The sequence below is a fragment of the Coenobita brevimanus genome, chromosome 30 (genome assembly GCF_032717465.1).
Source record: "Coenobita brevimanus isolate Jiangsu-jjx chromosome 30, ASM3271746v2, whole genome shotgun sequence".
Taxonomy (NCBI): domain Eukaryota; kingdom Metazoa; phylum Arthropoda; class Malacostraca; order Decapoda; family Coenobitidae; genus Coenobita; species Coenobita brevimanus.
The window spans coordinates 34,927,933-35,000,021 of record NC_136983.1 but is presented as its reverse complement, the minus strand read 5'-3'; the positions used below and the strand labels follow the sequence as shown (position 1 = coordinate 35,000,021).

Sequence of the window (72,089 nt, the reverse complement as noted above, 5' to 3'; positions counted from 1 at the left end):
CCTTGTTGTGGACAGCATTAGAACAAGCGTGATTAAACCAAGGCTTTCTTGCTTTAGTCAAAGGATATGAGAAAGGAATGTATGCTTCAGTGCCCGAGAGAATAACCTCCGTAATGCGCAAGGCACACTCAGATGGCTCCCGGCCATGGAAGCAATATTTCCAGGGAAAATCAAAGAAGTACTTCCTGAGGGCCTCCCAATCCGCGGCTCCAAAATGCTACAGGCAACGTTTTCCTGGAGGGTCCACAGGCCGTACCAGAGTGATAGGACAGGTTAAGGTGATAAGGTTGTGATCGGAGGAGCCCAACGGAGAGAAAAGATTAACAGTGTAAGCAGAAGGATTAGTTGTAAGGAAGAGGTCAAGTATGTTGGAGCTCTCTCCAAGGCAGTCTGGGATACGGGTAGGGTGCTGTACAAGCTACTCTAGGTCATTAAGGATAGAAAAGATGTGGGCTTGTTCACCAGGTAGATCAGTGAAAGGAGAGGAGAGCCAAAGGTGGTGGTGAACATTGAAATCTCCTAGAACGGAGATTTCAGAGAAAGGAGAAATGGATAGAATATGTTCCATCGTAGAAGTAAGATAGTCGAAGAATTTTTGATAGTAAAATTAGGGGATAAGTAAACAGCACAGATGTATTTAGTCAGAGAATGACAGGAAAGCCGAAGCCAGAGTGTAGAGAATTCAGAAGAATTGAGTTCAGGAACACGAGAGCAAGATAAGTCGTTGTGTATATATACACAACAGCCACCTTTGGCTTTGAAATGAGTATAGAGAAAGTAGGAGGATACAGAAAAGGGTTTGCTGTCAGTTGCCTCAGACAGCTGAGTCTCAGTTAGAAAGAGAAGGTGAGGTTTAGAGGAGGAGAGGTAGTGCTCAACAGAGCGAAAGTTAGAGGAAAGGCCGCGAATGTTGCAGAAATGAAGAAGAAGAGAGTCAGACAGTGGTTCCAGGCACCTCGTGTCGTCACCGGGAGAGGGGCGGAAGGTGGGGGCATTTGTGGTCCCCCCCCCTGAGGACTCCGAGGCTGGGTGATGAGACGCCATGGTTTGTTTTTTGATTTTTGGAAAAGGAAGTATAGTGTGTACTGTGCATGTAGTTTGGTGTAGATAGTTAGAGAAATTTGTATTGGAGAGCATGCTGGCCTACTCTCTGTGTAACTGAGACACTGAAAAAGTTCAGCAAAGGGGGATGGTCAGGAACTAGTCCTGAGGGCTGAAGAAAAGGGAGCTCCAGCACTCCCTATCATCAGCTTTCCATCCACCTCGGGAGTACTGCCCTGCTCGACTGGTGCTACAGTCTACTCCTCTGATTCATCTTGTATATATCATGAAGTAAATTAACCGTATTTAGTCTTGTAACTAATTAAGAGTTGGCATCTGTACAATCCTATGAGGGAGAAGATGCTCGCCATGTTCATGCACTCTGTTGCTAAAGCCAGTTTAAGTTGCACGCTGGAAAATATGGACCTAAGGACGCTTGGATGTCCAGGCAACTGACCGAAACATCTGGCTCGTCGTCATCTGTTATCCGACTCTTTCTAGCTAAGTAACCTTTATGAGTTGGCTAAATCTTGGGGAATTAGCTAGGAGATAGAAGAATAATTACTGGTGAGTTGAAATATCAATTACACCTAAACCTCCTAAGAGACTTAGGTGAATTTACTTAAGGTTGTATTAGACTAACACTCGTCAGATAAAGGAGTGTATAAAATTTTCTGACATATTTTTGGTGCCCCTGAGAGTCAGGAAAACAGATGTGCGCCGAAGCACTGAACGATTTTAAGGTCGCGTTTGTTGGTCACAGCCTATTCCCACGTTCTGTAGAGGTGGATGACGTGGAAATGCGTATATACGGAGCCCCGGGTGAAAGGGCAAGTTCCTTTTCTGATGATGAGAGGCTAAATGCCATATTAGATTGGAAGCATGACTGCACTATCCTATTCCTGTGAGGAAATTATATTTATGAAGATGTGGAAGTTAATGAAATTGTTGAAAACATTCTAGCCGTGGTAGGAGCCATTGAAGGTTCATGTAAATCCTTGGTAACCATAACCCTTCTTGAGCCTAGAAACTTACCATATGGTTCGCCAGTTTGGTATGGTATGTATATATTAGTTAGCTGGGCCGTGAATAGGAAGTTGCAGAGAATAAGGAAGGGGAACGATTTTATCCACTTTAATGGAAAACCTTTCCAAGCAACTCTAAAAGCCGATGGTACACCTTGGAATCATCATGGCAAAGAAGCGGTTCTGCAGAAATTTATAAATTACATAGAGCTGAAGAAAGGACAGGTCTATGTTGTACAAGCTTTGGGTGGGCCTATATTATACTAAGATGTTAATAGTTCTGAGCTCAGAGAAATATGGGTTATTCGGAAATTGAGTGTGGGGGTAAAGACATAACCCCAGAGGTTTAACAACCCAGGGAGATAGGTTTAATACCATAAACCCAATCCCTACGCTCCTCAGAATTTAAAATAAATAGATAGCTACTGAGCTGGGGTATTTTGTGGTTGAAATTAATGGTTAATCTAGTAAATTAGAAATCAGTCAACATGTCTATTTCCTTGTTACAGAGATCCTCTAGTAGTAAGGTCGGATGGGTAACAAGTGCCATAAATGATTGCAGATAATCATTAGATGAAACACCTCTGTCCAGGGAGAAATTAAATAGTCTCCTGAATATACTAAAGGACAGATGGACTAAGTATGAAGAGGGTTATGTAAATTTAGAGGCAGCCATAGTAAAAGCTGATAATAAAGATCTCCTAGAATCGGAGACTACCAATTTTGAAGGTAAATTAGAAGAATATTTATCATTAGTGAAGTTATTAGAGTCAAAATTGGCCGAGACTGCCGCGGAAGTATAATTTGTGGAACAGCGGGGAAAAGCTGTCCTTCCACAAATTTCGCTTCCGGAGTTTGATGGGAGGCAAAATTGGAAATCCTTTTGGGATCAGTTTAAATACTTAGTTCATGATAGAACAGATCTCCCTAATTTGAGTAATCGCACAAATCAGTTAGGACAGGTCAAGGGGTCACCTTTCAAGTTGATAAAAGAATTACCTGTGGAAGAAAACAATTATTAGGTGGCAATGACTATCCGTAGACAGAATTACGAAGACAGAGAGCAGGTCATCACCCAATTACTGAAGACTCCAATTGAATTACCCATACCTAAACGTGATTTTGATTCCTTGCAAAATTTTCGGACAGGGATGAGTTGTAATTTAAAGGCTTTAGGTACTTACGAAGATATTAAAGCAGCAGATTGGGTGCTTTCTAGAATTGTGTCCTTAAAGCTTCTAAAAAGAACCAAGGATGCCTTGTATAGTAGGCACCAAAAGGATAATTTCTCCTGTGAAGAGATTAAGGAAGATTTAATGCAACTCTGTAAACATTTGCAAGGAACAGTAAAGCCTGCCGAAATTAAAGAAAAGGCTGAAATAAAGAAAAAAACCACTAACCAACTGGTTGGGAAACCTAAGTCAGAGAAGGCTAAGTCTGTACCTAAAGAAGAGATAGGTACATTCCTTAGCTCTTTAAAATCTGAGGATAAAATATTAAAGACAAGAAATAGACTATCTATCTATCTATATACCTAGGATGCTTCCCCCAAAGGAAAGGGAAGTAGCCGAGACAGGACGACACACTCCCAATTTACTCATCCACTCAATCACATTCATTTGCATCTTAGCACCAAAGGGGAGAAGGGACAGATCCTTACTGTACCACACCGCATGAGGGTCAACTGCACAGTGCGATCAGTGACATCCGCAGCAGGGCCCGACAGCAGAGCTGGTTTACCCCTGCCACATCATTAAAAACCCATCCTCTTACGCGCACCTGACCTGATCAGCTGACCAGACAAATGCGGGAGAATATCCCCACGGGGCTGCGCCATCATTTATTCATTCACAATTTCTCTCCATTCATTTTTATCAGCCACTCTCCCTTGCTCAACAGACATCCCTCTTGCATTCAACGCTCTCTTCACACTGTTCATCCATCCTATTAATGGTGTTCCTCTCAACCTTACACCTCTCACATCAGACCTAGTTATCTAGAAATAGACAAGCTGATGAAAATAAGGAAGTAAAACTTTCCATGGTAAAGGACAGGAAGGTCTGTGCATTTTGTGGAGCGCAATATCCCAGTGCATCTTGTCAACATTATCCTGATTATGCTTCTAGAGTAAGAAAGCCTCAGGAATAAGGGTGTTGTATAATCTGCATGCATTCCAAACACACTTATGCGGATTGCAAGATTAAACTAATTTTTTTTTCAAATGTAAATGGGATCATCATCATAGTGCTTTATGCCCAAGAATGAAAAATGAGGTTCATGAAACTGCAAGTGTAAATATGACAATTACTAAGGACAATACTCCAGTAGTAATGCTAGATGAAGTTCCAATACCACATGTGGAGGTAATGATTGAAAACAGAACCCTATTAGCACGTACTCTTTATTATACGAGTGCTCAGAAAACCTTCATTTCTGCAGACATTGTGAAGAAATTGAAGTTACCTGTTATTAGCATGGGAAATCTAGCCATTACAGGATTCTTAACTATTAAGGAAGCTCAGTCCTTTGATTTAGTTAGACCTGTAATATAACTAGGCAGATATAAATGCTGTATAACAGCAGCTGTACTGGATAATATGGTGACAAGTATATATACAAAAGGACTGAAGGAAACCTCTGATCATCTACAAAGCTTACGGATAAAGTTGGCAAAACGGAATGTGGAATCAGATACTGTGGGGCGCATAAAAATGATAATTGGTTCAGATTACTGTTGAAGATTCCTACATAGGACTTTCAAGAAGAATAAGGTACAGTTGTTCAAGAGTCCAGGAGGTAACTTTATTATGGGTCCGTTGTCTTTTCCAAAACATGTTAAAGGAGAAGCCAAACTAGTAGACTCAGAATTTGTTACCCCCACACAATTATTGATGGTGGCTAGAATAGGTGGAGAAATAGAACCTACTCGGATGAATGACTTGCTGGATGAAGAAATTGAACCTGTACACAAATTGTGGGACCTAGACAGTGTAGGAATACAGTCCGAAGAATCAACCCCTGAAGCTAAAATAACTTTGCATTGGTATAACCAGTCTGGAATTTAGGGATGGACAGTATTGGGTAGGATTACCATGGAAATTAAACCATTCGGAGTTACCAACATATTACCAACCAGCTAAGGCTCAGTTTAATTCTCTTCTAAGAAAGTTGGGAGATAAACCAGAACATCTAACCACATATGATAATATTATAAAAGATCATTTGAAGAATAAATTTATAGAAGAGGTAGAATTCCTTGTCAACCACAAAGAAGGACATATTTGCCACATCATGCTGTAAGCAAGGATTCAGTAACTACCCCTATAAGGATAGTTTTCAGTTGTAATAGTAAAGTGTCCAAAGGATCAGCTAGCTTGAACGATTGCCTATTCTCTGGACCTACATTATCAGAAAGGCTGGGAATGTGTTACTAAGATTTAGAGAAAATCTAATGCTTATACAGCAGGCATTAGTAAGGCTTTTCTCGGAATAGGATTGAGAGAGGAGGATAGGAAATTTACAAAAATCTTCTGGCCTCAAGACCCTCAAAATGAGGATAGTCCATTGAAAACTTACTGTTTCCGATCGGTGCTCTTTGGCTCTTGTCCTAGTCCCTTCCTACTTTGCAACACTTTAAAGCATCATTTTGGAAATGCCAAATGCCCAGAAACAGGGCAGGCTTTTTACATGGATAATTTGCAAGGTGTTGCTGATACTAAGGCGAAAGCACTGAAGGCTTATGAAGAAGACAATTCCGAATGTGGGAAGGCAAATTTACCGTTACAGAGCTGGAATACAAATTCACCGTTATTGAGGAATAAAATAAAAGAGGACTATCCAAATAATGATATTCCCCAAATTCAAAATGTGTTGGGTCTTAACTGGGATACAACAGCTGATTAAATAAATTTCAAACCAATCAAGTACTCTGATGTCACTCTCACCAAGAGGTCCTTGTTAAGTCAGGTCTCCACGTTATTTGATCCATTAGGTTTGGTCAGTCCTATAGTTACAAGGGGGCAAATGTTTAGTGCAGAAGGCTTGGGGAGAAAAGTTAGACTGGGACACTGAATTAGGTGAGACATATGTGGAACAATGGGAACAGATCAGAAAGGAGTTTGAAACCACATCAAGCACATGTATGCCCAGGAAGATAAATAGTAATGAGAAGTCACACCTACACATATTTTGTGATGCTTCTCAAAGGGTATAAGGAGCAGTAGCTTATTGTGCAACAGGAGAGGATAGTAAGATTATTATGTCCAAAGACAGAGTTGCGCCAATTACAGGAAGAACCCTACCTCACAAAGAAATAGGAATTAAAGTGGCCAGGTATTTTACCACTGCTCTTGATACTCAGTTTGAGGATATCTATACTGTACCTGTATAATGACTGACTGTGAGATTTGTCTTTACTGGAGAGGGAAGGTATACAGTAAAATTCCTTTTGTATGCAATACAGTGAAGACTATTAAAGAGTTGTTTTCCAAATTTCAATTTAGGCATGTATCTCCTAAACAAAACCCAGCTGATTTTTCTTGAAAGGTTCGACAGTAGAGACTGATCAAAGATAATTTGTGGTTTAAAGGTCCTATATGGTTACTCACTAAAAATTGGCCCAATTATAAACAGTATAGTACAGTAATCCCAATACTATTCAGACGCCCACTTTCCGGACATTCCATTTACTGGACATTTGGTCCCAGGATACAGTATTCCCAAAATTGCCCAAAAAGCGCAAAGAATTCGAAAAAAAATCCGACTTTCTTCCCCGTATTTTGAACTAGGCGTGCACAACGCAGACCAGCTGTGTTTTGGTGTGTACTTCCACCACCGTCTGCTAGAGCGCCCCGCATCCCCCCCACTTACCGCCCGTCTCTTGTTGTGAGTGCACGCTCGTCATCATGGCCGCCCACATGTACGTTTTTGTGGTGGTGCCCTACTTGCTGCAGGCTCTGCTGTTGCCCTCCTGCCTCTTGTTAGTGTGTGTGATGATGGCCCCACTGGCTGAGAAGAGGAAGAGAGTGGTTTTGACTCTGGAGAAGAAAAGGGAGATATTGGACAAGGTGGACACGGGATGGTTAACCTCATGCATCCTCAGTTATTTCAACCTGGCCCGATCTACTTTGTATGATATCAAGAGATTCCGTGACAAACTCATGCAGTACGCGGCTGACTTCTCATCGAAGAACAAATGCAACATGGAGAGGAAGATGATGTTTACACCCTGGTATGCTGAAGTCGACCGCTCCACGCTGATTTGGTATCGACAGCAACGTGCTGCTGGTGTGTGGCATGGAGCTATTGGCTGCTGCTGAGAAGTTCGCACAACTTCGTGATGCCCCAGACTTCAAGGCATCCGAGGGTTGGCTCTTCACGTTCAAGTTACAACATGGCCTTACCAACCCTAAGTCTCATGGCGAAGCTTTGAATGCCAAAGAGGATGAAGTAGAGGAGTTTCAGCACAAGGTGAAGGGCTTGATCGACAGGGAAGGCCTCACTCTCGGTCAAGATGAAACAGGTTTATTCTATCGTTCTTTACCAGTGAACACTCTAGCTGAGGAGATGGAGAGGCGTGTACCTGGCTGCAAGCTCTCCAAGCAATGGATATCTGCTTTGTGTTGTGCCAATGCTAACGGCATGCACCGGCTTAAGCCCGTTATTGTTGGCCGTGCAAAGCAGCCTTGGTATCTTCGTGGGGTGATGGATGTCCTTCCTGTCGTTTGGTACCATTCTTTGAAGGCATGGTTCATTGCTCTGATCTTCAAAGACTGGTTCCACCGCCATTTCGTCAAGGAGGTCATCAATTACCAGACGAAGACACTGGGAATCCCGCGCGACCAGGTAAAGGCCCTCCTTCTCCTCGATAATGCACCTGCCCACCCGTATGACAAGGACTTGATGGCTGAGAATGGGCGCATTAGGTGCATGTTTATGCCACCTAATGCGACTGCTCTCATCCAACCAATGGACCAAGGAGTGATCGTGGCAACAAAGAGGCTGTACCGAAGAAAGTTCATGGACGAGGTGATGGTTGTTCTTGAGGATGAGCATGAACGCAGGGAGAGATGGAACACACGAGGCCAGCGGACTTTGGAAAACCTTCACCGCTACAACATCAAGTCTGCAATCTACAACTGGGCAAGTGCATGGAAGGAAGTCCCTGTCAAGACTCTAGAAAATGGTTGGTCACGTCAGCTTCTCGTAACGGATGTGGAGCATGATTTCCTAGGTTTTGACGTGGATAACTTCCATGCATATCTACGTGCGCATGGTGACGATGTTGATGTGGACAAAGTGCATGAGTGGTTGGATGACGACAAGGGCAATCCTGGGTCTCAGACCATGTCTGATATTGAGATCGCTTCATCAGTTGCAGGTGTCAGTATCCAGCTTCCGATGAGGATGGTGACGATGATGTGGACTCCTCTCAGCATGACACTACTCCAGCCATCCCTAAGCTGAGCACACTCCGGGAACACATAGAGTTCGTTCTCGACTACCTGGAACACCCAGACTGCGACAGGGAGATGGGGCCCTTGGGACTTGTGGAGGAAGTGTGTGCTTTCAGGCAGTGCATCATTAATCGCCAAAATCATCGTTCCTTGCATCAATCAACCATTGACAGCTTTTTCAGATCCATGACCCCCGCTGTGCCCAGCCCTGGCTCCACACCACTGCCTCCCCAAGACAGGCCCTCATACTCCGAGCCACAGCCCAGCACATCAGCCACGGTGGAGTCACCACTGGATGTTAGTTTGAGCCTCTCTTCAGAGTCATCTGCAGTAGGTAGTCCATCACCAAGTTCCAGAAACGCACCCCTAGGCCACCTGCATCAGCTACTCTCAGCCTCTGGCAGTGAATAATCAGCAAGAACTCGCCACTAGACCACAGGGGAATTTACAGTGTTGTGCAGTGAAAAGAAAAACAGTGTGTAGTGTTAAGAAATTAGAATTCTAAGTGCAAAGACTTAAGTGCACAGTGCAACACTGATATTATTGATGTTTAATGGAACGCAAATCAGACTAGAGTGTGTAGTGTTAAGAAAATGGATTTATGAGTGCAAAGACTTAAGTGCAGGGTGCAACACTTATTTCATTAAGGTGCAATGGAGTGCAAATAAGACTAGAGTGTGCAGTGTTAAGAGAATGGAATTCTGAGTGAAAATGACTAATTTCAGTGCAAGACTTCATGTATAGTGTAGTACAGATGCTTCAGGTACTCCTTTTTACTGTCAGAGTCTGAGAGGAAGCAGGTTATTCATCAAGATGGCCAGGGACTTGTTAGTACCCAGAATGTTTCATACTGTACTGATTAGTGCCCCTCCCTGTAAAACAATTAACTCTAAGCCATTGGCCACCCCATCTGGGATACATGGCGTCTGGCAATGAATGAATGATGAACCTCGAAAACCTCATTTCACTCTTTTATGTCCCTTCTTGGTGTGAACAGGGTCTTAGGTGCTATGCATGTGCAGTAGGGAGATGTTTTTCTGAGTTAGGCTAGGTTAGGGTCCATAAGTACCAGTCCAGGAGCCAGGGACTTGTAAGTACCCCAAATGTTTAATATTGTATAAACTCACCTCTAAAACCTCATTTTTTTTTTTTTCATTTATTTCAGTGTTTTATGTCCCTTATTGGTGTGAATTGGGTCTTAACCCGAGGCGTCCCATCGACGTATGGGTACGTTGCAACATTATGTAACTGCCAGTCCCGACGACGTACTGGTATGTCACACAATTGCAAGGTTCATAATTTGCAAAATTTTCAATTTTCGTGCGTGATTTTTGGTACGTATACACTGGACACCTTCCTCTAATCCTGTACAACATGCCAGGGAGGGACAATGCCTTACACTGGATAACCTCCCCACCCCCGCATGCCATTGTCTCAGCAATTCACCTGTTACCAGTGACCTGGCCAATAAAGACATTCAGGGCCAGAGTGATTCCCCAATCGATGACAATGTGGAGGACAAAGTTTACATAGCATTAGAGGAAGAAACAGTCAGAAATGATGATCAGGTAATGTCGCCAAAAATGATCAGGTATGTTGATGAGTTAGTGAGTGAAACAATGCTTATAATGTCTATATTACTGTTTGAAAACCAATACACTCTCGTACTACATATAAATTCGCACCAAATAAATAAATAAATACCGTTTATGAGTGGTGTGGAATAGTTACCTGCCCATAGAACTCATTTTCTTTGGAGCCAGCCTGATGGAAAACCCAGTAAGGTTAGGAGGTACTGCTACCTGTATCAAGTATTTTAAACCTCAGGTGAGCGAATTCTTCATGAATTTTCGATGTTTCTCACCAAAAGCAGAGGTTTTAGCCAAAATTTTTTTTTTTCCAAAATAGCTCAGGATTGGGGGGTATCGGAGGTGCGAAATCAGTCGGGATATGATGGGTTAAATAGGTGCTATGCATGTCCAATAGGGAGTTGTATAGGTGTTTTTCTTAGTCAGGGTAGGTTAAGGTCCACAAGTACAGGTCCAGGAGGCTGGGACCCACTTTCCGGACGGCACGACTTTCCGGACATGCTTTTGGCTCTATTACATCAGATAGTAGAGGGATTACTGTACTGCCGAGGTTAGTGTAGTGAACTTGGATCCTGCAGTACCTGAGCCAGAAGTAACTGATATAGCAGATTCTCATCAATAAGACAACTTATTAACACTACTAAATTAGTTGCTAAATTTTTGAATAAGAAAGTGGAGTTTCAGAAGTTTGGTCCCATGGAATGTTGGCTGAGAGGAATTATTACCGAGAGATATATGACCTTTTAGGCTAAGGCACTTGGAACAAGAATAAGCTGAAAAGAGATTTAGGCTTGTTCTTAACCCTTTAACCGTGGGCTTGATTTGCTTTTTCTTGCGGCACCCGCGGGCATATTCGCGCTCCGACAGACTCTCTAAAAATATTTGCCAAAAATCAGTTATTAGTCCTAGAATATTAAAATCACATATGCTTATGGCATATACCTTCAACTTTTTTCTGGGGTGTTTGTTGAGCCTTCGTCGAGTACCGTAGGACTTGTGGAGACCTCTGAAGTTGGGTAACGAAGTCTCCACTTTACACTTCCCGACAACCCGAAATATGATTACCACAGCCTGATATTATCACTAGAAACACTATTCTATGATTCTCAAATAGTTTGGAATCCATATCCCCCCCAAAAAAAAACACTGTGAAAGCAATGAAAATTACAAGGGCATATGACCTTCCCACTTGCCCTAGTTCACCGCTGGTGTTGTCATTTATTATTCATAAAAACACTCACAGTTTATATTTCTATTACTATATAACACTTATATATATCTACAATCTTTATCCATAAGTTTCCTTCAGTAATAGTAGTTTATTGTCACTGTAGGGATTCAATTTCTTTCAGTAAAATACGAAGCATTCGCTTTCTCGTCCTGTATACTAGCATTGAGAGTGAATGTCATTTTCAACTTCACTCTCAAAACTCATAGTATTCATACATGCCAGAGTGAAACTTTCACTTTCATTACTCCTAGTATATATACTCGTATTCTTATAATACTACTCATTTACATTTCTATTTACGTTCTCTATTTTATTTACATTATTTACATTTCTATTTTATTTACACTGTGTTATGCACTGTCACTCGAAGTAACTTATAAAACTATTTCCCACTGTTCACTTGTATTTACATTCATTGCTTTACTTGCTGTTTACACATTATTTACACATTATTTACAATTCCACTTGCACTGTTTTACTCAACAGAAAGATCATAGTCACTCTCTTTCAATTGTCAGCCCTTTACCTTTTTCCACACGAGGTTTAGTAGGGGTAAAGGTCACAGGGCCCTTTGCATGGGGCTAAAAAGTGGCTGAAGTTAGCAGGAGCAAACAGACTTATCTTCACCTTCGAAGATGACAGTGAACTGAAAGGGGTGGGCCAGGGTGGCCTACCTAGGGAAATGCATTACTGCCAACATCAGCCTCTTGACAGCTGCAAATATACAGCAGTGAAATGATTGGCAGGAAATCTAGACAATACATTATAAATTAGGTAGTTCCAGGTAATGAGAATAGATTATATGGCATATTTCAAGGGGAAATAAATAGCGAAAATTAGCGAACGAGTGCACGTGAGGTGTTGTCAGGTGATAATTAGCCAATTCCAGGTGTATGGCACTCTCACTTACCTTATTTCTTTTTTGTATATATTATTTGGTATAAGAATAGGGCATAGAGATTATTTCAATGGATGAAATCAGTGGAAAATTCCAGGGAAGATTTACTTAGCGTAGCACGGCCGGGCAGGCGAGAGGTGAGGGTAATGTAGGGAAGGTAGGGAGGGGAGTCAAGAACGGGGAGAAATGGCTAAATTGTCAACAATGGATGGGAGTACAGATGAGATTAGGAGTGCTGACTAATGTTGGACATTGGCAGTACTGATAGATGATACAAGCTACCACTTTAAAGCCCGGGGGAATTCAAAATAACAGAATCGCAAAAGTGACGCCCCGCGGTATGATTCCTTGCTCCCAAGCATCACGAAAGTGACGCCCCGCAGTTAAGGGGTTAAACGGAAAGGGTCTAATTAGATGCCAAGGCCGAATGATAAAGGCTAATTTGCCTCTCCAAACTAGACATGCCATATTATTACCCAAGAGCAACTATTTTGTACAGTTTATTGTCAAGGAAGCCCATGATTTGACTCTTCACTAAGGTGTGCTGCAGCCTTTGGCCCGAATCTGAAAAAGGTATTGGATCCCTAATGGTAGACAGGTCATAAAAAAATATCTCAAAGGTTGCATTATATGTAGAAGGTATGAACAACGACCCTGTGACTATCCAGGACCACCTGCCTTACCAAGGGATAGGGTAAATGTAAGTCAGCCCTTCAAGGTAACTGGAGTTGATTACACAGGGGCTATAACTGTTACGGGTAAGGGAACTCCCCATAAGGTGTATATATGTCTGTTTACTTGCACCTACACAAGGGCAGTCCATCTAGAAATGGCAGAAGATTTAAGTACAGAGCCATTCCTGAACGTATTTAGAAGATTTGCTGCTAGAAGGTCTTGTCCTGACAAATTAATAAGCAACAACAGAACCAATTTTGTTGGAGCAATACCTCTACTTTAAAATATAATGAATGACCCAAAGGTTAAGTCAGCGCTGGGAATCCGAAATTGTACCTGGCAGTTCATAGCTCCAAGAGCACCATAGCAATATGGATTTACCGAACGAATGATTGGTACTGTGAAGAACTTCCTTAAGAAAACCTTACACAGAACTAAGATCACCAGAGAGGAGTTGAGAACAGTGATAACTGAAATTGAGGCTAGGATTAATGATAGACCTTTAACCTATCTAGATGGCACTAGCATTTCGATTGAGGCATTGAGACCGGCTCATATATTATATGGCAGAAATCTCCATCCTGTGCCTTGTGTGGATATCCAGTAGGAAGTAGATGATCCTACCATACAAAATAATGAATTAGAACAACATCTGCAGGAGGGATATCAACGTCCGGAAAAAGTATTGGACACCTGAAATAGACATTGGAGCGAAGAATATCTTTTGAGCCTAAGAGAATGATTTTATGGGACTCAGGCTGCCAGCAAGATATCAGTTTTAAACATAGATGTGGTTTTAGTAAAAACAGAACAACCAAGATCCCAGTGGCCTTTAGCTAAAGTGATCTCCATGTACCCAGATTCAGAAGGGGTGCTGAGACTTGTAAAAATAAAATGTAGGGGACATACCAATATAAAAATAATTGATAAACTGATACCCCTTGAGTTAACAGCTACCCCAGAAACAGTGGATGGTGAAAAGCAATTGGGTCAAGATGCATGACCTAGAAGGGCCACAACACAAGGTTCTCAAGAACTATGGAGAGAACTCCTGGCTAAGGGTCACATTATATGATACAGCATATCATTGTACAACCGGTCCCAAAACTGTGGGAAATATTTCCCTCCAGAGCAGTTGCACTCTTTACCGTTTAAAATTGTTGTTCCTGTTTAAAAGCAGAGGAAAACCTGGAGAGGATTTATGACTAATTCAAGCGGTTTTATAACCCAGAGATTACATTCTGTTTAATAATTCTTTTTATTAATAAATCAAATGCTACTTCGTTTAACCCTTGTGGACAACTATATTATAAATATATGTAAATACTTGGGAAATTTCCATTGACCTAACTGCACTTGCATGGTGAGTATGAAGTGCCTCACGTGAAAAACGATTGAGGGTTTAACCCGCCACGTCCCGTCGATGTATGGGTACATTGCAACATTTTGCATTTGCCAGTCCCGACAATGTACTGGTACGCCGTGCAATTGCAAGGTCCCTAATTTGCACAATTTTCAATTTTCGTGCGTGATTTTTCGTACATATACACTGGACACCTTCCTCTATTCCTTTACAAGATGCCAAGCAGGGACAATGCCTTACACTGCATAACCTCCCCCTCCCCCCCGCACGCCATTGTCTCGGCAATTCACCTGTTACCAGTGACCTGGCCAATAAAGACATTCAAGGCCAGAGTGATTCCCCAATCGATGACATGTGGAGGACAAAGTTTACATAGCATTAGAGGAAGAAACAGTCAGAAATGATGACCAGGTAATGTGGCAAAAGAAGGTCAGGTATGGTGATGAGTTAGTGAATGAAACAATGCTTATAATGCCTATGTTACTGCTTGAAAACCAATATACTCTCGTATTACACATAAATTCATACCAAGTAAAAAAATAAATACCTGTCAGAAAACACAGTCAGGTAAGGAGGTACTGCTACCTGGATCGAGTATTTTAAACCTGAGGTGAGCGATTTCTCTATGAAATTTCGATGTTTCTCACCAAAAGGGGAGGTTTTAGCCAAAAATTTTTTTTTCGAAAATAGCTCAGGATTGGGGGGTGTCGGAGGTGCGAAATAGCTCTGAATGTGATGGGTTAATACATATTTACATAGATAAAGGGAATATTTGGCTTTACTTTAATTAAAACTAAGATTAAATTAAGTTGGCTTCACCTTGTATATATTGTGAAGTGATTCAACTATATTTAGTCTTGTAATTAATTTATAATTGGCATCTGCACAATCTTATGAGACAGAAGATGCTCGCCATGTTCATGCACTCTGCTGCTAAAGCCAGTTCAAGTTGGACATTGTAAAATACGCACCTAAGGATGCTTGGATGCCCAGGCAACTGAGCAATACATCAGGCTCGTTGTCATCTGTTGCCCGACTCATTCAAGCTAAGTAACCTTTATGATTTGGCCAAATCTTGGGGAATCAGCTAGGAGATAGGAGAATAATTACTGGTGAGTCGAAATATGAATTGTACCTAAACCTCATAAGAGACTTACGTGAATTTACTTAAGGTCGTGTTAGACTAACACTCATCATATAAAGAAGCATATAAAATTTTCTAACAGCGTCTTAATTTTTTTAATAATATACAATAATGACCTATTTTGTAGTAATAAGTAATAATGACGTGTAAAATTAAATTAATTTTACCGAACTCCATACAAATTTGTCAGTCTTGGCAGAGGTCTTGCTCTAGATAGGTATAAAAGGAGATAGTCAGTGCCTTTTACCATGTTTTCATATACCTGCTTTAAAGAGATGTCTACAAAAACGCTCCATTTTTATCGTCTGGCACTCATCACATTTGAAATCAGCAGGTAGAAGCTGTCTAAAACCAGTGTAAAAAAAAAAAAAAAATAAATCGTACTTTCTAACCCGCACTATAAACAAAAGCAATCGCTAAGGGCGTGTCCACACGTGTTCTCGAACGTGTTAACACAGCTGGCACCATGTTTGGATATATGTATGCAGCATTATGTGGACAGTTGTATGCAGGCATGTTTCGGTACAGCTTAGAATTTACTGATGCAATAAGTGTGTCCATACATGACAGCTGAGACTTCATGATATTGCCAACATGATTTGGACGCTGCTGTTCCGAACTTGTTTACAGTTTGTTCTTTACTGTGTTGTTTACATGTTGCCAGCACTTGTCCTAGTGTACGTTTGGACGCTCACAAAGGAAGAAGTGCTAGGGAGTTTCCTTCTCCGACAAGAATGCGACCCCATGTCCTTTCTGTCCTCCCAGGTATATATTTTAACCTAATCAACGCCTCTTGTCCTGAAGAGGCTAACAGGATGACTCCAGGATAAGTGATCATAATGATAAGGATAATAATTTTGAAGGTGCAGACGACACTGGCTTAGCTGTGAAAATGGTGGAGATACTGAATGCCGTGTTACAAGCTTCGTCACAGGACCTCTCTGTTACATTTATCAGGGACAAAAATACGCCGGTAATTATTTATTTCTAGACCTGTAATTCCTTTTCATGATGTGTGGGTTGGGTGGATAGGAGACAAACATCATAAATCGATGGGCTATAGTAGATATTATTCATTTTTATATCATCTCTGAAACACTCGATAGTGACTTGAGCAGTGCTATTAAGTATTGGTTAATATTGAGTATAATGACTTATGTTATAAACAAGGTGGATCTAAGCTTTTCTAACCCTAATCCTGCAGTTTGCTACTATAGCTGACATGACGGCGTGGTTGGGTGTGGGTGTGTTTGGTGTGGGTGTGGGCGACCAGGACGTTAACGTGACGCAGGCACTCATGTCCCGGGTGGTCTGCCATGCTCGGCAGGTACGCCACTGTCACATCACTGCTGAGGTGGGTAGGTATCTGTCTCATTATTGCTTAGGCAGGAAGGTCATTGTTACATTACTGCTGAGGCGGGTAGGTCACTGTTCCATTACCACTGAGGTGGGTGGGACACATAGTGCTCTATAGTGTCTCTATACTGTTTTATTTTTTAAGTTTATGTGTGTACTTAAAATTATAAAAAAGCTTATGAATTTCTTTACCCTGTACAATGTCGTGTATTCAATGCAAAAGACGTGGATGAAATTATTATGTGGCTAGAGCCGGTATTCTCGTCGGTTACGGAAGCTCCCTCGCATGCTTTCACAAACGATTTATGTTGGTTATTAAACCGTACTTTCCTCTTCAGTGTAACATAAATAATTTAATTTAATCTAGTGTGGGTTGCTGTGGTTTCACCACACTGATTCTCAAAAATTATGGAGATAAAGCTGGAGACGCGACAGGACTTCTGACGATTGTATTTTTTGTCATTATGCGTATGAATGTATTTGCATTATTACAGTATTTGGGGATACTATTACCATATTTGTTATTCAGAACTGACTGAACAAGAATACAGCACTCAGAGAACGCATTCTAACGCCAGAGCCTACCCTATACTAGACAATTCAGGTCACCACCAAAGTGCGATAGTACATGCATATAGAGTTCTATATTCGTGTGGTTTAACATTTTATTGGAGGTACCAGTGGCTGTCCGTGAAGGAATCTGATACATGTATCATAAAAAAAAATAGAGGTTATCCAAAGAATGTGGGTAATACTGCCAAGAAGATAAGTAGATTGTTAGCTAGATAGATCAATATAGACATAATACGTGGGTAGAAGTGTACAGATTTTATCACTGCATGCACGACACTTCAGCACAGCACCGTCATGACACCTAACATTGTTTTCATACTCTCGTGCTTCGCTAACAATCTTACCGTGGAATGCTTCCTGTGGTCGTGGACAGAGACAAAACACTATTGTAACTGTACTGTATATACTTCTAATATAAGGCAAACAGAAGCTGCAATGCATTCCTACCTTTCGATTCAACCCTCTTGATGCTTCATGTAAAATGAAATCAGTGTCTACTGTATACAGTCATACAAAGTGACCCGAGACCGGCTCGGTAAGGGATACAAAATAACAAGCCAGGTTTGATTTTACTTCAGACTGAGATGGATATACTGCGTCTGTGACTGTATAGATCCCCACCACTGATGGATTAAATGTATGGTCTTTTATCTACATAAGTTCTGGTTTTGAGAGGGGCAATATAGTTCTCACAGAACCACCTCTGTGTTCGTACATTCAAATGACAATATTCTGGAAAGTTCCGTACAATAAAAACATGATCTTCTAGTCATGAATAAATGATGTATGCAGCTTACAGCCAATGAAGCATTCTGGTGATTATTCTGGTCAATAGTGAGATTTGTCCAGACAGTACATAGCAAAACCACTTTTACTACAATGGTGTTTCTGTTATTAGTCCGATTTACGTACAGACTGCATATTTCGGCCCCAAAAGAACTTAGTTTGGAGAGGAAACCTTCAAAAATATAATTTTTGCATTTTATTAGTACTAGCATAAGGCAGTATCAGACTCTAGAAATGCCTTTTTAGTAAAGAGTTTATAGACGATTTTTTTTTTGTACTTTTATCTTGCACAATCAATTAAAAATTCAGAATATCCATATGAATTTGGATTTTTAACAGGATTTTCAGCAAACATTCGCTGTCAGGTGTATAACACTCCAACATATTATATATCATAGGTCTTTTACTCCACCTTGGACCAGATTTTTGTCTTTTTCTCGGTTTATTTAACGCAGCTCAGTGGCAGAAAAAGACAATGTTGTGGCTCTATGTTTTTTTTTTTTTTTTTTTTTTCCCACAGCACTGCTTCATGAACAGCATCATATTTTAGTGTTAATCTGTCACTCCCATTTAGCACTCAAGATAAGATGTCAATTTTGGACCAAGTTAGAGCAAAAAGAGGGTAGTGATGTCAAGAGCTATCATGGTGGGTCAATAATTCACTTCACAGGTCAAGTATGTGCAAGTTTCATCATTAAATTCTAACAGGGAAGGTGTTACAGCTACGGCAGGTGTCCAGGTCCGTGGCAGTGGTGGTGGTGAGTGATGACCCAGCCTTCCTTACCACGTTCGCTGAATGGTCTCAAAGGGAGCGTCTGTTGGTGTGGTCCACGAAACTCGTTGTTCTCTCCCGTCTCCCACTCCACCGCCTCCACCACCTCCGTAAAACCCTCTCTATGACCAGTTCCATGCTCATCGTACTCAGCACCTCGTCACGTCCACCTGGGTCAGAAGTAATACTCTGAAATTGTCACAGCACTTCTTAAAATTAATTTTGTCTCATTATATGAATAACCTTACATTTGTTTTTATCACTTTCCAGATGCAGAGTGTATGTGTATATGCCATATGAAAAGCCAGATGCCCAGCCATTGCGAATTGCCTCTTGCAAGAATAACGAGAGTTTAATGATCGAATTTCAACAACCTCCATTCCCTGACAAGTTCAAGAGGTAAATTATTAGGTACCTGAGACTTTAGCATGTACTCTTGCCTATTGAGGGAGCTCCATAACATGTCTTCCTTGTTGATTATTTTTTGGATACGGCTAGCTAATATAGTTTTGCAAGTAATTTGTGCAGAGTGTGGTGATATTAAAATGATTTAACACAGAAGAGGACGGCAAGGTGTAATATGCAAAATAAATCGCTTGGGAAGAGGTGTTAGGTAGTTTCCTTAGCAAACGAGAATACGGGCTTTTTTCACCCATATATTTGACAGGCGGAGCATAACCTCCGTTGATAAGAAATGTAATTATGATAATCTTCTAAACGTTTACCTTGAGGATAGGTTGTGGAGGATTTAGCAACAGGAAGCGTTAAAGAGGAAAGATGAAAAGTGTTTCATGTACTGCGTCAATCATCTGCATGCATTAATCCATTGTAAATTTATATTATATCACCATCGCCATGTTCCTCACATTAAAATCTGTAGGCCTGGTTCATAAATATGGGCAGATAATTGTCAAAATAAAAGAATTGTCAAGAGACAACCGTGTGAAATAAGCTATAACCCTATCACTCATCACTGTAACCTTCGAAAATGTGAGCTTCATCCCAGATGAAAGCCATTCTCACATTGTTCTACCATATTTCAATCAATGTGATAATCATTTGCTTATTGTTCGTGCTGTTGCCAGAAGGTAATATTCGGTTTAGGAAAAATCTCTTTTTGTGAAACAGTGATTGTATAGCCGTTCTAATAATATTAGAATTATGGGTTTCTTCCTTCTGAAAGGTTTAATTGCTTTAAGTTTTAATTAATACATGCAGTTTCTAACAGAATTATCATCTGCCTGTAGATTCTTGGAAGGAACCCAGTTAACAGTGGCTCGTGTGCCTCTGCCTAACTACGTGACCAAGGTGGTAGATGATCCAGAGGCACCCGGGGGGAAGCGAGTCATTATATTCAGCCCTGAAGTTACTTTACTGGAAGTCATAGCCGAAGTTATGAACTTCAAGTACGTTAAGATACCAAGTTTACTCTTTTTTATTACACAAGTGCTTTCCCTTGAAGTGCATAATTTCCCTGGAAAATATGTGCCATTTATGCCCTAAAATAATCCGGACCACTGGGAAATGGACATATTGTTTGTTTGGTATGTGTATTTCACTAACCCTTCAGTAAATGAGAGTCAATCCTTCCTTATTTTGTATCTGTGTCCGTTTCAGAGAACCTCAGAGGGCCCAATACCTGCCCAGGGCCCCAGCCAAATGGGCAGACTCGCATGGCCATGTGAAATGTGAGAGGTGTGAATGAGGAGAGCAAGAAAGTGGAAGTGGTGAATGTGTTCTTGAGTGCAAGATATACTGTGATGGCATTGTGTGAAACGAAAATGAAAGGGTGCAAAGTGGAGGAGTGGGAGGGTGTGAAATGTGTAAGATCGAGAATGAATGGGAGAGGAAGATGTAAGGAAAGAGTTGCTTTGTTCATGAATGAAGTGTGGCAGTGTGAAATGAGAGACTACAAATGTGTCAGCTCGAGGTGTACGTATGTCAAGTTCAAGTTTGAGAAGGTGAAAGTGGTGGTGATTGTAGCATATGCACCGTGTGAGGACAGGAGTGAGTGAGAGAAAGACAGGTTTTGGGATGAGCTGGGTGAAGTAGTGGGAGAAATGCCCAGGAGCTATAAAGTGATCGTGATGGGGGATATGAACGGAAATATAGGCACTGGTCCTGAGGATGACATAATGGCTTGTTATGGAGTACCAGGAGAAAATGATAATGGGAAGCAACTAAAGGATATGTGTCAGGAGAGGAGGTTGTGCATTTGTAGTGCTTATTTCAAACACAAAGATGTACATAAATATGCATGGCATAGAGGAAACGGCGATAGTATGGAAAGAAGCCTGATTGATTACTTGCTCACAGAGAAGTCGATGATGGGAATGGTTGCCGATATGAGGGCTGTGAGAGGACGATGTAGAGGTCTGTCACATCATATGATTGTGGTATGTAACATCAAGCTGAGAGGAGTGAGGTGGATCAAGAGAGAGAGGAGCAGTCAGGGAGAAAGACTGAAAGTTGAGAAATGAGGATCAAAGAAATGGCAGATGATTAAAGGACCAAAGTAGAGGATGAGTTAGAATCAGTGAACTAGACTGAATTGGATCTGGACAGCCTGTGGAATGCATATAGGGACTGCTTAGTTAGGAATGCTAAAGTGATGTGTGGTGTGGCAAGAGTATCAACAAAAAAGAAGGGTATGGCATGGTGGGATGAGGAGGTGAGAGAGCAGTGGAGGAAAAGAGGAAGAAGTGGCTAAAGTGGTTACAGAATAGGGGTTCAGTTGAAATAAGAACTGAATATATGTGCTGAGAGCAAGAAGCACGTAAAGAGACTAGTGAAGAGGAAAAAGAAGGACGTAAATGATGATCTGGGAAGAAAAATGAATGCGAACTACTCTGAAAATAGGAAGTTATTCTGGAAAGAGGCGCAGAAATATGGAAGTGAAAGCAGAAAGAAATGTGATGGTGTGAAGGATGCAGGTGGTAAGTTACTAACCCATGGAGATGAAGTAAGGACCAGATGGAAAGGATATTTTGAAAGCCTGATGAATGGGAACAGAGAGAATAGAGCGACTGTAAACATGATTGGTTTTGGAGAAGTGTAGAGAAGGAATGCAGTGCCAGGAGACGTGACACTCGCACAGGTGAGGAGCGCTGTGAAACGGCTGAAAAATGGGAAAGCAGCTGGGGTTGATGAGGTGTATGCAGAGATGCTTAAGTGTAATGGAAAGAGTGGAATGAAGTGCTTGTTGGAGATAAGTAAGAAGGCATGGATGAGTGAAACTGTGCCTGCAGAGTGGAAAAAGGCCGTGATTGTACCCCTGTACAAAAATACAGGTGAGCGAAGTGCGTGCAAGAATTATCGTGGCATAAGTTTATTGAGTGTAGAAGGGAATGTAAAAGGAAGAATTATTATGGAGAAAGTAAGAGAGATATCAGAAGTCCTCGTGAAAGATGAACAGGGTGGCTTTAGGAGTGGCAGAGGATGTGTGAATCAAGTATTTGCAGTGAGACAGGTAGCAGAGAAAGCTTGTGAGAAGGACCATAAGGTGTTTATGACATTCATGGATCTGAAAAAAGCATACGACAAAACAGAGAGGGATTGTGGAAAGTTTGCGCATGTATGGTGTAGATGGTAAGCTGTTAGGTGCTGTCAAGAGTCTTTCTGATGGTAGCGAAACATGTGTAAGGGTTAATGGGCATCTAAGTGAGTGGTTCACGATCGGTGTGGGCGTGTGACAAGGTTGTGTGATGTCCCCATGGTTGTTCAGTGTATGTATGGATGGGGTGATGAGAGAAGTAAAAACATGAGCAATGGAGAAAGGGATGGCGTTGGTAATGAATGGTGATAGATAGAATATCTCAAACTTGTTGTATGCTGATGATGCAGTACTACTTGCAAGTACTGAACAAGAACTTGGTAGGCTAGTGCAGAGTTTTGCTGATGTCTGTGAACGTCGTGCCTTGAGAGTAAATGTAGAGAAGAGTAAAGTGAAGGTTATCGAGAGAGAAGGTGACTCCCAGTGTGATGTCACGGTGAATGGAGAGGGACTGGATTGGCGAGAGTTCAACTACTTGGGTACAGTGATAGAAAAGAGAGGAAAATGTGCAAAACAAGTTGAAAGTAGAGTGACACAAGGAAGAAAAGTGGATGGTGCAATGAAGGCCTTGATAAGAAACAGAGGCCTGAGTGCTGCAGCTGCATGAGGCTTACATGAGGGAGTCTTAGTGCCAACTCTAACATATGAGTGAGAGACTATGGTGTGGCATGAAAATGAAAAGTCAAGAGTAACAACAGTGGAGATGCGGCTGCTGAGGAATGTATGTGGAGTACAGAGGGTGGATAGGATACGAAATAATGTGATTCGTGAAAGGTGTGGAGTGAGGAAATCGGTAGACACCAGAAACGAAGAGAGTATCCTGAAATGGTATGGTCATGTGGAAAGAATGGATAACAATAAAGTGGTGAAAAAAGTATATCTGAGCGAATCTGAAGGAGGGAGGAGGCGAGGTAGGCCAAGGAGAAGGTGGAGAGATATGATGGATGAGTGTGTGAGGAAGAGAGGTTTGGAAGTCAGTGAGGCTAGGGAACTGACAGGAGATCGAGCTGGCTGGATGAATTTTGAGAGGAGAAGTGCATGATCAGGGATTGTGGCACCCCTTGTGAGCATGGCAGCATCCAGATTGACTCAATTGGATACGTTTGTGTGAAGCTGCAGAATGCGGCGAATGCTTATGGCGTATCCGGTAAAGCCAGGATTCCAGGGTCTTGAATGATGAATGAATGGAAGTGTGGCCCATTTGGATTGGCCAAGTTTGTGCTGTCTGGACGTTGCTACTCCTCACCCTGCCCTTGGGTGGGAAAGGAGGTCCGGATGATGATGATGATGATGATGATGTTGCTGTCTACAATGCCTTTCTTGAACAAGTGCAATTACAGAAAATAGATAAGACTTTTTCTATTAATGTTAAAGCCGGACTACCTGAAGAGAACCATACCTTCTGTGTGCCTGAGTATACAGTGCATCTCGTCTCGTGCCTTTCAGCTTCACGTTTGTCGCACCTGATGATGGTACCTGGGGGGCCAAGAGACCGGATGGTTCCTGGTCAGGCATGATTGGAATGACACAGAAGAAGGTATGTTTCTATTTTAAACATTAGTTAAAATCAGTATTAATATACATACTGACAAATAATCTTTCTTCGGAAGTAAACAATAATTAGAATGTTACTGTTAATCATATATGGGAAATAATGTTTAATTTAACACACTTGTTTAATATGCCCTGCTATCCACATTTCTGATGTGGTACACGAATGCAAGAAGTGGTCTGCAATTTCCAGTCAGGTTCTGTTAATATCTCTGAGTCACAGGTCAGGTCACTTCATGTTTGTTCATTCCTTCATCCAAGCAGTATGTTCAGTCCCACATACACTACTTTCGGATGCTCAGCCACATATGACTCACAAATATCCACACACACTCTCCCATCTCCTCATTTGTGGCCTCTCTCTCTCTCTCTCTCTCTCTTTGGGTATGTATGTTCTCTGCACAATTTTTTTTGTTTTTTAAAGAATTCACAATTTTAACAAAGTCTACTACAGTACACTCACGCTCCATATCAGGATTACTGTCTCATATCTCACTGCTAAGGCAATATTACATAAGTTACTGTACTTCCAAAACTTCGCCACATTCATTCTGTCACATACACAGTTAATTTGTCCCACCTACCAATATTTTAGAATTTTTTATCTTATTGTAGTTTTGATTTGTGTGTGTGTGTGTGTGTGTGTGTGTGTGTGTGTGTGTGTGTGTGTGTGTGTGATTGCTTGTACACTATACTGTCCCTGATGCAGCAGATAATTATATTTTCATCATTTTCACACCTAGGAGGCGGATATTAGCTTGGGTCACTTTGCCATCTCCTTGGAACGCGCTACAGCAGTCGACTTTGCCTACCCTATAGTTTTTGCCAGTGCGCGCATCCTGGGGGGTCGAGGACAGGGTGAGGTGGATCCCTGGAGTTTCCTGCTTCCATTGAGAGTCTTAGTGTGGGTGGGCATCCTGGTGACACTGATGGCAGTGCTCGCTACATTACAATTCCTGCCACACTGCCTGCCTCTGAATGCATCACACTGGAAGAGACTGTTCATCAATACTGCTAACTGTGTTCGAGTGTTATTACAACAAGGCGAGTTGCATTTGTCCTTTTTTCAGGCTTTTGTTTTCCAAGACATACACAAATGATGTTTCAGTAATGTTTTTTTCTTTTGATATTTGATATTAGAATGTTTCAGGATGTATTCAGACTTGTGAGACAATTTCTTTTGATATCTCCAAGACTGATGAATTGTACAGATATTTTAGCCATTTGCTTTTGATTAACCCTTTAACCGCGGGTGTCATTCCAGAATGACAGTGACAAAACTGGACCAAACCGCGGGTGTCATTCTGGAATGATCGTGAATATTTTGAACACCGCGCATTTTCCCGGCGCGCAAATAGTCTCACGCAAGAGTAGCTGTCGAGTTCTTTCATGCCAGCCATCCCACACCTCCCTCCTCCAACCCCGAGGGGGCCCCCCCCACCCCTGCCCTGACCCGCGTCAGTCAGTATCTGTCCAGCTCTGTGCGTGATAATGGCGCTCCGTCCCGACTCATCGTCGCTCACTTCCTCCTCTACAATGATTAGTGCTAGTGTTCCCTCTACCTCTACGCTGGTAAAGGAACTGCCGACGGCGAGGCAGAAGGGGTTGAGCACTCCTGAAATTAGAACTGAGCTGGACAAAACTGTAAGTACTATTCTTGATTGTGGCAGTGAAAGTGACACACTCACAGCAAGCAGTGATGATTTGGCAGTGATTGGTGGTGAACCATTTTCCATTGATAGTGACAGTGATGAAAGTGATCGTGTTGATTCCCCCCCACCACCCCCAACTTACTCTGGGAAAGGAAAGGCTCCTATGGGCAAATCTGGTATTGCACGTGGGAAGGGAGTGAAGCGCAGGCTCACGTCTCCCACACCAGGCCCTAGTACGCATTTCCCATCAATTTCCCGTTCCCCTAGCCCTATTGCCCTCACATCATCATCATCATCATCTGTCGTGCCCTCTCCTCAGTCTACATCATCTGAGGAGTACGAATTACCAAAGCCTGCAAAACGAGGGAAGGCAGGCCGTGCAGGCCGTGCAGGCAGGCCTAGAACAAAGGGGATGCGTGGCAGTTGGAGGGCAAAGCTGGGCGATAAGCGAGGCGATAAGCGAGGTGATAAGTGGGGTAGAAAGGGTCAAGTTTCACCACACACCAGGTCAGAAACCCCCCCGCCTGCCCCCCGCTCAGTTCCCTCACCCGCGCCACCCCCCCACTCACCGCCCCCGCACTCACCCCCCTCCCCGTTGCCTCCTGCCTCACCCACCTCCCGCTTGCCTCCTGCCTCACCTCCTGCCTCACCCATTGCCTCCACCTCAGCTCCTTCTCACGGGGAAACGAGTGGAATGTAACCTGCCCCTGCCACTGAACCACGCACAGGGCAAGTGGATGCATTTGTTTGGTCTGACGGTGCAGATTTTCAGCCACACAATCCACCGTTTGATATGACAAATGCTGGAATACAGCCTGCCTTCCCATGCAACGCAGGTGATGACTTTGTTGATTACTTCCTGGCCTTCATGGATGATGAAATTGTGCAGCATGTCAGCGATGAGACCAATAGGTATGCAGCTCAGTGTGCAGCTGAAGGGCTGGGACCTATTGGCTCACCAAAGCAAGTGTCGTGGTTGCCTGTTGGGATCAGAGAGCTGTATGTGTTCTTTGCACTAATGTTTTTGATGCCCCATATAAAGAGACATGAGTTGGAGGAGTACTGGCTCGTGGATGACATAACTACTATCTCAATATTCGGGAAGTATATGTCACGGGATCGGTTCCGACAGCTGCTTGGATACCTGCACTTCGCTGACAATGACAACCCGTCCCAAACTGACCCTTTGTGGAAAGTGAGGGATTTTCTCAACAGGATTAGGGATCGATTTATGCGATTTTTCAGGCCTATGCAGAAAGTCGTCATAGACGAATCCCTGGTATTGTTCAGAGGACGTCTCAAATTCATGCAGTACATCCCCAGCAAACGCCACCGCTTTGGGATAAAGTTCTTTGTGCTGTGTGACTGTGAGACGGGGTATATCCTGGATTTTGTCATTTACTCGGCTAGCACAATGGATGTGAACAGGAAAAGACCCCCTTGGCTTCTCTGGCTCCGTTGTAAAAGTGCTGATGGAGAGGTATTTTGGTGGTAATCATGTGCTGTACACAGACAATTACTACACAGCACCGAAACTCTCCAAATACCTTGCTGAACACGGCATTGGCACTGTTGGCACTGTACGGAGCTATAGGAAAGAGTGGCCTAGTTTCCCCGAAGCATCATCATCATCCAGGGGAGATGTTCACCTGAAGAAGTCAGACAAGCTTCTTGCGATCAGGTGGCATGACAAGAAGGTCGTGAATATGATCAGCACCATCCACAAGGGGGAATTGAAGAGAACTGGGAAGGTCAGCTACAGGACGGGAGAGCCAATCATGAAGCCTGATGCCGTCATTGATTATAATGTAAATATGAGACTTGTTGATAAGTCTGATATGATGATTGGTGAAATCGACTGTCTCAGGAGAAACACCCGATGGTACAGGAAGGCTTGCCTGCACATGCTCGATATGTGCATGCTCAACGCCTTCGTTCTCTACAAGACACAAGTCGGGGGCATAAGGCACCCATCACTGAGACAGTTTTCCAAGACTGTCGTGCAGCAGCTACTTGCACGATTTGGTCAGGTGACGGCATTGATCCCGAGGCGACACTCTGACACACAACCTGACTGTCTTGAGTGCCGCAGTTACATGAGCCGGCACCAGCTTGTGAAATTGCCTCTTACAGCAGGCGGCAGGTTGTCACAGGGCCGCTGCAGAGTATGTTCTACCACCACACGGAGGCCTAGGACGAGAAAAATGAGCACACACCAGTGCCTTGAATGCCAAGTCGCTCTATGTGTAACTCAGTGCTTTGCCGAGTACCACTCTCTGAGTAAATACTGAAAGTGACAGTGATATATAGTGATGCGACAGTGACGTGCTTTGCCAATTATTGTATAATGGATAATGTAGTAATAAGGGATATTTTGCCTAGAAAAAAAAGGAAATATTGGCCAGTATAATAAGTGATATTGTAATAAGAGAATCTGCGTCACTTGTGGAATTCTGCGGCACTTATGTAATTCTGTGATGCGCCAGTGACGCAATATAGTAATAAGTGCATTGTAAATATAATGTATATTGCCCATATTATATGTAAAATAATATTAGAAGTTAGAAAGAATGAAAAGATAAACGTCAGTGAGCAGGTGCCGCTGCAGTGAAGTGAGGCGCAGCCGCAGTGAAGAGCGGGCGCAGCCGCAGGGAAGTGCCTTTTACCTACCTCAGTGAACACAGAGTGGGTGTTTATCGTATGTACAGTGTTCATATATGTTTATATTACTATTATGAGGGAGTGGTTGGCATTTGGTACTGGTGTGTGGGGCGTAAAATAGTTATTTCACACCCCTCACTTCTAACGGCTCTCCCCGTCCTGTGAAAGTCAACAAAGTCATGAAACCTACATCAATGGAAAGCTGAAGGTTAGTACTTTCTAATGGTACCGTATTTTTTTTTCTCTAGCTTTATTCTGTGCAGAGTTATTAAGGTTTAAAGGTTTGTTTACATTTGGCTGAAACCCCCGCGGGAGAGGACAGTCAGACCAAAACAATACCCGCGGTTAAAATGTTAACACCGTGAGCATCACCGTTTAATTACATTATGGGGACGTTCACATAGTCTGGAGTCTACAAAATGACAGTTCAGGAGAATGGGTGGACACAAGTGACATTAAATTTAACGCCATTTTTACATAAAGTGTCAATGTTGTTCTCAGATTTAAACCGTTTTCTTCTGACATCTGACATCATGGGTGTTGTTGTTGTTGCAGATGTGAGTGAGAGGGTTGGGTGGTGGTGGTGTGAGCGTGACGTGGTGGGTGTGTGGATGCTGTCCACGCTGGTGTTGACACGGAGCTACGCCGGCAACCTGACGTCCCTCCTGGCCGTCAGATACATCACCATGCCTATACAGTCACTGGAAGACATTGTTAAAAATCCAGTTTCTCTTATACTGCAAAAAGGAGCCTACCAAGCACAAAGTATTACGGTAATTTTGTGACCCTCTAGCTGATTTATTTATTTATTTTCTTAAATTCATGCATCCTGCATCACAGAGGAAATCTTCTTTGTAATCCAATTTCTGTTACTTACAAACTGAAAACGAGATCATCATTATCAGAATCAGCTCTCATATTCCCAGTACCTTTTTTTTTTTTTTTTTTTTTTGGTATTTTAGCCTCTCAGTGAGCAGTCATTGATATGTCATTAATGTTTTATACCCTGAGAAAATGTTAAAATGTCTTCCAATCCCGTTTATACTGTCAAGGAAACAACATGGGTCCGAAATCTCGTCGGCTAATGAGGCTTCCTAACATCTTTCCCTAAGCGATAAACAGTATATTGCTTATTACACCTTACATTACAGCCTATCCTATGTTTTTAAATCCTTCTGACAACGTCATACTCTATATAAATAGCGTACAAACGGATATTAACCTGCCACATCCAAAACTAAACAGCTGAGGAAGATGTGCTACAGAGTCTCCTTACTCTACGAAGATATGGCCTAAGAGAGTCTGTATATCTACTGGGTGAACCTCGATAGTAGGTCAACACGTGAAGTCACATGAAAGGATGTACAACTGCACCGCTTAAATTTCTACTCTCAAGTGGTAGATTCCCTAACTGCCGAGAATACGGGCTTAGTCACAAACACAGCCACTGGTATTATCCATATTTGCTTCCCAGCACACACTTTGAATGCCATCCACACCTACACTTGCGTCTGAAGCATTGGGTGAGAGTGATCGGTTCTGCAGTGATAAAGCTGGTGTTCTCTGGCGTCACAAATCAGTCACTGGTTGGAGTCATAATGTTGTGAACATTGATGAGGATAAAGAAAATCACACTAGCAGATGGACAAGCCCATGGGCGATGATGGCCAGCTCTAAGCAGACTAAGCTTGGTCACTTACTGGGAGTGAGTTTCAACACTAAGAATCATTTGTGTAATTATGGAGAAACTCTAGTGCAACATTTCACCCAAGAATCATGGCCCTGGCTTAATAATCTTCGGAGCCTTAGCATTTTAGCACTTCTCATATTTTCTGCACTTGATGACTTTTGACCCCTGATTTGGTAGATATAGGTCATGCATGTACGAAGAACTCTTTTGGTACTCATGAACGTCTGTAAGCATTCAAAGTTTCATTTGATTCCATCCCCCCACTGTGGAACTAGGGAACTTGAAATTTCCTGCATAGCCCACCAGTGGTACATCTAGGTGGCACTGCCAGCAGTTGGAGGTGAATTTCGACACTAATTGTCATTTTTTATGGAAGCACTCCCATGCAACTTTCCACCCAAGAATCATGGCTCTGGCTTAATCATCTTCGCAGCCCTAGCATTTCGTGCAAGAATATTCGTGATTTTAGTTATTTTCACCATTTTTGCATTTGATGACCTTTGACCCCTGACCTGCTAATGTAGCACATAGATGTACTATAGAAAGTTGTAATACTAGTCAATGTCTATAAGCATGCAAAGTTTCATTTAGTTTCATGAAGCTGGTGGGGAACTAAGGGTACATTTTTGAACACTGCTACTGGTTCCTAGGGATGCTGAGGCAAATCTCCGCAAAAGATGTCACTCGAAAACTAGAGGAGAGAAAAGAAAATGCATGGCCCATTTCCGATAGGGAATGACCTCAAGATTGCGCCTTATGAAGTCGGAGCTTTCCACTCCCATTAGCCATACTTCTTCAGCTCAAAATGTGAAAAGTTAGAAACAAAAAGTTTTTCGGCCGTTGCTAGGCAATGAGTAGTTGCCTAGCAACCAGAACCTTGTGGACATAACTACGTCATAGGCTGGTCATTGTTTCCATGTTTGGTCGGAATTGGTTAATTTTGAATGGTAGAAATGCTTGCCACAATTAACCTCTCCCTGGCTTTGGGTCCATAATATTATGTGCGCCCCTGACCGGCGCCGGGGCCATTTTCTGAAGTTCCGATAACTGATTTTTTCCCTTACCATACTGAAGTGGAAGTTCTGATGCACCTGGCAGTGCAAATTTAAGCTTCCTAGACCCATCCTGTGGCGTGCAATAGAATGCGGAATTTGCATAAATTTAGGCAGCTGACACTAGTCACATGTAGGCATTTCAGTGATGCAACATCATCCTTTTTTTTTTTTTTTTTTTTTTTTCAACTAAAAAACATTGTCAGTGGTGCTGAAAAGGTGGGAAATAACTGTATGTGTATTTTGAATTTTTTCAATACATAATATGCGGTTTGAATGTAAAAAAATATTATGTATTTGTATTTTTTGGTGTTTGTTGTGTTTATGGCAGTATCAACTTATTTTTTTAGTCTGGGTGGTGGAGTTTGTTGGAAAATGGAGGCGAGAGTGTCTATTTTCAGATCTAAATGAGATAAACGTCATCACTTGAGTTTACAGGCTGAGTGAGGGTTGATATGCGAGACGACCTGCCATTCACATCTCGCACGAGCTGATTAGCAGGAAGGAAAGAGTGGCCTTTCTACCCACGAAAGCATCACGTGAACACAGAAAACTTTCCTGTTGTGCTTGTAAAAGGCAAAGAATATGTAAGATGATTCAAAACAGTGCAACAAACCTGAGCAAATAGGTAAAGATACCAAACAAAAAATTTTTCTTTTATTTTCATTTTCTTTTCTGTTTATGCCTGTGTTTATTTATAATCGTAAACAGGGTGGTTGTGTGTGTTTGGCAAGGGAAGAGAAAGATGATATTTCCTGTCTGGGTGGAGATAATGTGTGTAACTATATGTGTTTAGGCATGGCCATGAGCGAAAAAACATATGTCCACTTGTCATGGCAGCAGGTGGTGAACTGACAAATGAGGTGTGAGAGCATGAAGTGAAGGTCAGTCTCATGTTCTAGATGTCCGTTCTCTTCCCGAAAGTTTTCAGCTTTCTACAAGTCGCACTCCATTGAATAAGCTAAACCAGTACAACAAACCTGAGCAAATAGTTAAAGATACCAAGACAGAAAGTATTTCTCTCTAATTATCATGTCTTTTTTGTTTGTGCCTGTATTTATTCATAATGATAAACAGGGTGGTTGTTTGTGTTTCGCAAGAGAGGACAAAGTTGATATTTTCTCTCCGGGTCGAGATAATGGGTGAAATTGTGCTTGTTTAGGCATGGCCACGAGCAAAAAAATCGAAAATCCACTCATCACAGCAGCAGTCTCTGAACTGCTTGATGGGATGTATGGGAGTGTAGTGTAGGTCAGTCTGAAGATGTTCTGAATATTCATTCACTTCCCCAAAATTTTCACCGTTTTTTAATAGGCCACGCTCAAACAACGCCTGCGGCAATTTATTGGCTAATCGTCATTCCATGCCGGCGGCCATGGAGGGGTTACTCAGGACATGAAACCAAGCAAAAAAACACGACTAACAATAAGGGTAACGTGTGCTGGCTAAAAATATATTCCATACTGACAATGTGTAGGCTTTACTATACAAATCAGTTGCTGTTCAGGTCCCACAAAAACGTATACAACTATGGTATATATATACCAAAAACATCAGGGCTATTGGCTGAAAAAGGACCCAGAAGGGTCTTATAAGATCATAAAGAAGCCGTTTTATGAATCTGGTGTCATATTTATAGATCTTAAAGTTTTTATACATTTTTTAACTTAAGAATATCTTAACTCTCTCGCGCACGATAAGTTTTGGTAAGTTTTCTGGCGCACGATTTTATCCGCCTGGTTGCCCATGCACGGCAAATAAAATGTATTCTCTCCTTATTTTCGCCACCCAAACATCAGTATACTGCCATGAAACCTATTTCATCTTATTCGTCGATGTTTGTTCGACCTGATAAGCCTCACAAAAAAACAGGAAAACACAAATAAAACAACATTAGCCAGCCATGAATAAACATTTCGCTACATCAACTTCACTTCCCAACATCACCTTTCGAACGCTTTCCATCATACATGAAAATGTTATTAGAAGTTTTGATAGAGAATTTCATCAACTTGCCAAAAGTGGCTGTGATACGATTTGTAGTTTTCAAGAAAATAGCCAAAAACTGAAAGCCATTTTTGAAAAAAAATTCAAGTTCTAATTCTGAACTTTTCTCTCACACCTTGTTTTTATTGCATGATATTATGTAGCATTTCACGAGCTTTCTAATGAGCGCCAGATAGTTTCACTACGCCTTAGTGTTTGCCAGTAAATCGCCAAAAACAACTGGGAACTCATGTCCGTGCTTCACTTTCCTGAGGCGCACACAGCATACACAATATTCCCGCTTATGTAACAACGAATTCTTATCACAGATATTACATTGTTATGTCTTATACATACGTAGAATTTACTGCTCTTTATCATGGTTCTTACAGGAAATCGATGTCCAATAGTTTTCATGTAATTGGCCGACCAAGTGAGATATTTCTCAGAGCGCTTTCGACTTTTACCTCAAGCGAGGAAAAATACATAGTCTGTTCCCTCACCTTTTCCTACAAAAAAATGCTCCCGAAGGCTAATATTCAGATATTGAACATACATAGAATTTACTGCTCTTTATCATGGTTCTTATGGGAAATCGATACGTTCAATAGTTTTGGAGTAATTGGACAACACCCGCACGCTAGATAAAAAACATTCTTTCCTTGCCTCACCCACACCTACATGTTTTCGCTCGTTACATTTTATTATTTTCTTTTTTTACTCAAAGTATACTTGTAAAATATCATAAGGTTTTTGATAGTGCTCTCAGAAACTCAACATGACCACTAGTCTTTTTGCTAGGTACTGATACTGAAGATGAACTTTCTTCCATCTCATATGTGTATATGTACAAAACATTACTTATTTGTGTATATAATATTGAACTATAGAAATAGGTCAATATACAAATCCACAAAATATGGATAACTCACTTCCTCCAGAGGTGTTGAGATGCTGGCAGGAGACTGAAGGCTTGTTGAAAGATTAGGAGTTATGTAGTGTGTGAGCGTGTATGTGGGATAGGGGGTGAGTGTTCGTGTGTGTGGGTGTGTGTCTGTGGCTGTTGCGTATTTTCTCCTCTCCTTGCGATACATTTGCCTAAAACACATGCGATACACACTATAGGGTTCTCTATGAACATTCACTGCACAACATACGTATATATATATATATATATATATATATATATATATATATATATATATATATATATATATATACATATATATATATATATATATATATATATATATGGCTGTGGCATATTTCTTGTCTCTGATACTTGTGCTATTTTTTCGCTAAGTCAGTCAATGCATGCAATATTTCTCAGTGAACACTCGCTACACTATTTTATAGGTATGTTTCACACTAAACCATATGCAATATAGCACTGTCTGAGATTGGTACAAAACCATTTAAATGAAGTCTGTGATTGTGTGGCATATTTGTTGTCTCTTATACTTGAGCTAGGTTTGAGCTAAGTCAGTCAATGCACTATCACACGATTCCATCCCAACCTCCTCTCTTATTCCCTTCCCGACTGTATGGCGGACGTGACCACCTGTTTCCTTAGTGACTGTTGCATACAGGTATTTCTATGGTGTACATAATGCCTGCTATGGTAGGTCAGTTGTTTCACCAATCCAGGCACTATATGTTTCACATATATAAGTACTGGCTTCACTATAAAAAAATAAGCTACTCATCATTTATGGGCAGGGTGAAGGAGAGTGGAAACCCCGGTATAACAAACCAGACTCCTGCCTGTAGGCCTAGAAGCTCATAACTGGCCCCAGTGCTTTGCAAACAGTATATCTATGTTCCATAGACACAATCACTTCACATTATAGTAAAAAACACTGTACAATCACAATAATTCAATAATGGCTTCTGCCTCGGGTGGGAGGGGGAGCAATGGCAGGTTTAAAGGGACAACTGACAGCCGTGCAATCCTCAAGCGCAGCTGCTCATGAGATACTGAGGGCACTGTCTCATCAGAGCAGTCACAGTGTTGCCAATGCCTTACCCCAGGAGATAGACGTGTCCACTAGAACGCACCAAACTTTCATGCAAATTGCCCCAAAACTTATTTTTGGGCAAATATTTTTGTGCTTAGGACAGCAATTCGCGTGACTGAGCTTTTTCCTACCAAACTGCATGTCACGCGATTTACATGACTGTGCCTGAGAGGGTTAATATGACTGACACCACAGGGAATCATTGGAGAAGGGAGGAGGGCAAAAGAACGCACCAATAACTGTCCCAGTGGCACTAGAAGACTGCATGGATTCATTTCAGATTGGTCTCTCAGAAACTCTGTAGGTCAAAAACGCAAAGAATATGGCTGTTTTTGGTTGGCCCATGGGAGGCTCTGGCTTTTTTTTTTTTTTTTTTTTTAATGCAAGAAAGATGGAACCAAAGGCCAGGGGCCCGCAAACTGTTCCTTCCAAGAACAAAACAAAACAATACAACTTGAATGTGCACAACACTGCTACTTGTCAGTGTCAGGCGTGTGCACCGCAGCTGTTACAAAACAATACTAACAACGTGTAAATCATTTAGCATAGATGTTTTTGTCATGAAACTTAAAATGCATAATTAGTACACTTGCGTGTGAATGCTTATGCAAGCATGCATCTGTGAGCTGCAAGTTTAACTAGTGTCAATGATTCACTTGCAATTTTTCCCCATTTCTCACCAGAAAATCATGTCAAATATTGATGATCTGCAAAATGAGGGTCGAGTGGTCTTAGCAGAATCCAACGAGCTAGTTGAAATGCAGGATACTCTGGTGAGAAGAGGCGATCATGTTATGGTGGCAGTGGAGACTGGCCTGTACAGTTTGATGGCACAGGATTTCTCTACTAAAGGTATTATATATGTGCACACACACACACACACACACACACATATATATATATATATATATATATATATATATATATATATATATATATATATGTATAGATAGATATAGATATAGACAGATAGATTTTTTTTTATGTGAGGAAGAAGGAACCAAAAGCAACGAGCCTGCAAAACTGTTCCTTCCAAGAGAAAAACAAAATACAAGAGAGCCAAATTCAAGATCCGATCATTTTGAGATGCCTGGACACACTGCATTTGAAAGACTGGAGATCATAGGAAGCAGCAAATACGGACAGAAGGAGACAGTTCCATAGTTGACCTATTGCATAAATGAAGGATTGGGAGTATTGGTTAACTCTTGCATTAGAGAGTTCGACAGAAAAGGGATGAGAGTTTGCTACTAGACAGATGCTATGCGCACGTCGTAGAAGTGGAGGAATGCATGCAGACAGTTCAGAGGAGCAGTGATAGATAGATATAGATAGATAGATAGATAGATAGATATAGACATAGATATAGATATATAGATGTATACTGTATCTATATATCAATTTATACAGTATCTATCTATCTATCTCTCTCTCTATATATATATGTATATATTTATCTATCTATCTATCTATCTATATATATATATATATATATATATATATAGGGTGGTCCTTCTTCCTTAGTGGGAAAATTAATTCTGAATTATGTTTGCTGGCAGTGTGTTTTGTGAATTAAGGTGTAAACTCGACACACCAAATTTTTGCCGAATTGGATTATATTTACTTTTGTCCCATCTCACCCAGAGTTTGAGCCTAATAAGCAAAGTTATTGTTGTGACAATAATCTCTTTTGTTATTGGGAAAGTGTTTACTTTACTTCCTTGGAGGTTACATTCTAACTGTAGCACCAGTCGAGCAGGGCAGTACTCCCGAGGTGGATGGAAAGCTGATGACAGGGAGTGCTGGAGCTCCCGTTTCATCAGCCCTCAGGACTTGTTCCTGACCATCCCCCTTTGCTGAACTTTTTCAGTGTCTCAGTTACACAGAGAGTAGGCCAGCATGCTCTCCAGTACAAATTTCTCTAACTATCTACACCAAACTACATGCACAGTACACACTACACTTCCTATTCAAAATTTAACTAAAATGGCATCTCTTCACCAAGCCTTGGAGTCCCCAGGGGGGGGGGACCATAAATGCCCCCACCATCCGCCCCTCTCCTGGTGATGACTTGAGGTGCCTGGAACCACTGTCTGACTCTCTTCTTCTTCATTTCTGCAACATTCGCGGCCTTTCCTCTAACTTTCGCTCTGTTGAGCACCACCTCTCCTCCTCTAAACCTCACCTTCTTTTTCTAACGGAGACTCAGCTGTCTGAGGCAACTGATAGCAAACCCTTTTCTGTATCCTCCTACTTTCTCTATACTCATTTCAAAGCTAAAGGTGGCTGTTGTGTATATATACGCAACGACTTATCTTGCTCTCGTGTTCCTGAACTCGATTCTTCTTAATTCTCTACACTCTGGCTTCGGCTTTCCTATTGTTCTCTGACTAAATATATCTGTGCTGTTTACTTATCCCCTAATTCTACTGACTATCAAAAATTCTTCGACTATCTTACTTCTACGATGGAACACATTCTATCCACTTCTCCTTTCTCTGAAATCTCCATTCTAGGAGATTTCAATGTTCACCACCACCTTTGGCTCTCCTCTCCTTTCACGGATCCACCTGGTGAACAAGCCTACATCTTTTCTATCCTTAATGACCTAGAGCAGCTTGTACAGCACCCTACCCGTATCCCTGACCGCCTTGGTGAGAGCTCCAACATACTTGACCTCTTCCTCACAACTAATCCTTCTGCTTACTCTGTTAATCTTTTCTCTCCTTTGGGCTCCTCCGATCACAACCTTATTACCTTAACCTATCCTATCACTCCGGTACGGCCTGTGGACCCTCCAGGGAAACGTCGTCTGTGGCATTTTGGAGCCACGGACTGGGAGACCCTCAGGCAGTACTTCTTTGATTTTCCCTGGAATGATTATTGGTTCCATGGCCGGGAGCCATCTGAGTGTGCCTTGCTCATTACGGAGGTTATTCTCTTGGGCATGGAAGCATACATTCCTTTCTCATATCCTTTGACTAACGCAAGAAAGCCTTGGTTTAATCACACTTGTTCTAATGCTGTCCGCAACAAGGAGAGGGCCTACAAAAGGTACCAGAGCCAACTCACCCCTGAATCACATCATGTTTACGTTTCTGCCCGGAATCGTGCTAATTCTGTTCTTTGCTCTACTAAAAATAATTTCATCCATACTAAATGCTCTCAACTCTCCAACTCGAATTCTTCCCACTTCTTCTGGCACCTTGCCAAAAATCTTTCTAACAACTTTACCTCATCATCCTTCCCTCCTCTTTTCTACTCTGATGGTTCTGTAGCTATTTCTTCTACTGATAAAGCAGATCTCTTCGCACAGACTTTCTCCTCCAATTCCACATTTGACGATTCCGGTGCTGTTCCTCCATCACTTCCCCCCTCTGACTTCCTCATGGCTGACATTAAAATTTCTTCAGTTGATGTATTTTCTGCCATCACTGGCCTCAGTACTAACAAGGCATATGGGCCTGATGGGGTCCCTCCTGTTGTTCTCAAGAACTGTGCTTCTGAGCTTACACCCTGCCTAGGCAAACTCTTTCACCTTTGTCTGTCAACTTGTACCTTTCCTTCTTGCTGGAAGTTTGCTCTCATTCAGCCAGTCCCAAAGAAGGGTGACCACTCCCAACCCTCCAACTATCGTCCAATTGCTTTAACATCCTCTATCTCAAAAGTTTTCGAGTCAATTCTCGATAGAAAAATTTTAAGGCATCTTTCCTATCACAACCTTCTTTCTGATCATCAGTACGGGTTCCGTTAGGGACGCTCCACTGGCGATCTTCTCACCTACCTTTCAGACTCCTGATCATCCTCCTTTCGGGACTTTGGCGAAAGCTTTGCCATTGCATTTGACATCTCAAAGGCTTTCGATCGAGTCTGGCATAAATCTTTAATTTCCAAACTGCCCTCCTACGGTTTCTATCCTTCTATCTGTGCCTTCATCGCTAGCTTCCTTTCTGGTCGTTCTATAGCCGCTGTTGTAGACGGCCATCGTTCTTCTCCTAGATCTATTAACAGTGGTGTTCCTCAGGGCTCTGTCCTATCACCAACTCTCTTCCTTTCATTCATCAATGATCTTCTAAGTTGTACATCTAACCTTATCCACTCACACGCTGATGACTCCATCCTTCACCTTTCCATTCAGTTCCCGCAACGCCCATCTCAGCAGTTACTTCAACAAACAAGGGATGAGGCTATGGCACACCTAATGTCTGACTTGGCTCAAATCTCTGACTGGGGTAAAAATAATATGGTTGTTTTTAATGCATCTAAGACTCAGTTCTTACACCTATCAACCCGACAAAATCTTCCACAGGTATACCCACTAATGTTTAATAATATTCAGCTTAATCCTGCATCATCCTTGAACATGCTTGGGGTTTAATTTACTCGGGACTTATCTTGGAAAGATCATGTTTCATCTCTTGTAAAATCTGCTTCCAAGAGATTGGGTGTGCTAAGCCGACTCTGCTCTTTCTTTACCCCTGCACAATTGTTGACTCTATACAGGGTTTTTTTCCGCCCCTGTGTGGAGTACAACTCTCATGTGTGGGGAGGCTCCCCACATACAGCTCTTCTGAATAGGTTGGAGTCAAAGGCTTTTCGTCTCATTAACTTTCCTCCTCTTACTGACTCCCTTCAACCTCTGTCTCTTCGCCGCACTGTTGCATCTTTATCTCTTTTCTGTCGATACTTTAATGGTCACTGCTTCTTTGAATTGTCTGCTAGCATTCCTCCACCTCTACGACGGGCACATAGCACCCGTCTGGCAGCAAACTCTCATCCCTTTTCTGTCCAACTCTCTAATGCAAGAGTTAACCGTTACTCCCAGTCTTTCATTTATGTAACAGGTCAGCTCTGGAACTGTCTCCCTCTGTCTGTATTTCCTGCTGCCTATGATCTCCAGTCTTTCAAACGCAGTGTGTCCAGGCATCTCAAAATGATCGGATCTTGAATTTGGCTCTCTATTGTATTTTGTTTTTCTCTTGAAGGGATCTGTTGCTGGGGGCTCATGGCCTTTGGTTCCTTCTTCCTCGCATAAAAAAAATATATATATATATTTGTTTCATTTTTCAGGGATTTGTCTACTGTGTTATTATTAACTCATTAATGCCTAAATGAAAAAAAAAAAACTTTAACAAAATTATTTACATTGCAAATAATACATTCTGACATGTAAAACTGAAAAATTATCATTATTATTCAATTTAATCAATAACAAAAACTTATCCATTTTCTAGGACCATGGGCACCTGAAAGAGGCGTGGAGGCATAAAACAGTAGTTTTTCATCTAATACAGGATACCTTTCCATGATAACATTATCAGTCCTCAAGGGAAACTATTCTTTTCTCTTAATATCGGTATGAATGAGTTTATACAAATCAAAACCTACATGCAGAATATTTCACACTATCACCCATCTAGAATGCCCTTCCTATCATTTATTTGGTACGCCATATTCGCTCACATTGCCCCATATGAAGTCCAATATTGCATTTTGTGTAATATTTGCTCACTTTTTTCTTACACTGTTCACATTTTCTTTGATTTACCCCCTCTGTTCTCTCAAGGCATGGTCATGTGGTATCATATCTTACACCAGGATGTACTTTCCCATGCACCTTCTTCATTCGTCCTGCTTGCTTTGGCATTGAGGGCGTGGAAATCTGTAAATTATATCTGGCAATGGAACGCTTCAGCTCCAAAAGTGGTGTTTGAGTACCTGACAGGAGAGTGCTGATTATCCAGGCATTCACTGCAGCAGTGTCAGTGCAGTTTGTGAACAAGTTGAAGTACCATTTTTCCCTCTGACACCAATGCTGTACTTCAGGATCAACCAATCAAGGTGGTCAACCCCAGCCATATACTTGTTATATTTTGCAATGAGATTTGGCTGAGTGACATATATCACCTTTTTCTCTTTGTTGCATCAGCGTTTTGCAGAACCAATTGGAGTTATGGACCTATAATTACTACCAAATGTAAACATGCTGTTGTCATGCCACTTTACAAACAGAACCTCATTTCTCTCATCAGATTTGTAGTCATACACACCATGTACTTTCTGTTTCATGTCTTTGTCATTTTGTAGTGGGCACATAGCAGTACGATTTGCACGTGTTATTACAGTGACTAGGATACCTAGATCTTTCACTTAAGGTAGCAACTTGTAACTGGTGAAGAAGCTATCCATGTAACCTCATGATCACCATGAATTTCCAAGTGTTGAATCATGTCCAGAACACCCTTACCCCCAAAGGTTTCCTCAATGTGCATATCATCTTCTCCTTGCCTTGGTACCGGTACAGATTGATTTGATGGCAGTATCCTGTACTTTCACAGTACAAAATCCACTGTTTGAAACCAAAACAAATTGGCTGACCTCGTAAAAATTGCTTCAGGCCATGCTTTCTATAATAACTCACAATTTTCCCATCAATGGGCAGTGCTTTAAAAAATATTCCAAATGCTTTGAATTTCTCATTTAGGAAATCCATTACTGGCCTCAATTTGAATACTTTCTCTTTCTTGTTCTATGAGGCATTCTCATTATTTGCAAAATGAAGATATCTCTTGATTTTTGTAAACATGTTTCTTGGCACGGCATTCCCTACAATAGCTGTATCTAGATCTTCATCCATTCTCCAATAGCGCCATTCACTTGGTAACTTGTAATAGGCAGAAAATAGTAATATTCTCAAGAACTTCCTCAGGCAGTCAGATGCGTAGCTAAATGTGTGTTAATTTTTGAGATGTATATAGCTCTGACAGATCAGCTATCATTTCCAGTAATTCTTCAGTAAAAACAAGTTCAAACAGGTCTACATTACTCTTACCACTCAATTTCAACTTCAGTTCTTCTCTTATCTCTGCTGCTCCATTTGTAGGATTTTTTTTGTTTATGGTAAGTTGGATCTTGTTTCTTCCAAGTAACACTATAGGTTTTTGATGTTTTTGACTTTTTTAGAGGTAGTATTTGCTCACTATCTGAAGCTTCTCCATTAGTGTTTTCCTCGTACTGATGCAGTTCAACTGTACCACTAACATCCGGTGGTAAGAAGGAAGGATCTGTGTAATCGTCATCTGTGATATCATCTATATCCACTTCATCAGTTAATTCATCAACACTCGTAAGAATTTGTGTTATTTCAATTGTATCTGGGCGATCAGGTACTGGCTGTTCAGTATAATTTATTGCACCTCATAAGTATTAGAATGATTTCACAGAAAAGCCCAGTGTTGTGTCCGTGATGATCTGCAGAGAAATAAGCAATCCTTCATTCAATTGAATTCATGAGGGTAGTAAACCCACCGATATGGTCATAACACACCTTGTTTCGAAATCAGAAATAAAAGACAACCTCCTTTGGCACATGAAGTAGAGGATGATACAACAATATGTTCCCCGTTATATTGTCATGGAAAACAGGCATATGAGAGGGCAGGTGCCCATGGTCCTTATTTTAGGACCAATATTACAAAATCCTTAGCCAAAGCATGTGCTTAGAATGCCTATTACAATCAGACTTATGTAAAACAACACACACTAAAGAAAAAAGCATCCAGGTTTCAAGATGACCAAGTACCTATTTCTATGACTATGTGAATTTCAAACTTGAGTAAAATATTTTGTCTACCTACCTCCTAGATAGACCTTTCTATTTATGTTTCAAGAAGAAGAGATCCAGGGCTATCTTTTTTCTTCAGAAGGGCAAAATAAATATATATATATATATATATATATATATATATATATATATATATATATATATATATATATATATATATATATATATGTGTGTGTGTGTGTGTGTGTGTGTGTGTGTGTTTCATATGGCATGATTGGAGATATGAATCGAAAAGTAGGGAATGTGAAGTTGGATGGAGTAGTTGGTGAGTGAGGTGTGCCTGCAGAGGTGGATGAGAATGGTAGAGCTCTGGTGGACATTTGTACTAGGAGGGGGTTGGTGATAGCCAATACCCTCTTCAGGCACAGAATGATCCACAGGTATATGTGGTGATTAATGAGAAGGTTGGTTGGTGAACTGAAGGAACGGAAGGCAAAGATTGATTATGTGTGTGTGGATGATGGAATGAGAAGGTGTGTAATGGATGCAGGAGCATATAGAGGTTGAGGAAGTGGATTTTATGACCGCCAGTTGCTGCTGATAAGAATCAAGGTCCAAATGAAATGGAGGAATAGAGAAAAGGAAGGACAGGAGGGAGTTGTTACTACAAAGAGGGTGGAAAGGTTACAAGAGGATGGAAAAAAGTCATAAAATAAGAGGGAGGTGGAGCAGCGATTGGGTAAATATGGATTGGAGCATGTGAGGGACGTGGAAGGTGTGTGAAAGATGATCACAGAAGAAATCTGTGCAGCATGTGAGGTGGTGTGTGGGGTGACGAGAACACGAAAGGAGGTGCAGGGAACAGCAAGGTGGAATGAAGAGGTGAGGCAGGCTTTAGCACAAAAAGAAGAAAGCATATAGTGAGTGGACGAGAAATAGGGGTGTAGAAGAAAATGAGGGATGGAAGAGAGAATTATATGTAGAGAGGATGTGAGAGGTGAAAATATTAGTAAGAGAGAGTAAGAAGAGAGTGGATGAGGAATTTGGAAGGAATTTGAGTGTAAAGTGGAGGGAATGTAAGAGAATGTTCTGGAAAGAGGTAAAGAGAGTTAGACCGGGTGTTAAAGAAGTTAGTCGGGGAGTGAAAGATAAAAATGGGAGAGTACTAGTGGAGAAGGGAGAAAAAGTGAGCAGATGGAGAGAGCACTTTAAGGAATTGTTGAACATAGAGAAAGAAGTAATGCGATTATAACTGGCTGGGGAATGACTAGGAGAAGGAGGAATGTGAGAAGCGAGGAAGAAATAAGTAGGATGCAAGTTGTGGAAGGAATGAAGAAAGTCGAAGTGTGGAAAGTCCCAGGAATTGATGGAATGTGTGGTGAAATGCTTAAGCAAGAGAGAGGGATAGTAGTAGAATGGATGTGGAAGATGTGCAAATTGGCTTAGGAGGAAGGTAGAGTCCCGGAGGATTGGAAGTCAGCAATAATTATTCCCCTGTACAAAGAAAAAGGGGAAAAAGAAGTGTATAGTTTTCATAGGGGCTTTTGTCTTCTTGGTGTAATAGGAAAAGTATATGGTAGGATACTTACTGATAGAGTTAGAGTAATAACAGAGGGATTAATTGGAAAGGAACAGGGAGGTTTTAGGAAGGGATGAGTTGTGTAGATCAGATTTTTATTCTTAGATCTTTAGTGGAAAAGTTTCTTGAGAAGGGAAAGAAGTTGTATGCAGCCTTCATGGATTTGGAGAAAGCATATGACAGGGTGGATAGACAAGGATTCTGGAAAGTATTAAGAATATATGGAGTAAATAGGAAGTTGTTGAATCCCGTGAAGAGTATGTATGAAGGTGCCATGGCTACAGTGCACGTGGATAGTGAACTGAGTGAAATTTTCTACCTGAAGGTAGGATTAAAACAGGGATGTGTCATGCCTCCATGGTTGTTCATTCTGTATATGGATGCAGTTATAAAATAGATACAAGATAGGGCAGTGGATATTGGAGCAGCCCTAATGAGAGAGGGCAGTGTTTGGAAACTCTCTGTACTTTAGTTTGCAGATGATACTGTGTTGTTAAGTGAAGACGAAGGAGAACTGTAAGGCTTCGTTAATGAGTCTGGGGGAGTGTGTAAGAAAAAGAATCTAAAGGTGAATGTTGGGAACAATAAAATTATGCTCTTCGAGAGAAATGAAGTTAATGAATGTACATTGGGTCACAAAAGTATCGGTGCACAACAAGCGTGAAACATTTAGGACCACAGAACGAAGGTCAATGAAGTATTAGTATCCGACCTACCACACGTTGGTAGGCCTGATGTCGGGAGGTGTTATATATCACCAGCTAGCAATATCCTCTTGCAAACATATGACAAATATAATGTTTATATGGAGACACTGATGATACACAATGAAACTTTGGTAATGTCAGTAGTTGTTTGAACCTTTTCGGTAGGCATCGCACCCCCTGTGCACCGTTACTTTTGTGATCGAGTGTACAGTGAGGTTGGATGAGGAGGAAATGGAAAATGTGAGTGCGTTTGAGTACTTGGGTAGTGTATTGAGGAAGGATGGAAGTTTAGAGGGTGAAGTGCTTGAAAGAATACAACAAGGAAGAAAGGTTGCTGGTTCTTTGAAAGCAGAGAAAAGAAACAGTGAAGCGAGCAAGGAAGTGAAAACGTTATTGCATGACAGTTTTAGTAATACCAACTCTAACGAGTCACATGGACAGAAAGGCTGACAAGTGAGGAAGTGGAGGAGCATTGTGATGTGGATGTGGATGTGATAGGAAGCGTTAGGAGAAACACATTAGGGTGGTTTGGCCATGTGGAGAGGATGGAGAGTGAGAGTCTGACTAGGGGGTGTATGTGAGTGAGGTGGAGGGATGGAGAAGGAGGGGGAGGCCAAGGATGAGATGGAAGGATGAGAAGTATACGAGAGAGGATGGTATGAGCTGGGAGCAGGACAGAAATGGCAGGGGACAGGGTGACATGGAGGCAGTTTGTTTGTGGCAACCCCTTACGAGATTAAGACGCCTGGCAATAGATGGCATATCGAAATAATTATCAGGGGAATTTTTGTCTCTCTCTCTCTCTCTCTCTCTCTCTCTATCTATCTATCTATCTATATATATATATATATATATATATATATATATATATATATATATATATATATATATATATATATACTGTATATATATATATATATATATATATATATATATATATATATATATATATATATATATATATATATATATATATATAAGCCGTAGTCCTTAAAAAATGACTGTGAGCGCTATTGGGTTAAGCACTTATTTACTATGAAGTGAAATTGTCAACGCTACTGATGAAAAGCAGGAGCAAAACAAATATTTGTTATATTGGTCAGCCAAGAGAATAACTGCTTTTAAGTAGGTTACCTTCTTGTGGAGAAGTGTTAGAGCGAATTTTCTACCTGATGCGAACACAGACACGAAGACTGAGGGATTGAGCATGTGTTATGTCTGAGGAACTAGGAGGATTATGGTAGAGAGCTCGCATTCCTGCATCTGAGCCACGGAATCGTATCCCCCAAATCGAATCTCTCTTTAAAGAATTGAGAAAATTGGAGAAGAGTAACAGCCGGAATACAGAACGAGAGGAGAAGGGGAGAAAAACTGCCCATAAACAGATGAAAGGTCTCTTTGACACTGTACTCGAGAACACCTTCGACCTCATCAAAATCGTGCAGATAAGAAGGTTCTTTTGTCTCAGAGGGAGAAAGGGAAACAAAGCTCTATATTTGGTATTGATTTCAAACTCAACCGAAAAGAATGAAGACAGAGAGAGACAGAGACAATAAATTAAACAGTAGAATGTGAGGAATGTCACTGAGCAATGAGAGAGGAAATAGTGGAGCTGGAGGAAAGCCCAACTAGCGATGAAGGCGAAACAGGTGACGATTATACAGATATAGCAGGTCCTTCCTTTTTGGCTGCAGCTCCTCCTCTGAAACGACAACGATCATGCAAAACAGTTGTCACTTAGGTTGCTGCTGCATTAGATCGGACCAAGAATTCAGACCATGCTGCAGTCCATCTGCTTTCTGCGACCATTTATGCCTGTGGATAAACTCCAGCATTGAATTCTATCAACAGGAACGTATTCACTAAGATCGAATCGAGAGTCGAAGGGAATCTCCAGAATGACTGAAAAAATCATTCCATCCAAATGTGCCATTTGTAGTGCGCTGTGATGGAAAACTAATTTCCGATGTAACAGCAGCAAATGTCACAGAACGCCTTGAAATTCTTGTCTCTGGTGATGGAGTTTCAAAGCTTTTGAAGGCACCCAGTTTGGAATCAGAGGCAGAAAAGGCCATGACCAATGTCATCAATGAAACCTTAAATGACTTGTTATATCTGAACGTGTGGTAGGAATGGCATTCGACACCACTGCCAGCAATACCGGATTGTGGGCAGGGGCGTGTGCCCTTATTCAACAACAGTTATACAAGGATCTCCTTCACCTGGCTTGTGGGCATCACATTTTTGAGATCCTTGTTCAAAATGCCTTCACCATTTGCCTTGGACTGTCCTCTGGTCCCGATATTCACATAGTCAGAGAGTTCAAAGCCAAGTTTTTTTTTTTCTATTTACGCTAGGAAGAAAGAACCAAAGGCCACGAGTCAGCAAACTGTTCCTTCTAAGACAAAAACAAAATACAAGAGAGAGCCAAATTCAAGATCCGATCATTTCGAGATGCCTGGACACACTGCGATTGGAAGATTGGAGATCATAGCTAGCAGGAAATACAGACGGAGGGAGACAATTCCAGAGCTGAACTGTTGCATAAATGAAGGACTAGGAGTAACGGTTAACTCTTGCATTAGACAGCTGAACAGAAAAGGGATGAGAGTTTGCTGCTAAACGGGTGTTATGCACCTGTCGTACAGGTGGAGGGATGCAAGCAGACAGTTCAGAGGAGCAGTGACCATTAAAGTAAAATAGAATAGAGACAAAGATGCAACAGAGGTTGAAGAGAGCAAGTAAGAGGAGGAGAGTTAATGAAACGAAAAGCCTTTGACTCCACTCTATTGAGAAGAGCTGTATGTGGGGAGCCTCTCCACACATAAGAGTTGTGCTCTACATTACACAGGGGCGGATAAAACCAGTGTATAAAGCCAACAAAAGTGCAGGGGTAAAGAAGGAAAGGAGTCGGCTTAGCACACCTAATCTCTTGGAAGCAGATTTTACAAGAGATGTAATATGATCTTTCCAAGATAAGTCCCGAAAGTGGAACAGTATAGACATAACATGTCTTCAGACCTTCAGTGACAGTGAGAAAATGCTGGTGATTGATGGTGAGCAATGTGATAAGCTCACAGCACTTTGTATGAAACAGTTGCAAGAAAGCCAACCTCGAAATAATTATCGAGAACTGCTAGAACTGTCCATTGTTGTCTTGGGTGGTGTACTGCTCCATGGAACAAGATTTCAGCGCCCTGGTGCTTGCCACCATGCCAGATAGATGGCTAAAGTTATATACAACATCAAAGTCTATCTTTTCCATCATCAGACACACATCACACTACAGCAAAGCCGAGAATGGAACTGGTTTATTGTGTTAGTGAAGCTGTACATGAAATAATGGTTCAGGGCATCAAAAGCAGCTGTCGCTCAAGCAGACAACTTGAGGCTTCTTCAGGAATCGTCACTTTATCCAGATAAGGACATCTCACAAGTCTGCTTGAAAGCAGAGCAATTAATTGGATTAGACTATTTTGATCCAACTTTTGACCCTAAAGAAAAGCGAAAAATGGTGATGGATCTTAACAGAGAAGGAAGCTAAGATCAACTAAAGAAGGCAACACATGAACTTGAGGTGACAGCGCTGAATCAGAAAACAATTTCAAGTTTTGTGACCAGTAACACCAAGAAGGTCTTCACACTGCTTAGCCTTCCTCATTCGTTTCTAGAGTTCGATCCATCCACATATAAAAGTCGTGAGCATTACAAGGAAGCTGAACACATTGTCCAGGGGCTACAGACGACAAATGACTTTGCTGAAAGAGGGGAGAAAGAAGGGTAACACTGATTCAAGAGTTTAATCCAGTGTTTACCAAGAACGAAGATAAATGGTAGTTCCTTCTCCAGGTTGTTGAGCAACATGGACAAGTGTATCCAGATACGAGGAAGGGTACAGCTGGCAGTAATTACAAACCATAAAACTAGAAAACAATGAGTGAGAGTTGGGTTGACATGATACCCTCTCAGTGAGGGCAGGACTTATGTAACCCAGTGACATTTTAACATTACGCCATAATAGTAGAACTTTGAACAAGGTGAGGCACCAGATATAATTATCTAATAAGCATGAAATTTGCATACACCATTTTTCAATCAAGAGGAACGAAGTCCAGCAGCAGCTGAAGCAAATTTTTCAAGCTGGAAATTAAGAACCAACCAAATATATATATATATATATATATATATATATATATATATATATATATATATATATAGTACATATATATATATATATATATATATATATATATATATATATATATAAGTAATCCCTCCAATATCCGGATGCCCCATTTTCCAGACATCCCCAATAACCAGATATTATCATCCCGGGATCCAATATTCCCAAAATGGGTCAAAAACTGCAAAAAATTTGAAAAAAATCCGACTTTTTTCCGCCCGTAATTTGAAGTTGGCGCGCGGGGTGCAGGCGAGCTGTGTTTTGGTGTGTTGTTCCGCCGACGTCCACTAGAGCGCCCCTGCATCCTCCCCTCTTACCACCTGTCACTTGTTGTGTGTGCACGCTCGTCATCATGGCTGCCCACTTGCTCGCTTTTGTGGTGGTGCCTTACCTGTTGCAGGCTCTCCTGCTGCTCTCGTGCCTCTCCTTCGTGTGTGTGATGATGGCCCTGCCTCCAGAGAAGAGGAAGAGAGTGGTTTTGACTCTGGAGAAGAAGAGGGAGATATTGGAGAAGGTGGATGCGGGATGGTCTACCTCACATATCCTCCGTGAATTCAACCTGGCCCGGTCTACTTTGTTTGATATCAAGAGATCCCATGACAAACTCATGCAGTACACAGCTGACTTCTTGTTGAAAGGCAAATGTAACGTGGAGAGGAAGGTTATGTATACTCCCAAGTATGCAGAAGTCGACCGCTCTACATTGATTTGGTATCGACAGCAACATGCTGCTGGTGTGATAGTGTGTGGCACAGAGCTGGAGGCTACTGCTGAGAAGTTCGCAAGGCTTCATGACGCCCTAGACTTCAAGGCATCTGAAGGTTGGCTCTTCGCGTTCAAGTTACGACATGCCTTACCAACCGTAAGTCTCATGGCAAAGCTTTGGACGCCAACGAGGATGGAGTTGACGAGTTTCAGCACAAGGTGAAGGGCTTGACCGACAGGGAGGGCCTAACTCTCGGTCAAGTCTCCAACACTGACGAAACTGGCTTATTCTATCGCTCTTTGCCTATGAACACTAGCCCAGGAGACAGAGAAGCGAGTACCTGGCTGCAAGCTCTGCAAGCAACGGATATCTGCTTTGTGTTGTGCTAATACTAACGGCATGCACCAGCTCAAACCCGTTATTGTTGGCCATGCAAAGCAGCCTCGGTGTCTTCGTGGGGTGATGGATGTCCTTCCTGTCATCTGGTACCATTCTTTGAAGGCATGGTTCACAGCCCAGATCTCCAAAGACTGGTTCCACCGCCATTTCGTCAAGGAGGTCATCCATTACCAGACGGAGAAACTGGGAATCCCATGCGACCAGGTAAAGGCCCTCCTTCTCCTCAACAATGCACCAGCCCACCTGTGTGACAAGGATTTGGTGGCTGAGAATGGGCGCATTAGGTGCATGTTTCTGTCACCTAATACTACTGCTCTCATCCAACCAATGGACCAAGGAGTGATCGTGACAACGAAGAGGCTGTACCAGCGGAAGTTCCTGGGCGAGGTGATGGTTGTCTTCGAGGACAAGGATGAGCGCAGGGAGGGACGGGACACATGAGGCCAGCGGACTTTGGAAAACCTTCGCCGCTACAACATCAAGTCTGCCATCTACAACTGGGCCAGTGCATGGAAGGAAATCCCGGTTAAGACTCTAGGAAATGGTTGGTCTCGTCTGCTTCTCGGAACGGTTGTGGAGCACGATTTCCTAGGTTTTGACGTGGATGACTTCCATGCACATCTATGTGTGCATGGCAACGGTGTTGATTTGGACGAAGTGCGTGAGTGGTTGGATGACAACGAGGGCGATCCTCGGTATCAGACCATGTCTGATATCGAGATCGCATCTTCAGTTGGAGGTGTCAGTACCCAGCTTGAAGATTCCAACGAGGACGGCAATGATGATGCGGACTCCTTTCAGCGTGATAGTACTCCAGCCATCCCCAAGTTGAGCGCACTCCGGGAACACCTAGAGTTCGTTCTGGACTACTTGGAGCACCCGGACTGCGACAGGGAGATGGGGTCCTTGGGATTTGTGGAGGAAGTGCGCACTTTCAGGCAGTGCATCAATAATCGTCAAAATCGTCGTTCCTTGCGTCAATCAACGATTGACAGCTTTTTCAGGCCCGTGACCCCCGCTGTGCCCAGCCCAGGCTCCATTCCTTTGCCTCCCCAAGACAGGCCCTCATGCTCCAAGCCACAGCCCAGCACATCAGGCACGGTGAAGTCACCACTCGACGTGAGTTTGTGCCTCTCTTCAGAGTCATCTGCAGTGGGTACGCCATCACCATGACCCAGCGGCGCACCCCTATGTCATCTGCATGTGCTACTCTCAGACTCTGACAGTGATTAGACGCCAAGAACCTCTCCACTAGACCACACGGGAATTTACAAGGTTGTGCAGTGAAAATAACAGTGCATAGTGTTAAGGATTTAGAGTTGTGAGTGAAAAGAAAAAAAAATAATTGACTGCAAATGTAACGTAAATTAAATTGAGTGTGTTTTGTTTAGAAAATGGTTTCAAGAGTAGAAAGACTTAAAGTGCACAGTGCAACACTTATTTCATTAAGATACAATGGAGCTCAAGTAAGACAAGAGTGCACAGTGTTAAGAGAATGGATTTCTGAGTGCAAATTACTAAGTTCTGTGCAAGACTTCATGAACAGTGTACTGCCAGTGCGTCAGGAACTCCTTCTTACTGTCAGAGTCTGAGAGGAGGCCGGTTATTCATCGAGATGGCCAGGGACTTGCTGTAAGTACCAAGAATGTTTCATATTGTACTGTACTGTTTTTTCCATGCTTACCTCTAACACCTCATTTCACTCTTTTGTGTCCCTTTTTGGTGTGAATAGTGTCTTAGGTGCTATGCATGTGCAGAAGGGAGGTGTTTTTCTGAGTTAGGCTAGGTTAGGGTCTATAACTACCAGCCCAGGAGCCAGGGACTTGTAAGTACCCAGAATGTTTAATATTGTATAAACCTACCTCAAAAACCTCATTTTATGGTTCTTTTGCATTTATTTTAATCTTTTATGTCCCTTATTGGTGTAATTTAGGTCTTAAATAGGTGCTATGCATGTCCAGAGGGAGTAGTATACTGTAGGTGTTTTTCTGAGTTAGGGTCCATAAGTACAAGTCCAGAAGGCTGGGGCCCAATATCCGGACGTGATCAGTATCCGGACATGCTGTTGGCTCTTATTACATCGGATATTGGAGGGACTAAAGTATATATACATACATATATATATATATATATATATATATATATATATATATATATATATATATATATATATATATATATATATAATTTTTCTGAGTTAGGGTCCATAAGTACAAGTCCAGAAGGCTGGGGCCCAATATCCGGACGGGATCAGTATCCGGACATGCTGTTGGCTCTTATTACATCGGATATTGGAGAGACTAAAGTATATATATATATATATATATATATATATACAGTGAGTCCTTGAAATACGGAAACTCGAAGTACGAATTTCAGATGGTACGAAAGCGGTGAATGAAGAACAAATTCCACAATAATAAAGTATCTGTCTCGATGGTACAAAAAGTGATATGAGAGGAAATATGAAAAATTCAAAATGGGCATGCTGCATAGTGCCATGCTAGCTTGCGACGAGAAAACAAACTAACCCCTCTCTGGTAAACACATTTTCGCGTGCTTCCCAGTCAAGTCACGTCCGTCATCTCCTCTCAGCATCGCTGTACGTTTCGCAGTTTTTCGCTGTTCTTCCTGTTTTCATACTTTCTCCATACCTCCCTAGTGCCCTGCATCATCTTCAGCATCTGGGGAACCAGCTGCCAAGAAGAAACAACACCGTACTCTAACTCTGGAGAGGAATTTAGAAATTATTAGACTCCACAAGGAGGGGCAGGGAGTTTTGGAGATTGGGCGAGCTTTAGGCCTTGCACAATCTTCAGCCGCCTGCCAAGCCACAAGGACCCACAGCTGTCGCAGGGAGAAGATGGAGCAACTCCTGATTGTGTGGATTGAGGAATGCTGGCAGAAAAGTATCCCTGTGTCTCTGCCCCTTATTCAAGAAAGGGCCCTTAAAATCTGGGAGAGTCTCGGTGAAGAGGAAGAGGCAGGGAGTTCTTCACCAATGCCGTCCACCAGCAGCGACTCTGGGGCTGCTCCTTCAGTGCCTTTCTCTGATGATTCCTCGACTGAGGTGTTTAAGGCCAGCCGTGGGTGGTTTGAGCACTTCAAGAGGAGGGCCAGTCTCACCAATGTTCGAGTTCAAGGGGTCTTCTAGTGCTGACATCAACGCTGCATCTTCCTTCCCAGAACGCCTGAAGAAGATCATTGAGGAAGGAGGATACTCCCCAAGCAGGTGTTCAACACTGATGAGACTGGCCTCTACTGGTAGATAATGCCTAGCAGGTAAGAAAATGTCTTTAATCGATGTTTAACAAGTAAATTTTTGGCAGGTTACGGTGATAAAGTGCTATGTGCATAGGACGCAGTGCCATGTGTAAAGGGAAGCATTGCCTTCTGTAAAGAAGGCAGTGCATGTTTAAAGAAAGGTAGTAGCACGTGTAAAGGTAGTCCTGCCATTAAAGGAAAATTCATGCAGGTTATTCTTAAGAATGATGTTTTGGGGTAAATTGTAAATGCTCCTTGTTTATGTAAGGTCCGTGAACTTGTCCAGTGAAATTTACTTAATAATTACATTGCCTGCCATTACAATGAAGTCTATGCATGTGTGTCCCAGATGTGGTGTTATAGACAAATTTTACAAGGAGGAAAAATAAACGTTCCATGTTTTTGTGGGGTAGGCGCAAGGTCACGTTGGAGGGATTTAGGTTAGGACTGTGCTATTCGGGGGTGAAATTTACTTCATTATTACACTACCTGCCATTAGAATGAAGTTAAATTTATCCATGTGTGTCTAAAGTGGTGTTATAGGCAAATTTTACAAGGATGAAAAAAAAATGTTCCATGTTTATGTGGGGTAGGCGCAAGGTCACGTTGGAGGGAGTTAGGTTAGGCCTATGTTATTCGAGAGTGAAATTTACTTCATTATTACACTGGCTGCCATTAGAATGAAGTTAAATTTATCCATGTGTGTCTAAAGTGGTGTTATAGGCAAATTTTACAAGGATGAAAAATAAATGTTCCATGTTTATGTGGGGTAGGCGCAAGGTCACGTTGGAGGGAGTTAGGTTAGGCCTGTGTTATTCGTGAGTGAAATTTACTTCATTATTACACTGCCTGCCATTAGAATGAAGTTAAATTTATCCATGTGTGTCTAAAGTGGTGCTATAGGCAAATTTTACAAGGATGAAAAATAAATGTTCCATGTTTATGTGGGGTAGGCGCAAGGTCACGTTCGAGGGAGTTAGGTTAGGCCTGTGTTATTTGTAAGTGAAATTTACTTCATTATTACACTGCCTGCCATTAGAATGAAGTTAAATTTATCTATGTGTGTCTTAAAAGTGATGTTATAGGCATATTTTACAACGGCAAAGCATAAATGCTCCATGTTTAGGTTAGATTTCTTAAGTGGCGCAAGGTCTCATTAGACAGAGGTAAGTCTAAGATACGACTGTGTTTTTTGCTGAACTAACATGCATGTGTGTGTGTCTCCTTGGAGGGAGTTAGGGTAGGCACGTGCTTTTTTGGGGTGAAATTAACTTCGTAATTACAGTGGCTGCCATTAAAATGAAGTAAAAATTATGCATGTGTGTCTAAAAAGTGATGTTATAGGCAAATTTTACAACGATAAAAAATAAATGCCCCATGCTTAGGTTGGATTTCTGAATTGACGCAAGGTCTCGTTAGACGGAGGTAAAATAAGAATGTGTTTTTCGCAGAACCAGCATGCGTGTGTGTCTCCTTGGAAGGAGTTAGGATAAGCCTGTTTTTGGTGGGTGAAATCAACTTCGTAATTACTATGCCTGCCGTTAGAATGAAGTAAAAATTATGCATGTGTGATTTTAAAAGTGATGTTATGGGCAAATTTTACAGTGAAACAAAATAAAATAAATGCTCCATGTTTTGGTTAGATTTCTGAATTGGTGTGAGGCCACATTAGACAGACGTAAGATAGGACTGTATTTTTCACAGAACCTACATATTCAAACGTGAAAAGTCTGCTTTGGGATTCAAGGCAGCGAAGGATCAGCTGACTTTGGCCTTGGGGGGCAATGCAGAGGGTGATGTTAAGCTTAGACCACTGCTGGTCTACAGCTACAAAAACCCCCGGGCACTGAAAAACACATCAAAGACTTCTCTGCCCGTCTACTGGAAGTCCTCCAAAAAAGCATGGGTCACTTCTTTAATCTTTTGCGACTACATCTATAACAATTTCTCCCCCTTCATCTCCCACAACACGAAATCTAACAACCTAGCGAACAGGGCCTTGCTGCTAGTCGACAATGCTCCAGCACATCCACCAACCATGGTCAACTTGTGTGATAACGTCCAGGTAGTTTTCCTTCCCCTGAACACCACATCTCTGTTGCAGCCATGTGATCAGGGGGTGATTGCCACCTTCAAACGATATTACAGAAGACGAGCCATGCGTTCGCTGTTGCATGCTCAACAGGAAGGCAAAGCTAAAGGACTGCAGGAATTCTGGAAGGCCTTTGATATTTAAAAAGGCCTTCAGAAGATAGATGAAGCGCAGCGGGAGATCTCTTCTACTATGAATGCTATTTGGTGGAAACTGTGGCCAGAGGCAGTGCATGACTTCACTGGTTTTGCAGTGCCCGATCCTGTCGACCTCGACAAGGAGATTGCTGCCCTTGCCAATGAGGCCTCGTTAGGAGATGATGGAGAGGAATTGAGGGCAGAGGACATAACAGACCTTGTGGAGCCCCACAACCAGGAGCTCTCTACCGAGGACCTCCTGGAGCTGGAGGAGACGAGGACAGTTGCTTCAAAACCTGACTCTCTAGTCACACCCACCCTGACTATTGTGGCACTTGAAAAGATTCTGGACTCATTTGAGCAAGCTATGGAGGTTGCCTTTCAGCTTGACCCAGAGATGGACAGAAGCTACATGGTGTGCAATGCTGTCAAGGATGCGATGAGATGTTATGAGGAGCTTCTTCAAACAAAAAAATCAGCGTCCAAGCAACGCAAGGTCGTTGATTTTTCTGCTCCTAAGGCTCGGCCTGCTGCACCTGCCGTACCACGAGCTCCGCCTGCTCCACTTCCCTCAACTTCCTCCCTGCATCACCCCATTCCTTCATCAGCCCTGGAGTCTCCTGATGTTCTGCCTGCATCGCAACCACCTGCACCAGCACCATCAACAACTTCAAAAACACCTGCACCAGGCAAGGAAGTACCAGAGGAGCAATTGGGTCCCACCACGTGACTTGGCACCATATCAACGACATGAATCTCTAGCTGCAGCACAGGTCTATATTTAACTGTACAGTGTACTAATACTACAGTAATTAGTTGTATGTTTTATTTTTTTGTCTGTACAATAGTATAGTACTGTATATGTGTATTACATACTTCTAAATAGGAGGTTAAAGATTAAGTGGGGGATCCAATGGGATCCTGGAACGCATCCGCACTTTATATCTATATTTCAATGGGGAAAATCGTTATGATATACGAAATTTCGGATTACGAAAGTTTTTTTCGTCCCTATCCCTTTCGTATTTTGAGGACTCATATATATATATATATATATATATATAAAATGCGATGTGCCTTCTGCTCACCACTCACCAGGCTTGGCACAAATTTTGCAGCGATGCGTCTCAAGCCCAACACGTCCGACTAAATGCGTTGCACGCTCCCATACGACAGTCCAACGATATCACAAACATCATGGAGAGTTCGCCTACAATCCACAAGGATAGCCTGGTGAACATTTCCGTTTTCTTGTGTTGTTGCCATTGACGGTCGTCCAGAAGGGTCATAGTCTTCGAAGGACGTTTGTCCTTCCTTGAACCGCTTGTACCAAAAAAATGTTCTGCTTTGGGAGTAACAGTGCCACCAAAGGCTTGCTGAAGTAACCGATGAGTTTCTGCAGCCGTCTTGTTGATCTTGAATGAGAACTTGATGCAGGTTATTTGTTCCGTGAGGTCCGCCATTGCAAAGCTGCCAAACCACCTACACACCACGTTACAATAGTAACCACAGGTCAACAACACATCCACTCACAGACACGGCCGAGGCCACGCTGATGCACAAAGGGTGCTGCTGACTCCCCGAAGCAGCAAAAGGCAAAACTCCAAACGGTTGGCTCCCTCTGTTCAAATTACTGGAACTTTTTGGTAGCCCTTCATATATATATATATATATATATATATATATATATATATATATATATATGGCTCCCAGACTTCCTGGGTGAGAGATTGTGTTGGCAGGGTACTAATGATACCACCTTCTAAATATTGGCTCATAGTCACAAAGCTCATAGGTCACTATCCGGGGGTTCCCTACTTTACTTTTGAAAATTCCCACTTCTGTCCTATATTGAGGACATCGGGCTCAATTGAGTTAAAGAAACCAATAGATTTGCCAGTCATTAACCCATTGGCTCCCAGAGTTCCTGGGGGAGGGATTGTGCTGGCAGGGTACTAAGGGTACCCCCCTAGGCCTATCGGCTCATAGTCGCGAAGCTCATAGGTCCTTATCTCGGAGTTCCTTAGTTTATAAACTTTTGAAAATTCCCAGTTCCGTCCTATATTGGGACACTAGGCTCAAATGGGATATGCAGTACATCCCCCTAGTACGCATGTTCAGAATACGCGATCCTCATTGTACGCGAGGACCTATTTTTTTTCGAATTTTTGTATAATTTGATTAGTACGCGAACTGAACTCGTTATAAGCAAGACGGGCAGTGAGGAGTGGCCCAAATCCAGGGTTACCCCGAGCATGCGACATTGCCACCCCAAGAACCGCCAACCACCAGTGATGGAGAGTGGAAACTTGTCTATGAGCCATTTCCTGGGAGGATCGAGAGGATGATGCAATGTTCTTTTTTTTATGCTAGGAAGAAAGAGCCACAGGCCATGAGCCCGCAATACCAGTTCCCTCCAAGAGAAAAACAAAATACATTAGAGAGCCCAATTTAAGATCTGATCATTCAAGATGCCTGGGAACACTGCGTTTGAAAGACTGGAGATCATAGGCAGCAGGAAATACAGAGGGAGACAATTCCAGAGCTGACCTGTTGCATAAATGAAGGACCGGGAGTAACGGTTAAGTCTTGCATTAGAGAGTTGGACAGAAAAGGGATGAGAGTTTGTTGCTAGACGGGTGCTATGCTCCCATCGTAGAGGTGGAGGAATGCAAGCAGACAGTTCAGAGGAGCAGCAACCATTTAAGTAGTGATAGAAATGACATACAGATGCAACAGTGCGGTGGAGAGACAGAGGTTGAAGGGAGTCAGTAAGAGGAGGAGAGTTAATGAGGCAAAAAGCCTTTGACTCCACCCTATTGAGAAGAGCTGTATGTGGGGAGCCTCCCCACACATGAGAGTTGTACTCCACACAGGGGCAGATAAAACCCCTGTATAGAGTCAACAATTGTGCAGGGGTAAAGAAAGAACGGAGTCGGCTTAGCACACCTAATCTCTTGGAAGCAGATTTTACAAGAGATGTAATATGATCTTTCCAAGATAAGTCCCGAGTATATGAAACCCTAAGCATGTTCAAGGATGATGCAGGATTAAGCTGAATATTATTAAACATTAGTGGGTATACCTGTGGAAGATTTTGTCGGGTTGATAGGTGTAAGAACTGAGTCTTAGATGCATTAAAAAAAACAAATTATTTTAACCCTAGTCAGAGATACGAGCCAAGTCAGACATTAGGTGATCTATAGCCTCATCCCTTGTTTGCTGAAGTAACTGCTGAGATGGGCGTTGCGGGAACCGAATGGAAAATTGAAGGGTGGAGTCATCAGCATATGAGTGGATAAGGTTAGATGTACAGCTGATGAATAAAAGGAAGAGAGTTGGTGATAGGACAGAGCCATGAGGAACACCACTGTTGATAGATCTAGGAGAAGAACAATGGCCATCTACAACAGCGGCTATAGAAGACCAGAAAGGAAGCTAGCAATGAAGACACAGATACAAGGATAGAAACCTTAACCCCTTAACCGCCAGGCGTCACTTTCGTGACGCTTGAGAATAAGGGATCATACTGTGGGGCATCATTTTTGTGATTCTGTGTTATTTTGAATTTGCCTGGGCTTTCAAGTGGTGGCTTGTATCATCTATCAGTACTGCCAAGGTCCAACACTAGTCAGCACTCCTAATCTCATCTGTACTCTCATCCACTGTTGACAATTTAGCCATTTCTCCTCATTCTTGACTCCCCTCCCTACCTCCCCTCCATTACCCTCTCCTCTCGCCTGCCCAGCCATGCTGCGCTAAGTAAATCTTCCCTGGAATTTCCACTTATTTCATCCATTGAAATAAGCCCTGTGCCCTATTCTTATACCAAATAATATATATAAAAAAGAAATAAGGTAAGCGATAGTGCCATACACCTGGATTTGGATAATTATTGCTTGACAACATCTCATGTGCACTCATTCGCTAATTTTTGCTATTTATTTCCCTTTGAAATATGCCGTATAATCTATTCTCGTAATAAAAATATATATAAGAAAGGAAGGGAGAAACCTAAGTGATATTTACATTCACCTGGAACTACCTAATTTATTATGTATTGTCTAGATATCCTGCCAATCATTTCAAAGCGTATATATTAGCAGCTGTCACCCCGCTGACATTGGCAGCATTGCACTCCCTCTAGGCCACCACAGTTACAGTGTTCGGTTTACTGTCATCTTTCAAGGTGAAACCACATCGAATTCGCGCCTGTCCAATTCTGCCGCTTTTTAGCCCCATGCAAAGGGCCCTGTGATCTCTACCCCCTACTAAACCTCGTGTGCAAAGGTGTAAAGGGTTAAGTGACTGCTGTGGAACGTGAACTGGCTAATTTATCAATGAAATTGATGAACAGTGACTACGGTCTTTCTGGTGACTAAAACAGTGCAAGTGGGAATTTAAATAATGTGTAAACAGCAAGTGAAAGCAATGAATGTAAACATAAGTGAACAGTGGAAAACAGTTTTATATGTTACTGCAAGTGACAATGCATAACACAGTGTAATTAAAATAGAAATGTAAATAATGTAAATAAAATAGATTGTAAAAAGAAATGTACATGAGTAGTAATATAAGAATACGAGTATATATACTAGGAGTAATGAAAGTGAAAGTTTCACTCTAGCATGTATGAATACTATGAGTTATGAAAGTGGAAGTGAAAGTGACAGATTCGCTCTCAACGCTAGTATACATGACGAGAAAGTGAATGCTACGTATTTTACTGAAAGAGAAATTGAATGCCTACAGCGACAATAAACTACTATTACTGAAGGAAACTTATGGATAAAGACTGCAGATATATATACTATCAACCCTACAAAATCTTTCACAGGTGTACTCATTAACCCGCCACTTGTACCTCCCAATCCCGACCATTTTTCGACCCTTTTTTTTTTTTTTTGCTAAAACTTTCGCTTTTGGTCAGAAACAATGGTCAGTGGCAAAGAAATTGGTCCCCGGGGTCCATAATTACCTTAAACAGGTATGCCTGGGTCCCACCTGGCCCCGTGTTCTCCGTAGGCGGTCTGAGCCTCTAATGTTTTCTATGGTATTATAAGTCTGGGAAACCAATGAAAGTAAGTAGATATGTATTTATTACAAACATAAAAACATGTGATAAAAGAGTATATTGGATTTTATACAAAAATAGAGCAGAAATAAGCATTGTACCATCGTGAAACGGAAAGCAAAATCGGGCAACTTGGTCACGATGAATCGCTAACATTCGAAAATCATGATACATATCATTTTTTTTACTTACATAATACTTCTACAATAACATTATACCATTTTACATTTTATTGAACTGTTTTTACGTATTCACAGGCCTTTTGATAACATTTAGCGTAATGTTAGCGCTTATTTATGTAGTGAGTGAACTCGCTGTGACTGTTTTTTCAACTCGTATTGTGTTTTTTCTACTTACATAATACTTTTCTAATAACATTATACACTTTTCAACTTTATAGAACTGTTTTGAGATAATTTCAGGCCTTACTTAAATATATAGCGTAATAATAGCGCATAATAGCACACACGGTGAAGTCGCTATGACTACTATTTCAACTTACAACCTATTTTTGTACTTATATAATAATTCTCCACTAACATTGCACATGTTTACACTTGATATAATTGATATCACATAATTTCAGAACTTACGATGCAACTGAGCGTCATATTAGCGCGTAATTACACAGGGAGTGTTATTGCGATATCATTTGTTTCATCTTATACTAGTATTCAACTTATAAAATACCTTACTACTAACATTACAACAAATTCCACTTTATATAATTCCTATCACATACTTACTGACCAGAATGTGGGTGTACTCATGACATCAATTATTACAACTTACACTATTGTTCAACTTATACGTTTTATTCATGCTAACATTACACCCGTTTCCACTTTATATTCTTGCTATCACATATTTACTGACCAGAGTGTTATACTGAGCGTCATATTTTCGCAGATTTACACAGTGGGTGTACTCATGACATCAATTATTACAACTTACCCTATTTTTCAACTAATACGTTTTATTCATGCTAACATTACACCCGTTTCCACTTTATATTCTTGCTATCACATATTTACTGACCAGAGTGTTATACTGAGCGTCATATTTTCGCAGATTTATACAGTGGGTGTAGTTTTCATATCACTTCGTTCAACTTACACTATTTCTCAACTTATACATTACTTTCCTGCAAACATTACACCCGTTTCAAGTTTATATAAGACTTGGCACATACTGACTGGCCTTACCATTATACTGAGCATCATATCGCCATCCCACACAGTTTCAGTAGTGTAGGAAGTTATGGTACTCTCTGAAACATGGCTGAAGGCACAACGCAACATTGGTGGTGGTGGGGGAGGTGGAGAGCGGCGCCTTTCATCAATCGCACTTCTCTTCCCTCTCCCTTTTCCTTTACCCTTTCCCTTCCCTTTCCTTCCTTTCCCCACATCCTGGGGCTGTGTGGAGGAAGTTTGGGAATATTGTATGGCGAAAGACGTGCTGGGGAGTGGCTCCACCTCCTCTCCCCTAGGCCTACGTGCACCACGTGCTCGTGCTGCCTCCCTCACACCACTTCCCTTTCACCCCGCACTCCCACCACACCACTTTCGCCTTCCCCAGACAAAACACTAGGCCATACTTTATTTGCCTTCTCGCACCACCTTCTGATCCTCGGGGTGAGATTTTTTCCTTCCCCAACCACGAGGCAACATCACGTCCTAAGCCGCAGTCATCGTCCTCATCCTCGTCCTCATCAGAATCTCTCTCTAGGGGATGGAGAGAGATCCATGCAGGTGTTTTGGGTGCAGGCTGGCCTTCCCTTGCCTTACGATACGTGACATACCGCTTTTTCCGGGGCGAAGGGACCTCCTCATCACTGCTTGTTATTTCCTCCTCAGGCTGCACATAATCTCGATCCACCACATCATCATCAAGTGGAGAATCACTATCTCCAGTGAAGGCATCCAGGGCGGATTGTATTTCGTCGTCTGAGAGACCTTTACGTGCCATGTCTGACCTGGGTCACTGCTAACAGGTGAGTGATCGAGACAAGGGCGAGCACAGGTCAGTCGGGGTCTGGGACGCTGCCCGCCTGGGGGCAGGTAGGGGAGGCTTGGGTACGTGGGCGAATCGAAAATCTCGCGCGAATTTTAAAAATTGTGGAAATTATGAACCTTGCAATTGCAGGACGTTGAAGTACGTCAACGGGATTGGCAGTGACATAACGTGAGGACGTGGAAGTACGTCGATGGGACGCTGCGGGTTAATGTTTAATAGTATTCAGCTTAATCATGGATCATCCTTGAACATGCTTGGGGTTTCATTCACTCAGGACTTATCTTGGAAAGATCATATTACATCTCCTGTAATATCTGCTTCCACGAGATTAGGTGTGCTAAGCCGACTCTGCTCCTTCTTTACCCCTGCACAGTTGTTGGCTCTATACACGGGTTTTATTCGCCACTGTGTAGAGTACAACCCTCATGTGTGGGAAGGCTCCCCACATACAGCTCTTCTCAACTGGCTCCCTTCAACCTCTGTCTTTTTGCCGCACTGTTGCATCATTATATTTATTCTATCACTACTTCATTGGTCACTGCTCCTCTGAACTGTCTGTTTGCATCCCTCCACCTCTACGATTGGCACTTAACATCCGCCTAGCAGCAAACACTCATCCCTTTTCCGTCCAACTCTCTAATGCCAGACTTAACTGTTTCTCCCAATCCTTCATTTATACAACAGGTCAGCTCTGGAACTGTCTCCCTCTGTTTGTATTTCCTGCTGGCTACGATCTTCAGACTTTCAAACACAGTGTTTCCAGGGATCTCGAAAGGACCGGATCTTGAATTTGGCTCTCTTTTGTATTTTTTTTTCTCCTCGAAGGAACAGTTATTGCGGGCTCGTTGCCTTTGGTTCCTTGTTCCTAGCATATAAGACTGTATATATATATATATATATATATATATATATATATATATATATATATATAGATAGATAGATAGATAGATATGGATATATATATATATTATATATAATATATATATATATATATATATATATATATATATATAGATAGATAGATATGGATATATATATATATATATATATATATATATATATATATATATATATATAGAGAGATATATAGAGATATAGATATATATATATATATAGATATATATATATATATATATATATATATTGTTACGGAACAGAGAGAGATAATGAACACTTCAAGTGAGAATACTAAAATCACTACTGTCCCGCAACGTTCCAGGTTCAAAACAAAAGAGTTAGGTAAAATTACAAGTTAAAGTTTAATGCTCAAACTAACAACTAAACATTCAGGACTCAAAAGCATAATGTAATGGCAAAATAGGTTACATATATGGTTAACTGCAATAGTCTCAATTAACACGAATTTAGCAAGAACAAATTTATCTAAGTCAGCCCTGATAAGTGAGAAAACCGGATAATGCTCAGTTAAAGCAAGCTATATTATTACAGGTACAAAATATTATTAATATTGGCTGACACCAAAATATTCTACATGAATCACAAAAACCTTACCAGGCCTACGAATAAACGCCTCAGGATATACAGTACAAGAAAAATGGTAATAACACTGGCAATAACACTTATACTCAAATGATACAGCAACTAGATGGCTGGAGACTTCCTGAGCACTCACAATAATAATACACTATACAGGGGAGGACAGAGATGTGAACAAAATGAGGAGTAGATCTAAGTGGCAATAATGCAGAGACTGAGCTCATTATATAGGGGCTGGCAGAGCTTGATTCAACTTGCAAGAAGGACGCGGAAATGAAGGCACAGGGGAGGAAGAGTTGACAGTCTTGCTCTGAACAACAGAAAGAACGACTTACTCTACTATAAGGGGGAGAAGGGGGGAGTGAGGTAGAACACGCAAGCCTGGTCACTATGGAAGCCACGAGGCGAATCGTGATCAAACATGCAGCATACTCTACGTTAGAATTATACAAAGGATGATGAAATCATAGGCTATGTAACACCTCCCCACAAAGAAAAAGAAATTTTACAAACGAAATTTCTTATTACTCTAAAACAATCTGTCTAAAGTCTAGATAAGCAATCTGCAATAACATTTTCTTTCCCCTTGACATGATGTATGTCTAATGAATACTCCTGAAGAAGTAGACTCCATCTTGTCAATCTCTGATTTTTATCTTTAAACTTACTAAGGAATTTCAGTGGGTTATGATTGGTATAAATGACTATGGGGTCAAAACCAGAACACAAATAAAATGATAAATGCTGTAAACCCAAAATCAAGGCCAAAAGCTCTTTCTCAATAGTTGAGTAGTTCTTTTGAGGTGGAGTGAACTTCTTACTGTAATAAGATACAGGGTGTTCAATACCCTGATCATCCTCTTGCAGCAAAACAGCCCCAGCTCCTGTATCACTTGTGTCAACAGCCATCTTAACCCGTCACGTCCCGAGCCTTTCCGCACCTATGACATCCCCCAGTCCCGAGCCTTTTTGGAAAATTTTTTTTTCTTATGAAACTTCCGCTTAGGTCGAGAAACTATGGAAAATCTTGAAGAAAGTTGTCTCTGCAGTCTATAAGTGGTCTATACAGGTGCGGTTTCCCCCCGCAGGTATCGTATTCTGTAATGGGCTGGATATGCGTAAACGTTTTCTATGGTAAGGAGTAATGGGACAAACAACACACAACACCCCTACATTTATTGAATTTGTACTAATAAACAATAACAGTAACAATATAATGGATTTCAGACACATATATAGGAAAAATAAGCATTGTACCATCGCGCGAGCATAGCGAGTTAGGTCTGAGTCGTAACATGCTATCTGCTAATTTTCTGTTATGAGTCTACCGATCATTTTTTCTACTTGTATACTTCTGTTTCAATGACAATTTACTAATTACAACTGTTTGTAAGTGATTTCAGATGTTTTCATTCATTTTGATGACATGCAGCATAAGTTTAGCGCACATCAGCTTAGTAAGCGCACTCGCTATGTCTCGTATTTCAACATACCAATTTGTTTTATCACTTTCTAATTATTTTCCCATTTACATAGAACCTTTCCCCCACCACTGTGAAGGTTTTCAATTATTTTCATTCATTACGAGGGCATTTAGCGATATGCTAGCGCCTATTCACGTAGCAACCACGATCTCAAACACTCGTGTTTCATCATCTACTTTATTTATTCACTCCAATTATATTTACCCACTTACATTACAAACGTTTACACCCCTCCAATGCACTGTACATACTTACTGCCATTATTTATTCAAGTGAGCGTGAGAATATCGCCTGAAAATACCCTCGCAAGGAATGTTACATCATACATAATACTCACACACTTATATACTAATTCACGCACACACTTATATACTAATTATTCACTTTATCACTTGCTGACTTTTATTTTGACTAATACGTGCCTTATTCATTCGAGTAGGCGTCAGGAAATCTTATCTTTATAGACACGCTATGAATATTTGACTTAGGAAATACATCATCATATACAATAATTTGAACTTATATTATACCAGTAAGAATGTCACATAATAGAAAATATATAATAAGGGGTCGTATTTATTGCACTGAGCGACAGAATATCGCATCAAACAACCCTCTCCATGTAAGTTTCAACTTAGGGCAGATTTATATACTTACACCCAATGTTTGCACTTATGTTCTACCCGTAGGCACTTTATACTAATATTTGGCGATCCACATGACTGATTTTTTCACAGAGCGTCTGTCTGTCGCATTTACATCATAATTTCTGTGTCCTTTCGCAATCACACCATGCTAAAATTGCAGCAACGTGTGGTATTCACTAAAACATGGGTGAATACACAGACCCACGTCACACTGCACGCACTCATAGCGGGTGTCCTTCCTCTGTGTCGTGAGTCGCACCTGGGAATTACTGCACACGTGACACCTGCGCTGGGGCCTAGGTCTGTTGAGCTGGGGCGGGATAGGAGTGGGGAAATGGCGGGCGGATATTCTCTGGGGAGTGTGGGTAATAGGGGCAGTGCGGGGGCGCTGTTGGGGCCTTTCAACCGCATATTTTGCAAAGATTTCTCGTGTGAGCTCCCTCACAAACCCTTCAAAGGTTTCCTGAACTCCTGTGGTCATGGCGTGAAGGTGGTGGCAATTCAGAGCAGTGATATCTAGCAAGTGAAAGAACAGTTTCTTATACCACTTCATCGTGGTCCTGGCACACTCTACCGTCGATATCATGGAGTCTGACTGGTCCACGAGGCGCATGTTTATATTATAGTCCATGACACATTCAGGTTTCCAAACACGACGCCTGCTCTCGCTATGGTAATCAACAGAATCAGTACGGTGCATCAAGGGGCGGTGAACCGTGGACAAGAGGCTTACTTCTCTGTTGTGGTTCCACATTGTTGCAAGGATGTTGTTTGCTTTGAAGAAGACAACCTCACTCCTTGCAAGTTTCCGCCCTACCTTGACCATGTGACGCCGGTTCACCTTTACGGTTCCACAGATTCCCGTTTCATGTCTGAAGATAACGAGCGAGAACAGGGCTAGTGTACCAGTTGTCGAGGTAGAGAACGTGACCACGATGAAGGTAGTCTTGTATCATCGTCTTTACCACTGCTCCAGAAAGTCCTATACTCGATCTTCTATTATGTCTGTCTGTGCACCGGTGTACAAGACTATGTCTTGCACGTATCCAGTCCTACAGTCACACATAACAAAGATCTTGAACCCAAAACGGTGCCTTTTGCTGGGTGTATACTGTCTGAATGAAATATTGCCTCTCCACAACACGAGACTCTCGTCTATGACGAGATCTCTATAGGGATAGAATGAGGATCGAAAGGTTTGCCTGAGGTGATCAAAGACCAGCCTAATTCGCCTCATTTTGTCCGTGTTGTTTGTATTTGCAGGGTCATTAGCATCATAAAAATGGAGGCGACTTAGAATTTGTTGAAACCGATTACGGCTCATCACTTGACCAAATATGGGGGTAAACATAACAGGGTCCGTAGTCCTGTAAGCAGGAATTCTATTTTTTCTTATTATACCCATCAAAAGGACAAGGGCAAAAAATAAGAACATTTCTGGAATGGAGACAGGGTAATCATAAATCATTGAATGCCTACTCCTTGTTCCCAATCTTTCACTTTCTAGCCGCTGGCCGCTTGCAAACAGGTTTGTTTGAAGCACGATCTGATCAACGAAGGCCTCTCTGAAAAAAAGGTGGAAAAAATCCAACCTGCTTGAATTGCAGTGAATACCTGGTGCAATGCAGCCAGATCGCCCATGCTCAGTGAAGGGGTGAATGAGGGGAGAAAAATCACTCCCATCCTCCCAATCCCACGACACAAATCCCTCGTCCCCATCACCGCCTTCGTCTGGGTGGGGAGGAGATCCTGGTTGGGGAGGTTGGGGAGAAGGAGTACGGAGGGCTTCCCCACTGTCACTCCTCTTCCCTCTGCCTTTACCCTTTCCCTTTCCCTTACCCTTACGGCCTTGAGGAACATTAGGGGGCTGTGGGGATGAAATAGTTTGATATTGGGGAGCAGAAGACGTGCTGGGGAGTGGTTCCTCCCCACCTTCCCCCTCCATTACCACACCACGTGCTCTCTCACGCAACCTTGCTCAACCACGTGTTAGGGGATATTGGGGAGCATAAGACGTGCTTTGGAGTGGTTCCTCCCCACCTTCCCCCTCCCTCACAACCCCACGTGATAAGGAACGCACCCGCACTGGCCCACGTGATCCACTCTGCCGCCTCACACTGCGTAGGGAGAGCAATGACTCACCCACCTCACTCTCACTTTCCCTAATCCCAGGAATGTCCATTTCACTCCCCACTCCCTCCACTTCACTTCCTACCGCCCCAAACAGAATGCTTGGCCCATACCTGCTTAGACGACGTGGTGTGCGCTCTGGGCCACGATGCGTAATCACCTCCCGCCCATACCACGTGGCAGCACGTCCCACGTCTCCGTCCTCGTCCTCGTCCTCGTCCTCGACCTCGAATTCGGCTTCCAAGGCACGCTGGGGATAGGGATATGACATACCACGTGCCTTCTTTGCCTCCTGCCCCTCTCTAGCAGCACGGTAAGTCACGTACTGCCGTTTCCTTGGTGACGGAACTTCCTCGTCACTGCTGGTGGTTTCTTCCTCGTCTGGCTGCACATAATCTTTGTCCATCTCCTCGTCATCCAGTGGGGAATCACTGTCGCCGGTAAAGGTGTCCAGGGCGACTTGAATTTTGCTCTCTGAGAGACCTCTCTTAGCCATGTCTGAGCAGGACCGTGGCTACCAGGTGAGTGGACGAGTGGCGGGCTAGCGCGGGTCGCGCGGGGTCGCCAAGTGTCCCCGCCTGGTGGCAGGTAGGGGAAGGTCAGGCGAGGGTACGTACCGCAAATCAAGCGCGAAATTTGAAAATTGTCGAAATTATGCACATTGCAATTGCACGACGTACTGGTACGTCGCCGGGACTGGCAAATGCAAATCGTGGTGACGTACCCATGCGTCGTCGGGACGGGGCGGGTTAAAAGGCTTAGCAAAATTTGGAGTAGCGAGCACTGGCTGACTTAATAGGATAGCTTTAAGTTTACTGAAAGAGGATTCACAGTTATCGGTCCAGACAAATTTAACTCCCTTTTTCAGTAGGTCTGTAAGTGGTGATACAAGAACTGAAAAGTTAAGAACAAATCTCCTGTAACAACCTACCATTCCCAAAAATCTTTTTAGCTCTTTCCTACTTTTAGGTCTGGGAAGATCACTTATAACACGAACCTTAACTCCTGGTGGTGCAACGTGTCCATCACCAATTACGTACCCAAGGTACTGAACTTTAGCTTGACCAAACTCACACTTTGATAAATTAGCTACAAGATTAGCCTGAACCAAACACTCAAGAAATTTACTGACATGGCATAGGTGATCTTTCCAGTTGTCACTGAAGATTAATACATCATCAATATAAACAACACACCCTGCCAAACCCTCTGTTACAACATTCATGAGCTTTTGAAAAGTGGCTGGTGCATTCTTCATACCATATGGCATAACAGAACATGCAAAAGTCTTTCCTAGTGTTACAAAACATGAGATATCCCTAGCACGTTCAGTCATAGGTACTTGCCAGTATCCCTTTAACCCCTACACCGCGGGCTTGTTTACCAATGACTTGCGTGTCCCGCGGGGTTATTTGGGCTCCGACAGACTCTCAAAAAATATTTGCCAAAAATCAGTTATTAGTCCTAGAATAATAAAATTACATATGCTTATTGCACATACCTTCAGCTTTCTCCTGGAATGATTGTTGAGCCTTCGTCGGTTACCGTAGGACTTGTGGAGACCTCTGAAATAGGGTAACTAAGTCTCCACTTTACACTTCCCGACAACCCGTAACATGATTACCACAGCCAGATACAAACACTATAAACACTATTCTACCATTTTCAAGTAGTTTGGGATCCATACTAAAAAAAAAAACACTGTGAAAGCAATGGAAATTACGAGCGCGTCTGATCGCCGCACTTGCGCTAGTTCGCTCTAGGCACTCTGTCATTTATTATTCATAAAACCCCTCACACTTTATATTTCTATTACTATATCACACTTATATATATCTGGAGTCTTTCTCCATAAGTTTCCTTCAGTCGTATTAGTTTATTGTCACTGAAGTCATTCAATTTTTCAGTCAGTAAAATACGTAGAGAGCCAAGGATTCACTCTCACTGTTATAACATAAATTATTTGTACTCATATTCTTATATTACTAATTACTTACATTACTATTTACATTTTCTATGCTATTTTCAATATTTACCCTTCTATTTTACATACACTATGTTATTCACTGTCACTTTCAGTAAGATAAAACTATAATACACTGTTCAATCATATGAACTGAACATCCATTGCTTTCACCTGCTATTTACACATTATTTACACATTATTTCCAAATCATTCTGCTTCCACACTTGCACTGTTAGAACTGCTTCTGGCTGTGATAATCGAAGAAGCAGGTTACACAGAGGGGAACCTGGCATTCAGCACACTGCCAAGAGGTGCGTTTATGCTCAGGTGTGCGGCGTGTGGTATGCGCACATACCTGACACCTGCGAATCGCAGCCTTCCTTTTCCCTGTGGCAGGCATTAGCTCAAGTCTGTGCCGATCCATATACGCCCTCTGCTCAAGTCGGTCGGGAAGTGTAACTGGATGGCGCCTTGGAGTTGCTGCTTGCACCCTACCATATTTTTCCAGCAGCTGCTGGACACAAGTCCTAGCGAACAACCTCAGGGAGAAGGACTTGGGTGGCTTTACCTTCATCTTGTACAGGATGAAGGCGTTCAGCATCGTCATATCTATGAGATGCAGAAAAACTTTCCTGTACCACCTAGTATTCTTCCTGAGGCAGTTGATCTCACCAATCATCATGTCGGACTTGTCCACCAGCCGCATGTTGATATTATACTCCAACACAGCATCAGGTTTCATCACAGGTTCTCCTGTCCTACGGTCGACCTTCCCACTGTCTCTCATCTCCCCCTTATGTACGGTGGTGAGCATGTGCACGACTCTCTTGTCATGCCACCGTATTGCCAGCATCTTCTCACACTTGCGTAGATGCACGTCTCCTCGCTGCAAGTTTCCCGCCTCTGGGATTTTGGGGAAGTTGGCACGATTACTTTTCACAGTGCCGCAGGAGCCAATGCCGTGCTCAGAAAGGTATTTGGCAAGTTTCGGTGCTGTATAGTAGTTGTCTGTATACAGCACATGATTCCCACCAAAATACTTTTCTAGGAGCACTTTCACTACACAGCCTGAGAAGCCAAGGGGGTGAGTTTTATCGAGATCGACAGTGCTGGCTGAATATATGACGAAGTCAAGGATGTACCCCGTCTTACAGTCGCACAGTACAAAGAACTTAATTCCAAAGCGATGGCGTTTGCTTGGAATGTACTGAACAAACCGAAGACGTCCTCTGAACAAAACCAAGGATTCATCAATGACAACCTTCTGAAATGGGTGGAAGAATGACATGAACTTATCCTTCATTCTGTTCAGAATCTCCCGGATCTTCCAGAGTGGGTCGGTTTGGGAAGGTACATCATTATCGGCAAAGTGCAGGTTTCCCATGATGTTCCGGAAGCGATCTCTGGCCATGTACTTATTGAAGGTCGGTGAGGGTAGTAAGGGGTCCATGGACCAGTATTCTTCCAACTCATGCTTCTTGGAGTGTGGCATAAGAAGCATGAGGGCAAAGAACACATACAGCTCCTGCACTCCCAGCATGGTCCACTGTTGCATCTTGGCTGCACCTGTACC

The 72,089-nt window shown here is 42.1% G+C and overlaps 1 protein-coding gene across 1 annotated transcript; it reads left to right on the top strand.

The window, feature by feature from the left end:
* The first annotated feature begins 13,909 nt into the window (after nt 1-13,909).
* On the top strand, nt 13,910-47,051 carry LOC145395291 (uncharacterized). Its single transcript, XM_080268969.1, has 9 exons — nt 13,910-13,975; nt 16,626-16,779; nt 18,845-19,082; nt 19,179-19,307; nt 20,156-20,314; nt 23,908-23,998; nt 24,756-25,034; nt 35,755-35,923; nt 46,861-47,051. The coding sequence occupies exons 1-9, from the start codon at nt 13,910-13,912 to the stop codon at nt 47,049-47,051; spliced, it is 1,476 nt and encodes a 491-aa protein (XP_080125095.1).
* Nucleotides 47,052-72,089: the final 25,038 nt, after the last annotated feature.

Coding starts and splice junctions, on each gene's coding strand:
- LOC145395291 (XM_080268969.1), top strand. CDS start 13,910: ATGCATGACCTAGAAGGGCCACAACACAAGGTTCTCAAGAACTATGGA. Junction 19,308..20,155: donor TTCCCTGACAAGTTCAAGAG/GTAAATTATTAG, acceptor ATCTGCCTGTAG/ATTCTTGGAAGGAACCCAGT. Junction 25,035..35,754: donor TCATCAATACTGCTAACTGT/GTTCGAGTGTTA, acceptor ATTTCTCACCAG/AAAATCATGTCAAATATTGA.